The following is a 72,089-nucleotide window of genomic DNA, read 5'->3' as shown; positions in this document are numbered from 1 at the left end:
CTTATGTCAAGAAACTTCAAGCTCAAAAGCTCGAACCCAAGTTGGAAAAGTGCGTCTTCATAGGATACCCTAAGGAAACTATTGGGTATACCTTCTATCTCAGATCCGAAGGCATGATCTTTGTTGCCAAGAATGGATCCTTTCTAGAGAAAGAGTTTCGCTCGAAATAAGTGAGTGGGAGGAAAGTAGAACTTGATTAGGTAATTGTACCCCCTCTCGAACCGGAGAGTAGCGTAGTGCAGGAAAATGTTTCTGTGGTGCATGCACCGACTAGAAAGGAAGTTAGTGATGATGATCATGAAACTTCAGATCAAGTTACTACTGAACTTTACGACAACCCTGTCCTAGAAATCATGTTGTTAGACAACGGTGAACCTTCGAACTATGAAGAAGCGATGGCGGGCCTGGATTCCATAAATGGCTTGAAGCCATGAAATCCGAGATAGGATCCATGTATGAGAACAAAGTATGGACTTTGGTGGACTTGCCCGATGATCGGCAACCCATAAAAAATAAATGGATCTTTAAGAAGAAGATTGACGCAGATGGTAATGCTACCGTCTATAAGGCTCGGCTTGTCGCTAAGGGTTATCGACAAGTTCAAGGAGTTGACTACAATGAGACTTTCTCACCCGTAGCGATGCCGAAGTCCGTCCGAATCATGTTAGCAGTTGCCATATTTTATGATTATGGGATCTAGCAAATGGACGTCAAAACGGCATTCCTTAACGGCTTTCTTAAGGAAGAATTGTATATGATGCAGCTAGAAGGTTTTGTCGATCCTAAAAATGCTGACATGGTATGCAAGCTCCAGCGCTCCATCTATGGGCTGGTGCAAGCATCTTAGAGTTGGAACATTCATTTTGATGAGGTGATCAAAGCGTTTGGGTTTGTACAGACTTATGGAGAAGCTTGTATTTACAAGAAAGTGAGTGGGAGCTCCGTAGCATTTCTCATTTTATATGTGGATGACATATTGTTGATTACAAGAAAGTGAGTGGGAGCTCCGTAGCATTTCTCATTTTATATGTGGATGACATATTGTTGATGGGAAATGATATAGAACTTTTGGAAAGCATAAAGGCCTATTTGAATAAGTGTTTTTCAATGAAGGACCTTGGAGAAGCTGCTTACGTATTAGGCATCAAGATCTATAGAGACAGATCGAGACGCCTCATTGGTCTTTCACAAAGCACATACCTTGACAAGATATTGAAGAAGTTCAATATGGATAAGTCCAAGAAGGGTTTCTTGCCTGTATTGCAAGGTGTGAGATTGAGCAAAGATCAATGCCCTACCACGACAGAAGATAGAGAAAAGATGAGTGTCATCCCCTATGCTTCAGCCATAGGCTCTATTATGTATGCCATGCTGTGTACCAGACCTGATGTGAACCTTGCCATAAGTTTGGTAGGGAGGTACCAAAGTGATCCCGGAATGGATCACTGGACAACGGTCAAGAATATCCTTAAGTACCTGAAAAGGACTAAAGATATGTTTCTCGTTTATGGAGGTGCCGAAGAGCTCGTCATAAAAGGTTTACGGTGATGCTAGCTTTGATACGGATTTGGATGGCTCTAAGTCACAAACCGAATATGTGTATATTTTGAATGGTGGGGTAATCAGCTGGTGTAGTTGCAAGCAAAGCATCGTGGCGGCATCTACATGTGAAGCGGAGTACATAGCTGCTTCGGAAGCAACATAGGAAGGAGTCTGGATGAAGGAGTTCATCACCTACCTAGGAGTGATTCCCAATGCGTCGGACCCGATGACTCTCTTCTGTGACAATATTGGAGCTATTGCCATTGCCAAGGAGCCCATGTTTCACAAGAAGACCAAGCACATCAAGCGCCACTTCAACTCCATTCGTGGTTACATTCAGGATGGAGATATAGATATTTGTAAAGTACATACGGCTCTGAATGTCACATATCCTTGACTAAACCTCTTCCACGAGCGAGACATGATCAACACCAGAACTCTACGGGTGTTCGATTCATCACAATGTAACTAGATTATTGAGTCTAGTGCAAGTGGGAGACTGTTGGAAATATGCCCTAGAGGCAATAATAAAATGGTTGTTATTATATTTCCTTGTTCATGATAATTGTCGATTGTTCATGCTATAATTTTATTAACCGAAAACCGTAATACATGTGTGAAAACATAGACCACACCGTGTCCCTAGTGAGCCTCTAGTTGACTAGCTCGTTGATCAATGGATGGTAACAGTTTCCTGACCATGGACATTGGATGTCGTTGATAAGGGGATCACATCATTAGGAGAATAATGTGATGGACAAGACCCAATCCTAAGCATAACACAAGATCGTGTAGTTCGTTTGCTAGAGCTTTTCTAATGTCAAGTATCATTTCCTTAGACCATGAGATTGTGCAACTCCCGAATACCGTAGGAATGCTTTGGGTGTATCAAATGTCACAACGTAACTGGGTGACTATAAAGGTGCACTATAGGTATCTCCGAAAGTGTGTGTTGGGTTGGTACGAATCGAGACTGGGATTTGTCACTCCGTATGACAGAGAGGTATCTCTGGGCCCACTCGGTAATACATCATTATAATAAGCTCAATGTGACTAAGGGGTTAGTCACGGGATCATGTGTTACGGAACGAGTAAAGAGACTTGCCGGTAATGAGATTGAACAAGGTATAGGGATACCGACGATCGAATCTCGGGCAAGTAATATACCGATGGACATAGGGAATTGTATACGGGATTAAGTGAATCCTTGACATCGTGGTTCATCCGATGAGATCATCGTGGAACATGTGGGAGCCAATATGGGTATTCATATCCTACTATTGGTTATTGGCCGGAGAGGTGTCTCGATCATGTGAGCATGGTTCCCGAACCCGTAGGGTCTACACACTTAAGGTTCGGTGACGCTAGAGTTGTATTTGGAAATTTTTTGTGGTTACGAAAGTTGTTCGGAGTCCGAGATGAGATCCCGTATGTTACGAGGAGTTCCGGAATAGTCTGAAGGTGAAGATTTATATATGGGAAGTCCAGTTTTGGTCACCGGAAAGGTTTCGGGGTACCGGGGGTCCACCGGGAGGGGCCATGTGTCCCGAAGGACCACGTGGGCCAAAAGTGGGAGGGAACCAGCTCCCTGGTGGGTTGGTGCGCACCACCCAAGGGGCCCAAGGCGCCTAGGGCTTGGAACCCTAGGGCGTGGGGGCTGCCTCCCACCAACTTGGGAGGCAAGCCCCCCCCTTGGCCGCCACCCCCCTCCTAGGCCATCTAGGGTGGCCGCCCCCTCTCCCCTTCCCCCTATAAATAGAGGAGGTGTGAGAGGGCTGCAGCATACCTGAACCCTCTCCCTGTGGCGCAGCCCTACGCCCTACACCTCCTCCTCCGTTGAGCTTGGCGAAACTCTGCCGGAGAACCACGAGCTCCACCGCCACCACGTCGTCGTGCTACCAGAGCTCTCCCTCAACTTCTCCTTCCCCCTTGCTGGATCAAGAAGGAGGAGACGTCCCCGGGCTATACATGTGTTAAACGCGGAGGCGCCGTTTGTTCGTTGCTTGGATCGGATCTTCTGTGATTTGAATCGTCGTAAGTACGACTCCATCAACCGCGTTCTTTGCAATGCTTCTGCTTAGCGATCTTCAACGGTATGAAGATGCTCTCCCTCTCTCTTGTTGCTAGCATCTCCTAGATTGATCTTGGTGACATGTAGGATTTCTTTTGAATTATTACTACGTTCCCCAACATATGCTTGATGAGAGCGATGCAATATGCACTAAATATCTCATGATGATGCTGGAAGGGCCGGCTCAAACGTGGTTGAAGAACCTACCGCCCAATTCTATCAATACTTGGGCGGAGTTGAAGGAACGGTTTATAAAAAAAATTCGAGGGACTTGCAAGCGCCCAATGAAGATTCTGGATATGCAGCATTGTGTTCAACACAACGATGAGTCAGCTCACCACTGGACTCGCATGGTTGTGGAAATCATCCATTCGTCGGATGACATCACGACGGCTCAAGCCATGCTAGTCTTGGAGAAGAATTGCCATTTCCAACCTCTGGTCTTAAAACTTGTCTGTTTGAAGCGAAAGATGCAAGATATGGGCGAGTTGATGGACACCCTCACCAGATATGCTGAGTCGTATGGCACGAAGGATGCCGGCTCGGACGAGGATAGTCCCGGGGAGAACCAGAAGGGAGATGGTACCAAGGGCCATTCTCAAAACCCTGGATGCAATGCTAACCTGGGAGGTCAAGGAAAGAGAAGGCAACAAGACGATGGGTTAGACTTTGTTGCTAACACCAATACGGGGTTCAGAAATCAGCGCCTGAATACTGGTCCAGTCGGACGCTTCAGTGGAAAGAAACGGCGTAACTACGAGGAGATGCTCAAGGAGCCTTGCCCTAAGCATAGTGCCCCAGATGCGCCGCCTTCTCACTCTTGGGAGAACTGTTATGTGATGCAGGAGTTTTGTTTAGAGGCTACTAGGAATCACCAAGGGGGTAACAGTGGAGGATCCCCGGGTTAGTTTAGTTCTGGCGGGTCACATGGTGGCTCATCTGGCGGGTTCCTAGGGTCCGGCTCTCATTGCCTGGGCGGCTCAAGCGGCAGCAATGGACAACACTCTAGCCAAAATAATCAGCAACATAATATCCAGGGTAGTACCAGAGCAATCCTAAGAAATTGAGCAGTGGGCAGTACCACGTCTTCACCACCAACACCTGCAGGCGGGATAAGAAGGTCAAACACATGGCGATCAATATGGCAGAACCGACAGTTCCCAGATATCTCAACTGGTCAGAACAACCCATCACTTGGAGTAGGACCGATCACCCTCCCCGGGTCGATAATCCCGGCGACTTGGCGGTGGTGGTGGAGCCTCAGGTTGGGGGGTACACTCTTTTGTAGGTTCTATGGATGGTGGGAGCAGCATCAATATCATATACTATGACACCTTCCCGCGAATGAATTTTTCTGAGGATGACCTGATGCCTTCGACGACGGTTTTCATGGCATAGTCCCAGGCAAGTTGGCATATCCAGTCGTGTGGATCAAGTTATATGTTGCTTTTGGTGACGAGTCCAACTATCGGAGTGAGGCTCTGATGTTGGTGGTGAAAATGAAGAGTCCCTACCATGCTTTGTTTGGACGGCCGGCTTACACCTGTTTCATGCCCGGCCGTGCTATGTATATCTCAAACTCAAAATACCGGGTCTCAAAGGTACCATCACGATCGATGGAAATCAAAATATAGCTCAAGAGTGCGAGGAAGGAGACGCTGCCTATGCTGAGTCGGCGTGTGCGACAAAAGACTTGACATTTCACACAGCCAATGTTGACCCGACCGACATGAGTCCTCTCAAGAAACCTACTGTTGATGCTGAGCTGCCTTTCAAGTTCCAGCCGATGGACGATATCAAGCAAGTCGACTTCACCTGGGTGACTCTTCTAAGCAATTCACTATTGGGACCGGCTTGGATCCCAAATAGGAAAGCACGCTCATCGAATTCATCCATGAGAATCGGGACATCTTCACATGGAAGCCTTCAGACATGCCACGAGTACCAAGAGAATTCACTGAGCACCACATTAATGTGGATCCGAAGATGAAACCAGTTCGACAATACCTCCATCGTTTTAACGAGGAGAGACACAAGGCTATTGGGGAAGAAGTTGACCGACTCCTAGCTGCCGGGTTCATCATCGAGGTTTACCATCCAGAGTGGTTGGCTAACCCGGTTTTAGTTCTGAAGAAGAACGGCACCTTTCACATGTGTATCGATTACACCAATCTTAGCAAAGCTTGCCCGAAGGATCCATTTGCTCTCCCCGTATCGATCAAATCATTGATTCTATGGCGGGTTGTGAGCGCTTGTGTTTCTTAGATGCATACTCAGGTTACCACCAGATCAAAATGGCTAAGTAAGATCAGGAGAAGGCGTCTTTCATAACCCCTTTCGGCGCTTTATGCTATGTCTCTATGCCCTTTGGGCTCAAGAGCGTGGGGGCGATTTATCAGCGATGCATTCAGATTGTCTGCATGATCAGATTGGGTGCAATGCTCATGCCTATGTCGATGATATTATGGTGAAATCGCAGAAGAAGGAGACGCTCTTGGGGGATGTTAAGTAGACGTTTGATAATCTTCGAGTATACCAGATAAAGGTTAACCCGGCCAAGTGTGTTTTTGGTGTTCCTACAGGCAAGCTACTGGGTTTTCTGGTTTCTGAGTGGGGCATCGAGGCTAACCCGGACAAGATCAAGGCAACCACTTCACTTGGTAAGCCGACCAATATCAATCACGTCCAATGTATGGCGGGTCATATTGCGGTGCTGAGTTGGTTCATACGCCGCCTTGGTGAGAAGGTGATTCCTCTTTATCAACTGCTCAAGAAGATGGATGATTTATTCTGGACAAAGGCGGGCGATGAAGCTTTCGAAGCCCTCAATAAATAATTACCTGAGCCGCCTTTTTTAGCTGCCCCGACTGATAAAGTGCCCATGATCCTCTATATCGCTGCTAATTCCAAGGCTAGAAGTGTGGCAGTTGTTGTTGAGCGCAAGTAAGAGGGTAAGGAATATCCGGTTCAGCGGCCAGTATATTTTGTTAGTGAGGTGCTAACTTTGTCCAAGTAGCGATATCCACATTGGCAAAAGCTAGTCTTCGGAATTTTTATGGCAAGCCAGAAATTAAAGCATTACTTCCAGGAGCATCCGATCATCGTGGTCAGTTCAACTCCGATTGGGGATATCATGCAGAATAGAGAGGCCACTGGCTGTATTGCTAAGTGGGCAATTGAACTTGGCCCCCATCATGTGAAGTACGCACCTCGAACAACCATCAAGTCTCATACGCTAGTGGATTTCATCAACGATTGGACTGAACTTCAGCTTCCGGAAGATAGGCCATACAACATGTACCGAACTATACATTTTGATGGCTCCACGCAATTGGAAGGCTCGAGGGCTTGAGTCGCGTTATGTTCTCCAAAAGGTGAAAAGTTCTCTTATGTTTTACGACTTATCACTAGTAGAAAACAGGGCATTTGTCCCGGTTCGTAAGGGCCATTAGTCCCGGTTCTTGAACCGGGACTAATAGGTCGTTACTAATGCCTCCCCTTTAGTCCCGGTTCTTACACGAACCAGGATAGATGGGAATCCACGTGGCCGCTGCGGGCAGCCCAGGCAGGGGGGCCTTTGGTCCCGGTTGGTGACATAAACCGGGACCAAAAGGCATCCACGCGTCAGAAACTGGCTGCAGTTGAGGTTTTTTTTGAAAGTGGCTAGTTTAGGGGTTTTGGGGGTTAATTTAGGTTGTTATTAGCTAGCTAATAGAGAGAAGTGTCCTCTCTTATCTTCATGCTTGGTTTACAAACGCTACTACTATGTTCATTTGACCCACTGATATATAATAACTCTTCATGCTCGCATCATACATCATCGTATATAATAACAAGTCCTACTAATCATGCATCATCATACATCATAATAACAAGGAGCATCCATGAGCATGCACAAAATTTCATCAGGCACACCACCATCATACTTAAAAGTGCAGTAGCAGTTCAACACTATCGTACTTAAAAGGTTTATACTATAAAGATTAAAGCCACCAGGTTCTTAAGATATTCACTCCTGCTTCTTCACCTTCTCCTTCATCATCTTGATGCGCTTAGAGCGGTGAAGCCCCAGGCCAGGCTGTGGGATGTACTCCTCTACCACAATTGGCATGGCCCTGTCGCCCAGCTGTGGGACATCCATCGCGAGGCCATCGTCGCAGCTACTTTTGCTGTCGCCAGAGTCGCTGCTACTTTTGCTGCCAGAGTCACTGCTGCCGTAGAGATAGCACCTGTCGCAGTACTCGTTGCTCCTGCTCCCATTGCCTTGCCAAATGCAAAAAAGTTTTTTTAAAAATGGGTGTGAGAGATAGCCTAATGGAGAGGAAGAAGAGATAGAGCGTACCGGCATCGTCGTCGTCCTGGTAGCGCCTCCGACACATAGTCGTCTCGAACACCTTCACGGCGAGCGTGGCGTTGCGGTCGTACCTGAAGACAAGGAAGTACCCGATCCCCAGGTCGTAGGCACGGACGAACTGCTTCCAGCCACGATCTAGGTACATGCGGCCATCACCGTCGAACACCACCTCCACGTCCCACAGCTTGCGAAGCCCGTTGCCGGCCTGCCTCAGATTCATGTTCTATGGCCGATGGCCGTCCAGCATCTTCACAAAATTGTGCGGCACCACCAGCCTGGAGGATTTCTCAAGTATAACCGTGAAGAACTCCATCTCTGAAAAGCAGCAGAAGAGACCAATTACTACCCTTTACAACATTGTCATACAACATTTACATCAACATGATCATTAGTATTAGGGAGGACCTAATTAAAGACCCTATTTAAGGTAAAATAGCATAAAACAATATAGACCCTAACTCGAGGTCGGAGGGGGGTCGGTGACGGGGACGACGACGCGGATGATGGAGGGGGGCTCCTAGATTTCTGCATAGTGCTCTCTAATTTTAGCATTCAAAGTAGGAGTACTTTTCCAATTTGAACATTCAATAAGCAAAAACAAATCGTAAAATAAAGTAGTATTCAAATTAGCATGCATTCAATTATAAGCAAGACTACATCATCGATCTCTTGTGTCCATACATCGTCGAATATTATCACTAATTAATGCTCCTCGAATACTATCATACATAAAGCATCATTAATACAGCTAGAACCGTAGCGCCCGACGGGTATCGTCGCGGGCGGTGGACACCCAAAGAGAAGCAACCATCACAGGAACATAGCTCAAGTGAGATCCCTGAAGAACCTGCCAGGTATTGTCGAACCTGCCCTCCAATGCAACCATGTAGCGACGGACGTGCTCGTCCTCCTCGCTGACACGGTGACGTACCACCTCCGCGGTGTCCGGAAGCCTCGGCACCATCACTGGCCCACGCGACCGCCACCAAACAAGGATCGGGTCAACAACGGGTTGCCTCCTCACCAACCTACGTCCCCCGGAAGGTAGCACCTCCCAATACCAGCCGGGCGGAGCCCAGTCCCGGACATGGCCCCTCTGATCAAGCAGGTGTCCTCCGCTGAGTCGACGACGAGGATGCGGGATAGGCATCGTAAAATGAACTAAAAAAATAACATTTCTATCAGGCATGGAAAAAAACAAAATCAATACGTTGAATGAAACTATTCTATGCTTTATTATATTTCATTTAAATGTTAAAATTATAAAGCATTTGATTTCCGTTTTAAGATACCGACAAAAATTAGCACTTTGGTTTTCACATTTGTTTTGAAGGAACTACACACATAACAAAAAAATCTAATAAGTATAAGACTAACCACTATTTCCAAAATCAATATACTTTCACGTGACCATTGCTAAGTAACCATGCATTAAAACTAGCCCGTGCAAATGCACGGGTTGTTGACTAGTGGATATTAGTTTGAATCGTCCTTTGCATGTAATTAGATGCATGAATGAGAAAACTAGGGATGGTTGATAGAGTATATTCACTGAACGATCTAGAAACACCATATGAATTATTGGCCACTACACAAAGTGGTTGGGTATATCGGATAACAAACACATGCTCATGATCTATTCATAGCAAGAATGACAAACAATGAAGAACGTGAAAGCATATAAACAAGGGAGAGATAAAAAGGTATATAAATGTAAAAAGTGGTTTATTGAATATTTTGCTATGTGTTGTTCAATGCACCGTGACCTCACATCTATTTATGATGTTGCTGTACTTCCCGTAAAATGGAAGTATTCCAAATCCTTTAAACATTCTTTAAAAATTAACCAAACTCGGATTTAAGTATGGTTGAGACAACAATTTCATTTTTGGGTACCACAGTCCACATATGATCTCGGATGGAGGTGCGCCAATTTCAAATTTATATATATGGGTGATACAAACAACTTTCTTGTTGAACATTTTTTGATTTGAGGCCATATTTGTGCCAAATATCACGCACAAAGAAGGCAACGACTCACGCTACCCAATAGACGTTGGTCATATGGGTATATTTTTGTTTGAAAAGGAGGTTAAGACCACCGGTCTCTGCAAACATACATATATGAAAAATGCAAACATACATGCATGAAATGAGCATTCTACAACTATATATGTATATAGAAATCAAATGTTACAAATAAAAAATTAAAAACAATAAATCAAAAAAACAGAGCCATGGCGGCGGCGGCTCACATTAAAAACATACATGCATGGCGACGACGACGACGGCGGGGGGCGGAGGGCGAGGGCGACTGGCGACGGCTCGGGGGCGGCGGAGGGCGACGGCGATAGCGGCGGGGGGCGGAGGGCGACGACGACGGGCGACGCGTGGGCTTGGGGGCGGAGGGCGACGGGCGATGACGACGAGGCAGCTTGGCGGCGCCGTGGATGAGCTCGCGGCGTCGTCGGGCGTGGATGAGCTCGCGGCACCGTCAAATCTGAAAATTTCCAAAGTGTTGCCTTATATAGCAAAAGCATTGGTCCCGGTTCGTGGCACCAACCAGGACTAAAGGGTTGATCCCGGTTGGTGGCACCAACCGATACCAAAGGCCTCTTTTGGTCCCGGTTGGTGCCACCAACCGGGACTAAAGAGGGGCATTAGTCTTGGTTGGAGCCACCAACCGGGACTAAAGGAATGTGCCTGCCACAGCCGCGGTGCGGTTGGATGTTTAGTCCCACCTCGCCAAGCGAAGGGCTGCCGAGCCTGTTTATAAGCTCCGCCGCGGCTGCAATGTCGAGCGGTATGAATTTAGAGGCAAAATTCAACCTAAATTCAAACAGCTAGTTAGGCTAACTAGCACTTTAAATTCAAAGAGCTAGTTAGGCTAACTAGCACTTTGAATTTAGGTTGAATTTCTCTCTAAATTCGAATCTATTTTTTAAATTTTTTTCCATTATTTTTGTTTTGTTTTTTGTTTTGTTTCTACTTAAATTCAAAGTGCTAGTTAGCTTATTTTGTTTTGTTTCTACTTACAACAAAATACTTATTTTTTTATTTTATATTGTTTCTAATTACTTATTTATTTTCTTTTATGATAATTCTTTTTGCTATTAATGTTTGTAACAAAATTCTATGTAATTTTAGTTTCAATAATACTAGAGGTTTATAAAAGCTTTTTAGTTGATTCCTTTATTTTAATTTTTCCCAGTTTTTTTGCTTTCTTTTTTGTTTCTAATTACTTATTTATTTTCTTTTATGATAATTATTTTTGCTATTAAAGTTTGTAACAAAATTCTAATTACTTATTTATTTTCTTCTATGATAATTCTTTTTGCTTTTAATGTTTTGAACAAAATTCTATATAATTTTAGTACAAAGGCATTTTATTTGGTACAGATTTTAAGGTTGGGCCCCACGAGCACCTTTTAGTACCGGTTCATGGCATGAACCGGTAAAAGAGTTTTTTAGTTGATTATTTCTGCAGCTGTTTTTTAGTCCCACCTTGCCAAGCGAGAGGCACTCACAGCGGTTTATAAGCCCTGAGTGTAGAGACGACGAAGGGAGAAGCGCAGTGCTCACCTGTCTGTTACAACATGCATTTCAAATGAACTACAAAAAGGTTGAAAGTTGGCATGGTATCATCATAATAGTTGTGGAGAAAGTCTTCACTTTTTCTTCGCTTGTGTCCTTTCCTTATTGCGCCGTAACCATGGATAATCTTCATCATTTATCAGGATGCTTGGGTCAGCCTTGACTTTGAAGGGAGGAATTTCATGAAACTTTCCATAATCTTCGGACATGTCTGTCTTGACCTCCACTCCCACGATGTCCCTTTTTCCTGAAAGAACTATGTGGCGCTTTGGCTCATTGTATGATGTATTCGCTTCCTTATTTTTTCTTTTTCTCGGTTTGGTAGACATGTCCTTCACATAGATAACCCGTGCCACATCATTGGCTAGGACGAACGGTTCGTCAGTGTACCCAAGATTGTTCAGATCCACTGTTGTCATTCCGTACTTTGGGTCTACCTGTACCCCGCCTCCTGACAGATTGACCCATTTGCACTTAAACAAAGGGACCTTAAAATCTACTCCGTAGTCAAGCTCCCATATGTCCACTATGTAACCATAATATGTGTCCTTTCCCCTCTCGGTGGCTGCATCAAAGCGGACACCACTGTTTTGGTTGGTGCTCTTTTGATCTTGGGCGATCGTGTAAAATGTATTCCCATTTATCTCGTATCCTTTCCGAATTGTAACAGTCAAAGATGGTCCCCTGGACAACGAGTACAGCTCATCACAAACAGTGTTTTCATCTCTGAGACGTGTTTCCAACCAACTGCTGAAAGTCCTGATGTGTTCACATGTAATCCAGTCGTCGCACTACTCCGGGTATTTGGAGCGCAGACTGTTCTTGTGTTCATCGACATAAGGGGTCACCAAGGTAGAGTTATGTAGAACTGTGTAGTGTGCTTGAGACCAACAATATCCGTCCATGCATATTATTGTCTCCCCTCCAAGCGTGCCTTTTCCAGTCAGTCTCCCCTCGTACCGCGATTTAGGGAAACATATCTTCTTAAGGTCAGGAATGAAGTCAACACAAAACCCAATGACATCCTCTGTTTGATGGCCCATGGAGATGCTTCCTTCTGGCCTAGCGCGGTTATGGACATATTTCTTTAGGACTCCCATGAACCTCTCAAAGGGGTACATATTGTGTAGAAATACGGGGCCCAGAATGACAATCTCGTCAACTAGATGAACTAGGACGTGCATCATGATATTGAAGAAGGATGGTGGGAACACCATCTCGAAACTGACAAGACATTGCACCACATCACTCCTTAGCCTTGGTATGATTTCTGGATCGATCACCTTCTGAGAGATTGCATTGAGGAATGCACATAGCTTCACAATGGCTAATCGGACATTTTCCGGTAGAAGCCCCCTCAATGCAACCGGAAGCAGTTGCGTCATAATCACGTGGCAGTCATGAGACTTTAGGTTCTGAAACTTTTTCTCTGCCATATTTATTATTCCCTTTATATTCGACGAGAAGCCAGTCGGGACTTTAATACTAAGCACTCATTCAAAGAAGATTTCCTTCTCTTCTTTGGTAAGAGCGTAGCTGGCAGGACCTTCATACTGCTTTGGAGGCATGCCGTCTTTTTCGTGCAAACAATGCAGGTCCTCCCGTGCCTCAGCTGTATCTTTTGTCTTCACATACACGCCCAAGAAGCCTAGCAGGTTGACGCAAAGGTTCTTCGTCACGTGCATCACGTCTATTGAAGAGCGAACCTCTAGGTCTTTCCAGTAGGGTAGGTCCCAAAATATAGATTTCTTCTTCCACATGGGTGCGTGTCCCCCAGCATCACTCGGAACAGCTAGTCTGACGGGACCCTTTCCAAAGATCACGTGTAAATCATTGACCATAGCAAGTACGTGATCACCGGTACGCATGGCGAGCTTCTTCCGGTGATATGCCTCGCCTTTGAAATGCTTGCCTTTCTTTCGACATTGATGGTTGGTCGGAAGAAATCGACGATGGCCCAGGTACATATTCTACCTGTAGCTTCCCAGGTATATACTTTCGGTGTCACCTAAACAGTGCGTGCATGCGTGGTATCCCTTGTTTGTCTGTCCTAAAAGGTTACTGAGAGCGGGCCAATCGTTGATGGTTACAAACAGCAACGCGTGCATGTTAAATTCCTCCTGTTTGTGCTCATCCCATGCACGTACACCGTTTCCATTCCACAGCTGTAAAAGTTCTTCAACTAATGGCCTTAGGTACACATCAATGTCGTTGCCGGGTTGCTTAGGTCCTTGGATGAGAACTGGCATCATAATGAACTTCCGCTTCATGCACATCCAAGGAGGAAGGTTATACATACATAGAGTCACGGGCCAGGTGCTGTGATTGCTGCTCTGCTCCCTGAAAGGATTAATGCCATCCGCACTTAAACCAAACCATACGTTCCTTGGGTCACGTGCAAACTCAGCCCAGTACTCTCTCTTGATTTTTCTCCACTGCGACCCGTCAGCGGGTGCTCTCAACTTTCCGTCTTTCTTACGGTCCTCACTGTGCCATCGCATCAACTTGGCATGCTCTTTGTTTCTAAACAGACGTTTCAACCTTGGTATTATAGGAGCATACCACATCACCTTTGCAGGAACTCTCTTCCTGCGGGGCTCGCCGTCAACATCACCAGGGTCATCTCGTCTGATCTTATACCGCAATGCACCGCATACCGGGCATGCGTTCAAATCCTCGTACGCACCGCGGTAGAGGATGCAGTCATTAGGGCATGCATGTATCTTCTGCACCTCCAATCCTAGAGGGCATACGACCTTCTTTGCTGCGTACGTACTGTCGGGCAATTCATTATATTTGGAAGCTTCTTCTTCAATATTTTCAGTAGCTTCTCAAATCCTTTGTCAGGCACATCATTCTCTGCCTTCCACTGCAGCAATTCCAGTACGGTACCCAGCTTTGTGTTGCCATCTTCACAATTGGGGTACAACTTTTTTTTGTGATCCTCTAACATGCGATCAAACTTCAGCTTCTCCTTTTGACTTTCGCATTGCGTCCTTGCATCTACAATGACCCGACAGAGATCATCATCGGGCACATCGTCTGGTTTCTCTTGATCTTCATCAGCTTCCCCCGTTGCAGCATCATCGGGCACATCGTCTGGTTCCTCTTGTTTTTTAGCAGCTCCCCCCGTTGCAGCATCACCATATTCAGGGGGCACATAGTTGTCATCGTCCTCTTCTTCTTCGCCGTCTTCGATCATAACCCCTATTTCTCCGTGCCTCGTCCAAACATTATAGTGTGGCATGAAACCCTTGTAAAGCAGGTGGGTGTGAAGGATTTTCCGGTCAGAGTAAGACTTCGTATTCCCACATTTACTGCATGGACAACACATAAAACCATTCTGCTTGTTTGCCTCAGCCACTTGGAAAAAAATATGCACGCCCTTAATGTACTCGGAGGTGTGTCTGTCACCATACATCCATCGCCGGTTCATCTGCGTGCATTACATATAATTATGTCTGTCAAAATTAAGAAAATAAGACAAATATCTATCTAAAGTAAGAAAATTAGACAAGTATCATAAAGAAGATAAGAACAAGAGGCTCACCACGGTGGTGCCAGCGACGAGATCGTCGCGGGCGATCAACGACGGTGAAAACGGGGACGGGGCGTGACGGACCCCTAAATCTAGACAAATCTCGGAAAAAATGAAGCTCCTAGGTCGAGCTTCGAGAGGAGAAAGCTTAAGTAGTGTGGCTCGGGCATTTCATCGAACACCTCATGTGCATAGGAGGTGAGCTAGAGCACCAAAATGCCCTCCCCTCGCCGACCAAAAAAAAACAGAGTGCTCTGCCGCGGCGATGGGTATATATAGGCAACTTATTTGTACCGGTTTGTGGCATGAACCGGGACTAAAGCCACCCCTTCTGTCCCGGTTCATGCCACGAACCGGGACCAATGGTTGTGGGCCAGCAGCGAGGACCATTGGTCCCGGTTCGTGGCTCGAACCGGGACAAATAGTTCTACACGAACCGGGACCAATGCCCACGAGGCCCCGGCCGCCCCCCTGGGATCACGAACCGGGTCTAATACCCCCCATTGGTCCCGGTTCTTGAAGAACCGGGACTAATGGGCTGGCCAGGGCCGAACGATAGCCCTGTTTTCTACTAGTGTATGTTCCCCTGTACCAACAATACAACTGAGTATGAGGCTCTCTTACATGGGCTTAGGATAGCTAAGGAGATGAACCTTAGCCGGGTCAGGTGCTTGGGCGACTCAGACTTGGTGGCTCAGCAGGTGTGTGGAACCTGGGATTCAAAGGACCCCTTGATGGCGGCTTACAAACGGGCAGTATTTGATGTGGCGGGTCATTTTCATGGCTATCAGGTTGATCGCATTGATCGACGACACAATGAGGCGGTTGACGCATTGTCACAACTTGGGTCTGAATGCAAGCCGGTTCCGCCTAATGTTTTCCTAGACATTCTTCACAACCCCTCGGTAAGGTTACCAACTGAGGAAGATATAGCAATCCCTGACCCGGAATTGCAGTTGGTGCCGGCTCTCCGAACGACCCATGATTGGACAGCGCCATATTTTGCTTAGCTCACCCGAGGGGAGCTTCCGGCTAAAGAAACGTTGCTCGCCAGATAGTGCGATGATGCAAATCCATGGTTATTCATCAGGGCAAGTTGCATAAAAGGAGTGTCAACAGTGTTTTTCAGTGTTGAGTTTCCCCTGAGGAAGGCCATGAGATCCTTAATGAAATTCACGCTGGTGACTATGGCCATCATGCCGGCTCACGGTCTTTGGTATCCAAACCGTTTCGACATGGTTTTTATTGGTTGATGGCTCATACAGACGCAGAGGACATCATGCGCAAGTGTGATCGGTGTGAAGAGTTTGGCGTCAGGCTCATGTGTCGACTCAAGAATTATGCATGATCCCAATCACTTGGCCTTTTGCAGTATGGGGGCTTGATATGGTCGACACGTTCAAGATGTCTTCCGACAAGAAGACTCATCTGCTGGTGGCAGTTGACAAGTTTACCAAGTGGGTTGAGGCGGAGCCTATTAGAAATTGTGAAGCAGAGACCACGGTCAAGTTTCTACAAAAGCTGATTTTTCGATTTGGCTATCCTCACAGTATCATCACTGATAATGGCACCAATTTCTCACAAGGCGCTATGAAGCAGTTCTGCTACGAGGAGCATATCCGGCTTGATGTGTCCGCAGTAGCGCATCCACGGTCCAATGGACAGGCCGAGTGAGCTAATTAGGAGATTTTACGTGAGATCAAGCCCCGGCTCATGGTTCCCTTATAGCATACTCCGGGTTGTTGGGTTGAGGAGCTCCCCACTGTACTTTGGAGCATCAGGACGACACCAAACAGATCCACTGGTTACACACCCTTTTTCCTTGTTTATGGAGCTGAGGCAGTTTTACCAAGTGATATACAACATGATTCTCCTCGAGTCGCCGCTTACGTTGAAGCAGACAACGAGCAGACACGTCACGATTCCTTGGACGCCTTAGAGGAAGAGCATGATTTGGCAGCAGCGCGATCATCTATATATCAGCAAGACCTATGTCGCTATCATAGCCGAGTCTTTCAAGAGAGCAACTTGGTGCTTCGATTGATTCAGGATCATACATGCATGCACAAGGTGTCACCACCATGGGAGAGTCCGTTCGTCATCAGCAGAAGTCTTCACAATGGCTCATATTATCTGGTAGACCTTCGTCTAGACAAGCCAACTTCAGAGGAGGAGACAACCCGGCCATGGAACATTTCTCATCTTCGGCCTTATTATACTTAGAGCCACTGGTTCCTTATCTATGTACATAGTTCAAATTTTTGTACCTTTTTATTTAAAGACAATAAAGCCAGCGCCCACGAAATTCGGGGTCTTTGCCGTTTCAGCCTATATGTTAAGCATGAGCCTTTATTGTTTTTCCTAAGCTGCCCAAGAGGATGAACCGCCGTGAGGAGGTCATCCAAACATGGATGCTATTAGTATCAAAGAGGATGAGCTGCCACGTTGCAATAGTTCAAACATGGATGCTGATAAGCCAAAGAGGGCCAGGTGCCACGATGCATGGTTCAAACATAGGCGCCTATGGTGGTTAGGAGTATCAAGCCAGCTTATCTGGGGCTACTATTCCCCAGATTGTTTAGCAATAATAGCATTGTCTTCCGCAATCCTATGCTTGTTTTTTCCTGATCATAGGTCATTTGGGGGCTTCCAACTCACTAAGTTTAGCTTTCTCATCCTCGTGGTCTGCGAAAAATTAGCGCATTACAATGGTTATATTGGACTGTATGTTTGTGCGACTCCCCTTATTGGCCCCATGTACTCTTGGCGAGTCAATCCATTGTGGACCCTGAACTTACCAAGGTTAAACCATTGAGGTGTCGTGGAGAGACGACATATAGAAAATAGAAAAAGCATGGGTTCATAGAACTCGCTTCACTGAAGCCTGACTTGAGCCTGATCCGCCAGTCTAAATTCTAAAGGTTATTGCAAAAACCTATCTCAGGGTATGACTAGAGCCTTGCAAGCTCGTCTACCTGCCACGACTCATTGAGCCGGCTTGCTGGAAACAACTTGATGCATATTATGGTATTATATTTCCAAGGAAGGATTCAATATTCTTACCGGCTTATCTAGATAATTTTGGCTATGAAGCCATTACCTTACGAAGGAAAAATCAAATTGCAAGACGACAAATTTTAGAAAGGCGGCTTATATTAAGGTGATGCAAAAAGCTTCAGCATGCACGAAGGCACGATGCAAAATAGAAATCTTTACATCTAAAGGTATTACATGGCTACAAAAGGCCAAAGTTTTTCAATATATCAACCCGGTGGACAGTTCCTCCGGGTTAGAATCTTCCGGGTCGGTCTTGGGTAGACACCTTGATCAAAACGCCTCCGGGTTATCCTGCGCCGAGCCTTCTGGATCCTGGATCCGGAGGTCACCCATATCCGAGTTGTAATGAATTAAAGCGTACAATTCAGCTTCTTCATTCAAGATTGGTGACGGGTCAACATCAGGGGCAAAAAGATGCTTACGACGCTGAGGAGTAAGATCCACTGGTTCAAATGTGGGTGGTGGAACACACTTGTTGTTCTCATCATAAGCAGCCTGATATTTTGTTAGGTCAGCACCTTCAGCGAGCTGACTAGCTGGTAGACAAGCCACCCTCATGCAACGGGTATAGTCTGCGTGGGTGAACTCTGTTCCATCATCCTTATATTCTGGAAACCCGCCAGCTATCTCCTCCACATTGAGTTCTGGTGCATAAGCCAGAGCCCCGCTCAACGTAGTGATTACCCCTTTACGAGCATCTGATTTCTTCAACTCTTCAATTTTCTTAGGCATGGTTGAGAGACGACTCAGAATGTCACTGATGAACTTCACCGGTTCTTTGTCGCCCATAATAGCCTTGATGGTGAACAAGTCGCAAGCATAAAGTTGCTCTGTTAAGGTGTACAAAGCCTTCAGCTTCAGTACGCAGTTGTCTTGAAGGTTGGTAGATCGAGGGCCTGCAAATAATTCAAAAGTATGAGTCGCCCGGCATGTCGTATTTTCTACAACGGTCAAGAATGAAAGTCTTGCAAACAAAGGCTTACCAAAAACAGTTGTGGTCATCCCGGAAATATGACGTTTTAGTCCAGTTAACTCTTCAGTCACCAGCTTCAGTTTACCCTCAGTGTCTTCCACGCGTTTAGCCAAGGCGGCCTTTTCAGTCTCGGCGGCTCCCTTATATGTTGTGAACTCAGTTTTGATTTTCTCAATTTATTCGAAGGAAATTCGAATTTTCTCCTCAGATTGAGCTCTGGCATCTTGCTGCTGCGCCAAACTTTTCTTCATCTCCCTTAAATCTGCATGGACCTGATTCAAAGTTTCCTATACAATAAAACAACAAGGTGGATATTGGTAAAAGATCTGAGTCGCCAAGGTGGATATTATCAAGTCTCAAGCAGATTGCAAAAAATATACTTGACACTTGGGCCCTAATGCATATTAGTTCTTTCAACCATATATACTACATAAAGACCCGACTCATCTTAAAAAAATATGACTCGGCCCTTGGTGGCTACAGGTCAAAATTTCACAAATAGAGAATGATGAAGACCCGACTCATCTTCAAGAACATGACTCGGACCTTGGGGACTACCGGTTGCTTCTTCACAAATTCATCAAGACCCGACTCATCTTCAAGAAGATGACTCGGTCCTTGGGGGATATAGGATGTTTTTCTATCAAGGCATCAAGACCCGACTCATCTTCAAGAAGAAGACTTGGCCCTTGGGGGCTACAAGTTGTTTTTCTATCAAGTCATCAAGACCCGACTCATCTTCAAGAAGATGACTTGGCCCTTGGGGGCTACAATATGTTTTTCTATCAAGTCATCAAGACCCGACTCATCTTCAAGAAGATGACTCGGCCCTTGGGGGCTACAATATGCTTTTCTATAAATTCATCAAGACCTAAATCATCTTCAAGAAGATGACCCGACCCTTGGGGGCTACTTAAGGATATGCGGAGTACATGATTGAGTTCAACATACCTCATATCTTTTCTTCATCATACCAACCAGACTGGTTTCCATATCCCGACTGGTGTTGAGGCGGCTCACATATCCAGTGTGCAGTTCTCCAAAGCTAAGTTTTTCAATATTGGGAAGCTCAAGTTTAGCTTTCCCTTTCTCTAAGTCAAGTGTTGCACCTTTGCTAGTATGCTTAGCCAATATAGTGAAGAGCGGTTTTGTGTAACCCGTCCAAGTGATAACAATCCTTTCCTTGTCAAATATAGTGTCGTTGGTTGTTTTCAAAGGACTGGGCGGGTCAGGGTTGCCCTTCGGACTTTTCTCCATGGCTGCGTCATCAGCACTCACCGGGTCAGCATGGACATCAGCAGGATCATCAATGGTGCCTTGAGGAGTTTCAGGAAGATCAACACGTGTGTCAGCTGGCTCAACATGAGTCTCGGGAATAGAAAAATCTAATTCCTCCTGTTCAGACGCTTCAGAATTATGTGCTGACGCGCCAGTTTTTCTCTTCTTGCCTTTGGGCTTAGAACTTAAGAGTAGAAAATAAGACATATACAACATATTAAGAGTACTAAATCAAGTGTTAGACACAAAAAGCAATAGTTACCCTGGAAGGTAGACAAGAGGTGGCAATTTTGACACAGTTGACTCGCCGGATGAAGGTAGCGACTCCTGGTAAATTTAGGCAGAGATTCAAGAGGCCGTTGAAATAAGATTATCTTAAAAAGGAAAAAAGATGGGTTATCAGGTACCTCTGTTTGACATTTACGGGTGGATGTTTTATCAGGCAAACCTGCTGCAAGATCACCTGAAGAGCTTCGTGTCTGGCGCCTTGGGGAAAATAAAGTCTTCTTCAAAAGGAAATTGGGAGCCAAATGAGCTTTCGGGTGAGACAAAGGAATTTTCCTAATAACCCGCCTTGGTGTCCTTGGAAGGAGAGATCTGAATCGGAGGAGATTGAAATTACCTCAACATCTTTGTCCGGGCTATCAGCATGATCATCCTAAGACTAAGAAGTGGTTAGTAAGTGTAAGTTAGAAACAAAGTGAAGATAAGGGTCTACCTCAGACTGGTCATCAACATTTTGTGACTCGCCCATGGCTGATGATTCTTCAACGGTCGCCTTGTTCTTCTTCTTTTTGAGCCGACTTTGGTTTTCTTGACCGTCACCTTTTGCAGTCTCTGTTTCTAGAAAATTGGTTTCATCTGCAATAGCATTGACAAAATAAAAGACGAGTTGTGAACTACTGAAAGAAAACATGAGCAAAGCAAAAAGATGTTAAAGGATATTTACCTCACGAGTCGGGTTGTGAGTATAGAATGGTTTCAGTCCAAATTTATTGTAGATGTCTTTTCGTTCACCAGATAGCTTCTTTACAATTTTGTTGACTTCATCCGGATCAAGCATAATGTTGTTGAAGCATTATGCATTGTTTAAGTGGCCATCATAGTCACACATCAAGGCAGTACGATGACTCAAGGGCATGATCCGCCACTCTACCGAACATTGGATCAGATCAATCCCGGTTAAGCCATTGGCTCTCAGGTCTCTGAGTTTGGGAAAGATTGGGGTGATTGTGGCACGTTCTTCTGAAGAGAGTCAGGTAGTTCGAAATCCATTGGAAGACGTTCCACTCTAAAACCCGACAGGGGGTTCTCATCAGTAGGTGCAATGTTCTTGCAATAAAACCAAGTATTTCCCTGACATTTAGGGTGACTGGGCAAGGCAGCTGCAGGAAAAACATGATCTCTTCGTCTCTGAATTGTCCTCCGCCAAGCTCCAAACGGAGCCCATGAGCAAACTCTGTTTGGCGGTTGAGGTAAAAGAACTCCCTGAACAAAGTAATTGTGGGCTCTATTCCTAAGTACACTTCACAGAGGACTTGAAATTGGCATAAGTTGCTAACAGAGTTAGGGCCCAGGTCTTGAGGGTGGAGGTTGTAGAAGTGTAGAGCATCTCGAAAGAATTTTGGTCTCGGGGGTGATACGTCTCCAACGTATCTATACTTTTTGATGGTTCCATGCTATTATCTTGTCAAACTTTGGATATTTTGTATGCCTTGTATATCTTTTTTGGGACTAACTTATTAACTTAGTGCCAAGTGCTAGTTCTTGTTTTTTTTCCGTGTTTTTGACCCTTTTCAGAGGAGGATTTTAAACAGTGTCCAAACGGAATAAAACTTCCGAAAAGATTTTTTTCCGGAACAGAAGATACGCACGGGATGTGAGAACCAAGGCATAGGCCACTAGGGGAGGCCACAAGCCCCCTAGGCGCGGCCAGGGGGTCCCGCGCCTAGTAGGCTTGTGGGCCCCCTGTGGCTCGTCTGCCCTACCTCTTCCGCCTATAAATTCCCAAAAAATCCAAAACTGCGTGAGAGATCCACAAAAATACTTTTCCGCCGCCGCAAGCTTCTCTCTCCGCAAGATCCCATCTGGGGCACATTCTGGTGCCCTGCCGGAGGGGGGATTCAGATACGGAGGGCTTCTTTATCAACACCATGACCTCTCCGATCATGCGTGAGTAGTTCACCATAGACCTTCGGGTCCATAGCTAGTAGCTAGATGGCTTCTTCTCTCTCTTGGATCTTCAATACAAAGATCTCCATGATCTTCATGGAGATCTATCCGATGTAATATTCTTTTGCGGTGTGTTTGTCGAGATCCGATGAATTGTGGATTTATGATCAGATTATCTATGAATCTTTTTTTGAGTGTAAAACAGTAGGAAAGACTCCTACTACATGTATATATAAACAGATCTGACAATGTTACATGTACATGTGGGGGGGGGGGAGGGGGGGGGTGAGGTGGTGGTGGATGGTTTACACTACTAGAGGAGGGATCAACAAAGAAGCAACAATGTTGTCCACTAGATGTGCCTTGCTAGCTGGCACCCTATGTCTAAGGTTGGAAAAATCCTTTACAAATCTATGTCTCCAAGAGTCTAGAGAGGGTGTCACATTCTCAAAACATTTGTTGTTTCTTTCTTTCCACAGACTCCAGGCTGCCACCAGGAAGGTCTCCATGAACATCTTTCGGGGATATATCATCTTCTGGTGTTGCAACACCTCTAGTCTATGATCACACACAACCCATCTAATCCCTAACAGCTCCCAACAACTTTTGCTGAACCCACATCCGAAGAAGAGATGTTCAAGCGTCTCCTCTATATTGCGGCCACACAGTAGAAATCCAACGTGGAGCCTATATTATAGTGTCTTCTTTCAAGCATATTCCTTGTGTTAAGCCTGTCCATGAGTAGTAACCAACCAAACACCTTGATCTTCGGTGTGCACTTCGATTTCCACAGCCAGCTATATGCTGCATGGGCAACCACCCCTTTGAAGCAGAACCTATGATAATCCGACGTCTTGAAGTCATCAGTCCCCCATGCACATGTCCATTTATCTGCATTGGGGTTGGTCGTCCTCTCACATATTTCTGCCATTAACAGCTTGACTTCATCGTGAGCCTGTGTCGAGAGTGGTAGCAGGAACCTCTCCCGCAACGATTGCGTGCTCAAGAAGTCGTGGACGGATGCATCTTCAGAGCTAGCAAAAGAAAATGCTCGAGGGAACTTGTCTTCATATATCGCATTGTTCCAATCATCTTTCCAAAACAACGTGGATCGGCCGTTGCTAGTCTGGACTCTGGTCACCCCCTAAGCCGAGGCATGAGTTTAACCAGCTCTCGCCACCAAAAGGACCCACACGACCCCCATACATGCAACACTTCATCTACATAATGTGTGTTCCAGATTAGAGAGACCCAGGGAACATCACGATGGTTATAGAACCTGTGCAGCATTTTTAGAAGCATGGCATCATTTTGTAATCCGAGACTTAAAACTCCAAGCCCACCATTATCTTTGGGCTTACACACCGCCTCCCAAGCTGCAAGTGCATTGCTTTTGAAACCATCCTTCACCTTCTTCCTCCACAAGCACCTCCTTCTTATCTTATCGACCTGTTCCACAATCGTCAGCGGGATCTGGAGCGTCCCCATAGGGAAGATGAGTACCGATGTAATGAGAGAATTCATTAGGGCTAGCTTGCCTGCATACGATATCATTGTCATTGCCGCCGTTATCTTCCTTTCTGCCTTACAATCCAGTGGGGTGGTACGTCTCAAACGTATCTATCATTTTTGATGGTTTCATGCTGTTATCTTGTCAACTTTGGATGTTTTGTTTACCATTTATATCTTTCTTGGGACTAACTTACTAATCCAGTGCCAAGTGCCAGTTCCTGCTTTCTGTGGTTTTGACTCTTTTCAGATCTGATTTTGGAATGGAGTCCGAACGGAATAAAATTCCCGAAATAATTTTTTCCAGAACGGAAGAAGATCGGGAGGCTTGGGGGCCAAGGCAGTGGGCCCACAGGGAGCCCACAAGCCCTGTTGTCGCGGCCAGGGGGGCCCGCGGCAACAAGGCTTGTGGCCTCCCTGGCGCTCCCCTGCCCTAGCTCTTTGGCCTATAAATTCCCTAAAAATCCAGAAAAAATCAGGGCATCCACGAAAGCACTTTTCCGCCGCTGCATGCTTCCGTTTCCACGAGATCTCATCTGGAGACCCTTCCCGGTGCCTTGCCGGAGGGGACTTTGGAGTTGGAGGGCTTCTACATCAACATCATCGCCTCTCCAATGACTCGTGAGTATTCCACTTCAGACCTACGGGTCCGTAGTTAGTAGCTAGATGGCTTCTTCTCTCTCTTGGATCTTCAATACAAAGTTCCCCATGATCTTCATGAAGATCTATCCGATGTAATCCTCTCTGGCGGTGTGTTTGTCGAGATCCAATGAATTGTGGATTTGTGATCATATTATCTATGAATTATATTTGAGTCTTTGCTGATTTCTTATATGCATGATTTGATATCCTTGTAAGTCTCTCCGAGTCTTGGGTTTTGTTTGGCCAACTAGATCTATGATTCTTGCAGTGGGAGAAGTGCTTGGTTTTGGGTTCATACCGTGTGGTGACCTTTCCCAGTGACAGAAGGGGCAGCAAGGCATGCATCGTGTTGTTTCCATCAAGGGTAACAAGATGGACTTTTGTCGTAGATATGAGATTGTCCGTCTACATCATGTCATCTTGCTTAAGGCGTTACTCTGTTCTTTTGGACTTAATACACTAGATGCATGCTGGATAGTGGTCGACGTGTGGAGTAATAGTAGTAGATGTAGAAAGTATCGGTCTACTTGTTTTGGATGTGATGCCTATAGATATAACTTTGCGCGGTTCTATCAATTGCTCAACAGTAAATCGTTCACCCATCGTCTAGTTGCTTTCATGAGAGAAGCCACTAGTGAACACTACGGCCCCCGGGTCTATTCACAACTATCGTTTCCACTTTCACTTTTACTTTGCTCTGTTTACTCTTTGCTTTCAGTTCTCACTTTGCAAACAATCTATAAGGGATTGACAACCCCTTCATAGCGTTGGGTGCAAGCTCTTTGTGTTTGTGCAGGTACTTGTGAATGCTCTTCCTACTGGATTGGTACCTTGGTTCTCAAAACTGAGGGAAATACTTACCGCCGCTGTGCTACATCACCCTTTCCTCTTCAAGGGAACACCAACGCAAGGCTCCAAGGCCGCGGGGAAATCCTTTGCGTACTTGCCAAGGAAGTCCCTATAGGCGTAGCCGCAGCAACAGGATTCCTGGTGCCGTTACCAGGGAAGGTCTGTTGTCGCAGTAGCAGAAGGATTTCTGGCGCTATTTCCGGGGAGGAGATCTATCCAAGTAGGTGTCACAAACTCATCTCTTGCATTTACCTTTTTTGCCAGTTGCCCCTCGTTTTCCTCTCCCCCACTTCACATTTGCCGTTTTCATTTTGCCCTTCTCCCTTGCCGTTTCCTTTTGCCTTTTGGCCGTTCTCTTTTGCCTGCTTACTTCTTGCTCGTTCGTGTGTGGGATAGTCCAACAATGGCTGGACCCACCACTCCAAACGATACCCCTGAGAACGAAGTTCTCAATTTCAGGCACAATGAGGAAGAAAATTTAAAGGACGCTTGGTACCGGATTTGCAATGCTCAAAGTAGATCTACTCGTAAGCAATCCACTACCGTTCTTCTTCGCAGTTTTTATGTTGGAATCTCTCCTTGGAATAGGTATATCCTTGATACCATCGTAGGCGGGAATTTTTTGGGGAGCCATACTGTTGACTCCTATGGAGCTATCATGAATTTGGTAGGCTCACCCCCGCTCATGGTTAATGGAACTACCTTGACCTTGGAACACGTGATGCAAAGGCTTGATGCTATTGAAAACAAAATTGCCACAATTGAACTTATTGAGGGTTTGGACAGAAAGATCCACAATCAAATTACTCAATATGGATCCAAAGTGGGAATGGTCTTGAAAAATTTAAGGGAGAAGGAACCTATAGTTAATGATTCCTCTAGAATTGGCAAACTAGAAGGTGTCATAACCAACTTGGGTTCCGCTTTTGCCGCCGTGCAAAATATTCCAAATCTCACTCTCAAAAAGACCGTCAAGTCTGTTTTTGTTCCTAAAGCTAGTGGTGAGTCATCCAATAAAGATGAAGATCTTAAGATGATAAATGATCATGCTACTTATGGTTTGAGCACCAAAGATGACTATACGTGATTCCATCACTTTTTGCCTAGCTAAGGGCGTTAAACAATAGCGCTTATTGGGAGGCAACCCAACGAATCTATCCTTTTTCTTTCTGTTTTGTGTTTTCAACACTTTCATAATTCTGTTATGATTGTGTTTCTTGTGTTTCTTTTTGCGTTTGTGCCAAGCAAAACCGTTATGATTAGTCTTGGGGATGATCGTTTGGTCATGCTTGAAAAGACATAAACTTTTTGCTGACGAAAAGAATTTTCATTTTTTTCTGTAAAAGCTTTTGAGTTGATTCTTTTCGCTTCTGATTTCTACGCAAATTCTTCAGACTTCCGTAAGTTTTCAGAATTTTTGAAGTACCAGAAGTATGCGAAGTATACAGATTGTTACAGACTGGACTGCTGTTAACAGATTCTGTTTTTGTTGAGTTGGTTGCTTATTTTGATGAAACTATGGATAGTATTGGGGGGTATTAGCCATGGAAGATTGAAAATACAGTAACCCAACATCAACCTAAGTAGAATTTAAGTTTGCTATAGTACCTAAGGAAGTAGTGGTTTTCTTTCTTATGCTAATGTTATCACGAGTTTCTGTTTAAGTTTCGTGTTGTGAAGTTTTCAAGTTTTGGGTGAAGTTCTCATGGACAAAAAGATAAAGAGTGGCAAGATATTAAGCTTGGGGATGCCCAAGGCACCCTAAGTTGATTCAAGGATGCCGTAAAAGCCTAAGCTTGGGGATGCCCCGGGAAGGCATCCCCTCTTTCGTCTTCAATCCATCGGTAATGTTACTTGGGGCTATATTTTTATTCACCACATGTTATGTGTTTTGCTTGGAGCATCTTGTATCGTAGGAGTCTTTTATTTTTTTGTTGTGTCACAATCATCCTTGCTGCACACCTAGAGAGAGAGACATGCACTCACCGTGATTTTGTCGAGCTTCACTTATATCTTTTGGTTAGACAATTCAGCTTACATGTGCTTCACTTATATCTTTTGAGCTAGTTGCTTTTGCTCTATGTGCTTCACTTATATCTTTTAGAGCACGGCGGTGCGTGGCTTGGTAGTTGATCTATGCTTTGAAAGTAGTCTCAAAAGGGGTAGTTATCCAAAGGGATATGAAAACTTCCACCTTCATGTGCATTGAATAGTTATAGAAGTTTGATTCATCTCAATTAGTTTTGAGTTGTGGTTCTGGTCATATTGAAGTTATATTAGTAAGGTGTTGGGGATCTAGAAATACTTGTGTTGAAGTTAGTGATTCCCGTAGCATGCACGTATGGTGAACCGCTATGTGATGAAGTCTGAGCATGATTACTCTATTGATTGTCATCCTTTGTGTGGCGGTCGGGATCGCGCGATGGTTTATACCTACCGACCCTTCCCCTAGGAGTATGTGTTGAATGCTTTGTTTCGATTACTACTAAAACTTTTGCAACAAGTATATGAGTTCTTCATGACTAATATTGAGTCCATGGTTTAGATGCACTTTCACCTTCCACCATCACTATCTTCTTTAGTGCCGTGCAACTTTCGCCGGTGCACAAAACCACCTATATAGCCTCCCTCAAAATAGCCACCGTACCTACCTACTATGGCTTTTTCAAAGCTATTCCGAGATATATTGCCATAGGACTACCACCATGACATGTGCCACCACTTGTACATTGCCATTGCATGATCGTAAGATAGCTAGCATGATGTTTCCATTGATGTCTATGCCATGCTAGATCATTGTCACGGTACACTACCGAAGGCATTCCATATAGAGTCATCATTGCTCTAAGTTTTGAGTTGTAAGTGTGATGATCATCATTGATGGAGCATTGCCCCATGTGAGGAAATAAAAGAGGCCAAAGATGCCCACCAAAATAAAAATAAATAAAAAAAGAGGCCAAAAATCCCACCAAAAAATATATATAAAAAAAATGAGAGAAAAAGAGAGAAGGGACAATGCTACCACCTTTCCACACTTGTGCATATTAAGCACCATGATCTTCATGATTGAGAGTCTCTCGTTTTTTCACCACCATATAGCTAGTGGGAAATTTTCATTATATAACTTGGCTTGTATATTCCAATGATAGGCTTCCTCAAAATTGCCTTAGGTCTTCGTGAGCAAGCAAGTTGGATGCACACCCACTAGTTTTCTTCAAGAGCTTTCACATACTCTTAGCTCTAGTGCATCATTTGTATGGCAATCCCTACTCATTCACATTGATATCTATTGATGTGCATCTCCATAGCTCATGGATATGCCTAGTCAATGTGACCATCTTCTCCTTGTTTGCCTTGCAACCTCCACCACACTCCACACCACTTATAGTGCTAAAACCATGGCTCACACTCATGTATTGCGTGAGAGTCGAAAAAGTTTGAGAAAGTAAAGGTGTGAAAACAATTACTTGGCCAATACCGGGGTTGTGCATGATTTAAATTCGTTGTGCAATGATGATAGAGCATAGCCAGGCTATATGATTTTGTAGGGATTACTTTCTTTTGGCCTTGTTATTTTGAAAGTTCATGATTACCTCGCTAGTTTGCTTGAATTATTATTGCCTCCACGTCAATAGCAAACTATTGTCTTGAATCTAATAGATCTGAACATTCACGTCACACAAGACGAGTTACAAAGGACATCTATGCTAGGTAGCATGAAAGCATCAAAAATTCATTCTTTATGACTTCCCTACTCGAGGACGAGCAGGAGTTAAGCTTGGGGATGCTTGATACGTCTCAAACGTATCTATAATTTTTGATGGCTTCACGCTGTTATCTTGTCAACTTTGGATGTTTTGTATACCTTTTATATCTTTTTTGGGGCTAACTTATTAATCCAGTGCCAAGTGCCAGTTCCTGTTTTTTCTGTGTTTTTGACTCTTTTCAGATCTGATTTTGGAATGGAGTCCAAACGGAATAAAATCCCCGAAATAAATTTTTCCAGAACGGAAGAAGATCGGGAGGCTTGAGGGCCAAGGCAGTGGGCCCATAGGGATCCCACAAGTCCTGTTGCCGTGACCAGGGGGGCGGCAACAAGGCTTGTGGTCTCCATGGCGCTCCCCTGCCCTAGCTCTCTGGCCTATAAATTCCCTAAAAATCCAGAAAAAATCAGGGCATCCACGAAAGCACTTTTCCGCCGCTGCATGCTTCCGTTTCCACGAGATCTCATCTGGAGACCCTTCCCGGTGCCCTGCCGGAGGGGACTTTGGAGTTGGAGGGCTTCTACATCAACATCATCGCCTCTCCAATGACTCGTGAGTAGTCCACTTCAGACCTACGGGTCCGTACTTAGTAGCTATATGGCTTCTTCTCTCTCTTAGATCTTCAATACAATGTTCTCCATGATCTTCATGGAGATCTATCCGATGTAATCCTCTTTGGCGGTGTGTTTGTCGAGATCCGATGAATTGTGGATTTTTGATCAGATTATCTATGAATTATATTTGAGTCTTTGCTGATTTCTTATATGCATGATTTGATATCCTTGTATGTCTCTCCGAGTCTTGGGTTTTGTTTGGCCAACTAGATCTATGATTCTTGCAATGGGAGAAGTGCTTGGTTTTGGGTTCATACCGTGTGGTGACCTTTCCCAGTGACAGAAGGGGCAGCAAGGCACGCATCATGTTGTTGCCATCAAGGGTAACAAGATGGGCTTTTATCGTAGATATGAGATTGTCCATCTACATCATGTCATCTTTCTTAAGGCGTTACTCTGTTCTTTTGGACTTAATACACTAGATACATGATGGATAGCGGTCGACGTGTGGAGTAATAGTAGTAGATGCAGAAAGTATCGGTCTACTTGTTATGGACGTGATGCCTATAGATATAATCATTGGCTTAGATAACGTCACGACTTTGCGCGGTTCTATCAATTGCTCGATAGTAATTCGTTTTCATGAGAGAAGCCACTAGTGAACACTACGGCCCCCGGGTCTATTCACAACTTTCGTTTCCACTTTCACTTTTACTTTGCTGTGTTTACTCTTTGCTTTCAGTTCTCACTTTGCAAACAATCTATAAGGGATTGACAACCCCTTCATAGCGTTGGGTGCAAGCTCTTTGTGTTTGTGCAGGTACTTGTGAACGCTCCTCCTACTGGATTGGTACCTTGGTTCTCAAAACTGAGGGAAATACTTACCGCCGCTGTGCTACATCACCCTTTCATCTTCAAGGGAACACCAACGCAAGGCTCCAAGGCCGCGGGGAAATCCTTTGCGTATTTGCCAAGGAAGTCCCTATAGGCGTAGCCGCAGCAGCAGGATTCCTGGCGCCGTTACCAGGGAAGGTCTGTTGTCGCAGTAGCATGGGGTCATGTCCAAAACCATGGGTTTTGATGTACCCAGCGGTAGTCCCAGGTACGTGAATGGCATAGAGGCCCTCGTGCATCCGAAAATCTTCACAATATCTTCACTTTCGTTGGCGGACAGGTTGATGGGAACCAGCGTCGACTTTTGGTAGTTGATCTTGAGCCCGGTGGTTGCAGCATAGTCATCTAGGATGTCTTTCATCTTGGCGGCCTGGACAACACAGGCTGGCATCACGATGATTGTGTCGTTTAGCATATTGGATCACTGGGAAGTCCTCATTTCCTCGAGGATCGATCGGATGCGTAAGAACCCCATCGGCCATCGCTTTGTTGATCACCGTTTGGAGTAGATCTGCAGCCAAGACAAATATCAGGGGGGAGAGGGGATCTCCTTGTGTGACCCCACATCTACACAGAAATTGTCGTCCAGGAACCCCGTTCAAGAGCACCGATGACTTTCCTGAGGAGAAAATGCACTTTATCCAACTAATCCACCGCGCGTTAAAGCCCATATGTTTCATGATGTCAATCATCGCCGACTGCTCAACTGTATCAAATGCCTTGGCGAAGTCAAGCTTGAGTAGCACTATCTTTTTTCGAGACTCTTGGCATTGTTGGATATATTCGAACGCCCATGCTAGACAGTCATGGATCGATCTCCCCTTGAGAAAACCATATTGATTACGGTGTACAATCCGCAAGATGATCTTCTAAAGTCGCTGGGCGAGAATCTTAGTGATCATCTTAAGACAATAGTTAAGCAGCGTGATCGGTCTGTAATCATTTACTGTTTCAGGCAAGGACACTTTCGGGATCAGTGTGATATATCCATAGTTGAGAGATTCTAGGTTAAGCGATCCCCTGTGGAATTCTTCATAGAGTCCATAGAAATCTTCCCGGATGATTGACCAGCAAGCCTTCAGAAACACTCCATTAAACCCATCTGGCTCTGGTGCTCGGTCCGCTGGCATTTGTTTGACGACATCATCGATCTCCGACTTTTCAAAAGGAACAGTGAGTGTATCAAAGTCAATCTCTGATCTTAGTAGGGACGCGAGGTCGAACCGTATGTCGGGTGGTCTAGACGCATCCATTCTCTCTCTATATGTTTCAAATAGGACAACCTCTTTGTCCTTGTGATCTTCGACTACACTGCCATCCATGTTTTTAAGTGTAGCTACACAGTTGCTTCGATATCTTTCGGTCGCCATTGATTGGAAAAACTTGGTGTTTTCATCTTCGAATTTGATCCACCTAACCATGCATCGTTTACTCCAATATTCCTTCTGATATTGCAATAGCCTAATGATGTGAGATTTTAGGATCGACCTGAAGTTCTTCTCTTGGGTGGTGAGATTTCTCTTGTCTTCTATCGCATCGATCTCTAGCAAGGCTTTGTTGGTGTTGTCAATGGCAATTGATAGACGAGATATGTTCTTGCTCCATCATTTAAGAGCTACCCTAACCACCTTCATCTTTTGACAGATGATCGAAGCTGCGTTGCTATCTTTACTCTGATGGATCGATTTAGACCATGCGGAGGAAACCGTGTCCACAAATCCTGGGTGCGCTATCCAGAAAGGTTCAAAGCAAAAGCTTCTATTCCTAGGAATTTTTGTCTGTATCACAACGACGCAAGGAATATGATCCGAGACAGGTCTTGCTAGAGGGCGCACCATAGTGTTGGGGAATGATATGGACCAGTTCACAGACGTGAAAAACCAGTCTAGTTGTTCTAGAAGCGGATCTTGCTGCATATTAGACCATGTATAGGTTCTACCTTTGATCGGTAGCTCCGTAAGCGCTTGCTCGCCGATGAATTCATTGAATGTGAACATGTCTTGGACATCTCCTCCCGGTCTGTTACGGTTCAGTGGGTCTCTGATATAATTGAAATCCCCAACCATCAACCAGTCTTCTGATGTTGGGATGTTTATGTCGAACATCCATTCTGTGAATAGAGTTCTTCGATCCCCCTGACAGGGACCATAGATATTCAGAAGCTTCCACTGATGCGCTGAATGATTTGATTTAAAACTGCGTTCCGAGGGCGAAATCTTTCTCTATAAACGTAGTGCCTGTGAAAACCTTGCTATTCCAGATCGTGACAATACCACGAGAGGCACCCCTAGATGGGATGTAAGCGAATCGATCAAAGCGTTTAGGGCCAAGTGTTTTAAGAGTAGCGGCATCAAAAGTTTGCATCTTAGTTTCTTGCAAGCAAATAACCGAGCATCCACTATCACGAATTGCATTTGAGAGAGCTAGATGTTTAACCGGCAAGTTCAAGCCACGGATATTCCAACACAGCACATTCCAGTGTTGCAAAAGAGCCATAAGAAAATATTAAAAGCTACAGCATATGACTAATTCAGACATGGTCTGAATCAGCTCCCGATGCTTCCTTGAGCAAGATACTAGCTGTGAGCTCCTCTTCAGGTATGGCACAGAGGTGGGTTCCGACGGCTTGCATGGTGGTGATGGCGGTGGGGGGGCACATCCATGTCCGAGAGGCTGTTGTCTTCCTGAATTGTGATGCGGGGCATCACTCTGGGTTTAACCTTTGATTTACTGATACGTCCATTAGCTATGGGAGGCACTCTGAAGCCATCATATTTGTTCGAGCGGGAGCTGCGGTGCAGGGTGGAAGTATCAACATGAATTGTCATTTTACCCTTCTCCCTTGGTGGAGCCATGATATCTCGAAGTATCACTCAGGAGAGCATATCAGATTGGTCCTCCCCTGCTTCATCAGTAGAGTCCCCTATAGTGATCACCCCAGAGGTGTTAGGTTGAGGTGCCACAATGATTTGGTGCTGGGTGACCTCTGTATCCACTGCTAACATTGCATGTGCAGAAGAGGAATCCTCGAGCATAACAGCAGAAGCAAGTCTAGGTGCAGGAAGCAGGGAGCCAGAGCTATTAAAGATCAGACCTTCTTCTCCAACAGAAATGGTGACTCCCATTTGCACACACTCATGCCTGAAACCATAGCCATTGGACCAAGGCCCCCTGGTAGCTATAAGAGGTTGCAGATTTCTGAAGATAAAGTCATTAAGTTGTTGCCTAGGAGTTGAGTCTGTCAGCAGCAATGTGAGAATTGATTCTCCCTGTTCAGAAAGCCCAAAGCAAATTCCACCATTGTGTATGGATATATTGATCTGCAGAGAGTCCACAATAGATTGTTGCTGTGATGTATGTGAGTGCACTACAGTCAGGGTTGGTGGTTCCACCAAAGTATCAGTACCACCAGAGCTATCGGATGCTGTGAATGTGTCATTCCAAGCTTGTGATGCACTGTCTGTGATATTATCCTCAGGCACCACACCATCTTGGACTTGAAGCCCCTGTGCAGCAAGCCAGGCTTGGAAATTAAAAAGATATGGTGGTAGATGAGGAGGTGCCTGAGGAGGTTGGACTGGCCACACACCCCAACCTTCATTCTGAGCCTGTTGATTGGGAGCATCCTGAGCAGGAGGAGCTGCATTGGGAGGAGCAGCATTTTGAGCTAACCAATTATGTACCTGCTGCTGGTACAGCTGCTCAGCAGTGAGATCAGGGCCAAATTGGGGGTGGGGGTTACCATCAGGAGGAGGTGGTTCTTCTCCAGCAGGCGGGACTTCTGGTAGCAAACTGCCCCAGTCATTGCTTCTCAGAATCGTAACCTGCACTGTCCAACAATCTCTAGCCCCACCTAGCTGCCATACTACAAAACTCTTGGGAATGAGCCTCATATTAAGAACCCTAACCTTGAGCAGAACGAATTGCCTGTCCTGACGTGGGTTGTACCAAGAGATTAGAGAACCAAATCCACCTAGAGACTTGTTGATATAATACTCTGTTTGATAATCATATGGGAAACCAAAGTACATTAACCAAACTTCAGGTCCAAAGGTGGTGCTGCGACGATTCAGAGCTTCATTGTGAGGGACAAAAGTGATAAGCATATCCTCATCTTCTAGCTATAAAGGAGTAGCAATGGCTGTATCTCTCATAAAAGCATCCGTAAAACCAAATAACCCAATGCCCAGAGGATGATCAGAGGATTCGGTAGGAATGATATGGGCTTCATGCAACAGACCTTCAATCCGGGTGCGGATAGCCGCACGACGATGCAGTGGAACGTAGTGGCTTGCCTCCGCGATGACGAGGTAGTCGTGGTTGAGAGGTGGAATCGGACCAACCACCATGCCGCTTCTCACCAATCTATCAGCCGGTCCAGGTTTGACTGCAAATCCCGGTGGTAGGAACGACACCGGGTTCAGGGGGTAGTTAGCCATGGCGAGCGGAGAGGATGCTTCGAGGAATAGCAGAGGTGGCAACAATGGGCGTGGAGGAGGTGGTAGCAATGGTGGTGGTGCTGGAAGCAAAAATGACGGATGTGACAAGGCGGATGGTTGCTCTGTACGGGAAGGAGAAGAATGCGAAGCGTGGGGGGTAGAATTGGGATGTTTGGGCACCCAAACCCATTTAGTATCTTTGTCTTTCTTGCGACAAGCTCGTGCCACGTGCCCATAGACCCCACACCACTTGCATCTAATGGAACGTCGTCTCGCACCCTGTTTGGCAACCTTACACGAAACGACAGCATTTGCATGATTGATAGCAGGAGGATTAATCTCCAAGATTAGCGGAGATGCTGTCAGCAACGCGGGATTTGGCACCGATGGGCAAGCGATCACCTTATGATCAGGAGCCGAACAATAAATGCATATTAGGCGTGATAGACAGGTGCGTTGATGATGGCCCCATTGAAGGCATCTAGAGCATAAAATTAATGGCCAAATCCGAAATGTCCTCCTCCGAGTAATGAGCCTGCGCTAAATCCGCTTTGTGCTTTGCCTCGAGATCCGGCGGCCATGATTTGGCAGAAGGTGCATATTTGAACGCCGAGTATAGAAAGCATTGCGGTGGTGAGGGATACGGGACATTCAATCTAAAATGGAAACTGCCCAAAGTGATATAATCCGCGGGGGTAGATATGCCAGATTCCTCCAAATCCGCTTGGGCCAAGTAATGCTCCATTAAATGCTGCGGAGAGATTCCCGCTCTGACAGGCATTTTGAAATTCAAATTTGAATGTGTAGGCTGCTGGGGTGGAGGCTCAACAGCACCCGAGGAAGAAGCTTCATCCACATTGTTGTTGGAAAACACCATGTGATCCAGGGGAATCAAATTCGAGGAATGATGCAGCGATGATGCAGTTTGCATGGCAGCCCCATGCTTAAGAGAACGTAGATCAGCTTTGATGGCCATACTCCTCCTGGAGGAAATATCCAGTAGTTCTTCATCCGCATGCCAATGAGAATCATATTGCATAGGCCGATAAAAGCTTCCTTTGAACAGATGAAAATGGCAAACGAAATCTGGCCAAACCCTATCTTTAAGACTATAGATAAAGTGTCCCACCTTGTTATTGGCCACCGAGAAACGAAAAGCTCTAGCCGAAATCTTGCGGACACAAAACCCTGATTTGAGACCACCCAGGCAACATTGTAGAGCAATTCCCACTAAATCAGCAGACAAGGGGAAGGAGGCCGAAGAAAAGGAGACCACCAAGAAAAACTCCTTATCCCATTTGGAAGCAGAAAAATGTACCGTAGAACCAAACTTGCGCCTCACCTGATTGGCCAAAGCTATACCTGGTGAGAAATCCCAGTGCAGTAACCCATCCATCTTGAGAAACCAAGGAGATCACCATGTTTGAGGGAAAATTTTAGTGGAGAGGAGAGGAGGAGAGGTGGAGAGGAGAGGAGGAGAGGTGGAGAGGAGAGGAGGAGAGGTGGAGAGGAGAGAAGCCATCCTTTTGGGTAAACTTTATTATCTATGAATCTTATTTGAGTTTCTTCTACTCTCTTATGTGCATGATTTCATATCCTTGTAATTCTCTTTGAGTTGTGGGTTTTGTTTGGCCAACTTGATCTATGATTCTTGCAATGGGAGAAGTGCTTGGTTTTGGGTTCATACCGTGCGGTGACCTCATCCAGTGACAGAAGGGGTAGCGAGGCACGCATTGTGTTGTTGCCATCAAGGGTAAAAAGATGGGGTTTACATCATTGGTTTGAGTTTATCCCTCTACATCATGTCATCTTGCTTAAGGCGTTACTCTGTTCGTCATGAACTCAATACACTAGATGCATGCGGGATAGAGATCGATGTGTGGAGTAATAGTAGTAGATGCAGAAAGTATCGGTCTACTTGTTTCGGACGTGATGCCTATATGTATGATCATTGCCTTAGATATCGTCATGACTTTGCGCGGTTCTATCAATTGCTTGACAGTAATTTGTTCACCCACCGTAATATTTTCTATTTTGAGAGAAGCCTCTAGTGAACACTATGGCCCCCGGGTCTACTTCACACCATATTTTCAGCCTTACACTTTTACTTCGTTGCACTTTCCGCCTTCAGATCTCACTTTGCAATCAATCTTGAAGGGATTGACAACCCCTTTATAGCGTTGGGTGCAAGATCGTTTGTGTTTGCGCAGGTACTCTGGACACTTGGCTTGATTCTCCTACTGGATTGATACCTTGGTCCTGAAACTGAGGGAAATACTTACTGCTCCTGTGCTGCATCACCCTTTCCTCTTCAAGGGAAAAAACAACGCAAGCTCAAGAGGCAGCAAAAGGATTTCTGGCACCGTTGCCGGGGAGGATCAAGTTCTAAGTGAAGCTCATCCAAGTAAGTGTCGCAAACTCATCTCTTGCATTTACTTTTTTGCCTCTCGTTTTCCTCTCCCCCACTTCTGAAAAACAAAAATTTACAAAAATATTTGCCTTTTTCGTTCACCCTTTTCTCTCGCTTGCTTGCTGTTCGCTTGTGTGCTTGTTTGTTTGATGAAGTCACCATAAATGAAAACACCAAACTTTGTGACTTCTCGAATACTAATAATAATGATTTTATTAGTACTCCGATTGCTCCTGCCACTAGTGCGGAATCATACGAAATCAATGCTGCTTTGCTGAATCTTGTTATGAAAGAGCAATTTTCCGGCCTTCCTAGTGAAGATGCCGCATCCCATCTTAATACCTTTATTGAGCTTTGCGATATGCAAAATAAGAAATATGTGGATAATGATATGATTAAATTGAAGCTTTTTTCCTTTCTTGTTGCGAGATCGAGCAAAAACTTGGTTTTCATCTTTGCCCAAAAATAGTATTGATTCTTGGAACAAGTGCAAAGATGCTTATATATCCATGTATTTTCCGCTGGCTAAGATTATCTCTCTCCGTAATGATATCATGAATTTTAATAAATTTGATCATGAAAATGTTGCACAATCTTGGGGGAGAATGAAATTGATGATTATAAATTGTCCCGCTCATGGCTTGAGTCTTTGGATGCTTATACAAATCTTCTACGCTGGCTTGAATTTCGCTTCTAGAAATATCTTGGACTCCGCCTCAGGTGGAACGTTCATGTAAATCACATTAGGAGAAGCCACAAAACTCCTAGACAATATCATGACAAACTAGTCTCAGTGGCACACTGAAAGGTCACCTACTAGTAAGAAGGTACACGCTATAGAAGAAATTAACTCATTGAGCGCTAACTTGGATGAGTTAATGAATTTGGTTGCTTGTAGAAGTGCTCCTTTAGATCCTAATGATATGCCCTTGTCTTCCTTGATTGAGAGTAGCAATGCGAGCTTGGACGTTAATTTTGTTGGTAGGAATAATTTTGGCAACAACAATGCTTTTAGAGGAAACTATGTTCCTAGGCCTTTTCCTAGTAACACCTCTAATAACTTTGGCAACTCCTACGAAAATACTTATGGAAATTACAATAAATTACCCTCTGATCTAGAGAGTAATATCAAAGAGTTTATCAACTCGCAAAAGATTTTCAATGCGTCCATAGAGGAAAAACTAGTCAAAATTGATGATTTGGCTAGGAGCATTGATAGAATGTCTATTGATATTGATGCTTTGAAAGTTAGATGTGCTCCTCCCAAGATCAATATGGATGAAACTTTGAAAGCTATGCGTGTTTCCATGAATGAGAGCAAAGAAAGAACTGCCCAAATTTGTGCTAGACATGAATGACTTAAAAAGGCGTGTTCTCGTGATAAGAATCACGAAGATCTTAAAGTGCTTGGTGTGACTCCCATTGAATCCTTGTTTTCTTGTGTCAAACCTAATAATGATGGGGCTGGATATGAATCCACTTTGGTTGAAAAATGCCCCAATGATTCGGAGTCCATCTATCTTGATGCTAAAAGCATTGAAAGTGGAGTAGAAGATATCAAAACTTTGAGTAGTAATGAAACTACTACTTTGGATTTCAAGGAATTCAATTATGATAGTTGCTCCTTGATTGAATGTATTTCCTTGATGCAATCCATGCTAAACTCTCGACACGCTTATAGCCAAAACAAGGCCTTTACCGATCATATCGTCGAAGCTATGATAAAATCTCTTGAAGAGAAACTTGAGTTGGAAATTTCTATTCCTAGAAAGCTTCACGATGAGTGGGAACCTACTATCAAAATCAAAATCAAAAACTATGAATGCAATGCTTTGTGTGATTTGGGTGCTAGTGTTTCCCCGATTCCAAAGTCTTTATGTGATGTTCTAGGCTTTAATGAGATTGAGGAGTGCTCTCTTAATTTGCATCTTGCGGATTCTACTGTCAAGAAACCCATGGGAAGGATCAATGATGTTCTTATTATTGCAAATAGGAACTATGTACCCGTGGATATCATTGTGCTTGATATTGATAGCAATCCTACATGCCCTATCATTCTTGGTAGACCTTTCCTAAGGACTATTGGTGCTATCATCGATATGAAGGAAGGGAATATTAGATTTCAATTTCCTTTAAAGAAGGGCATGGAGCATTTTCCTAGAAATAAAATAAGATTGCCTTATGAATCCATGATGAGGGCTACTTATGGTTTGAGTACCAAAGACGACTATACGTGATTCCATCACCTTATGCCTAGCTAAGGGCGTTAAACAATAGCGCTTGTTGGGAGGCAACCCAGTGAATTTATATTTTTATTTCTGTTTTATTGCGTCCACACCATCATAATTCTGTTATGATTGTGTTTTTTGTGTTTCGTTTTGTGTGTGAGCCAAGCAAAACCTTTATGACTACTTTGGTGTTGGTTATTTGATCCTGCTGGAAAAAGACAGAAACTTTTCGCTCACGAAATTATTTTTCATTTTTATTCAGAAAGAGTTTTTGGGTTGATTCTTTTTGCTTCTGGTTGATATGCCTTTTGCCCAAGCTGTAGTAATTGTTCTGAATTTTTGAGGTATCAGAAGTATACGAAGTATACAGATTGCTACAGACTGGTCTGTTTTTGACAGATTCTGTTTTTGTTGTGTTGGTTGCTTGTTTTGATGAAACTATGGATAGTATCGGGGGGGGGGGGGGTACTAGCCATGGAAAAGTGAGAATACAGTAATCTAACACCAATAGAAATCAAGATTGCTACAGTACCTAAAGAGGTGGTAGTTGATACGTCCGTTTTGCATGATGCTTTCATGTTGATATTTATCACTTTATGGACTGTTATTATACTTTGTGGTACCATACTTATGCCTTTTCTCTCTTATTTTGCAAGGTTCATTTGAAGAGGGAGAATACCGGCAGCTGGAATTCTGGACTGGAAAAGGAGCAAGTCTGAGTCCTCTATTCTGCGCAACTCCAAATGCCCTGAAAATCAACGTGGAATTTTTTGGGAATATATAAAAAATATTGGGCGAAAGAAGTACCAGAGGAGAGCTGCCAGGGGCCCACAAGCCTGGTGGTTGCGGCCTACCCCCCTGGCCGCGGCAACAGGGCTTATGGGCACCCTGTTGGCCCACTGCCCCCCTCTTTTGCTATATGAAGGGTTTCGTCTGGGAAAAATTCAGGGTGGAGCTTTTTCGTGGATTCTCCACAGCCACGAGGGGGAACTTGAGCATAACCAATCTAGAGCTCCGGCAGGACGATCCTGCCGGGGAAACTTCCCTCTCGGAGGGGGAAATCGTCGCCATCGTCATCACCAACACTCCTCTCATCGGAGGGGACTTGTCTCCATCAACATCTTCATCAACATCATCTCTTCTCCAAACCCTAGTTCATCTCTTGTAACCAATCTCCGTCTCGCGACTCCGATTGGTACTTGTAAGGTTGCTAGTAGTGTTGATTACTCTTTGTAGTTGATGCTAGTTGGATTACTTGGTGGAATAGTTTATGTTTAGATCCTTGATGCTATTCATTACACCTCTGATCATGACTATGAAAATGCTTTGTGAGTAGTTACTTTTGTTTTGAGGACATGGGATAAGTCTTGCTATTAATAGTCATGTGAATTTGGTATTCGTTCGGTATTTTGATATGCTGTATGTTCTCTTTTCCTCTAGTGGTGTTATGTGAACATCGGCTACATAACACTTCACCATATTTGGGCCTAGAGGAAGGCATTGGGGAGTAGTAAGTAGATGATGGGTTGCTAGAGTGACAGAAGCTTAAACCCCAGTCTATGCGTTGCTTCGTAAGGGGCTGATTTGGATCCACTAGTTTAATGCTATGGTTAGACGTTGTCTTAATTCTTCTTTCATAGTTGCGGATGCTTGCGAGAGGGGTTAATCATAAGTGGGATGCTTGTCCAAGTAAGGGCAGTACCCAAGCGCCGGTCCACCCACATATCAAACTATCAAAGTAACGAACGCGAATCATATGAACATGATGAAACTAGCATGACAGAAATTCCCATGTGTCCTCGGGAGCGTTTTACTTCATATAAGACTTTGTTCAGACTTGTCCCTTGCTACAAAAGGGATTGGGCCACTTTGCTGCACTGTTTCTATTACTTGTTACTTGTTACTTTTCACCTGCTACGTTTCACCTCACTACACCATCACTTGTTACCGCTACTTTCAGTGCTTGCAGTTATTACCTTGCTGAAAACCGTTTATCACAGCCTTCTGCTCTTCGTTGGGTTCGACACTCTTACTTATGGAAAGGACTAGATTGATCCCCTATACTTGTGAGTCATCAGTAGTTTGTTTGCTTGTGCTAATGATATCACGAGTTTCTGTTTAAGTTTTGTGTTGTGAAGTTTTCAAGTTTTGGGTGATGTTCTCATGGACAAAGGGATAAAGAGTGGAAAGATCTCAAGCTTGGGGATGCCCAAGGCATCCCAAGCCAAATTCAAGGACACCAAAAAGCCTAAGCTTGGGAAAGCCTCGGGAAGTCATCCCCTCTTTCGTCTTCAATCCATCGATAACATTAGTTGGAGCTATATCCTTATTCACCACATGATATGTGTTTTGCTTGGAGCGTCTTGTATCATAGGAGTCTTTTCTTTTTGTTGTGTCACAATCATCCTTGCTGCACACCTTTTGAGAGAGACAAACACTCATCATGAATTTGCTAGAATACTCTTTGTGCTTCACTTATATCTTTTGAGCTAGGCAATGTTGCTCTATGTGCTTCATTGAGATCTTTTAGAGCACGGCGGTGTGTAACTTGGTAGTTGACTTGTGCTATGAAAGTAGTCCCAAAGGTGATAGGTATCCAAAGAGGATACAATAAACTTCCATCTTCATGTGCATTGAGTAGAAAGAGAAGTTTGATTCCTCTCAATTACTTTTTGAGACGTGGATTTGGTAATATTAAGAGTTATGTTAGTAGGGTGTTGTGAATCTAGAAATACTTTTGTTGAAGTTAGTGATTCCCGTAACATGCACGTATGGTGAAATGCTATGTTAGGAAGTCGGAGCATAATTGATCTATTGATTGTCATCCTTTGTGTTGTGGTCGGGATCGCGCGATGGTTAACACCTACCAACCCTTCCCCTAGGAGTATGCGTTTAGCACTCTGTTTTGATTACTAATAAAAACTTTCGCAATAAGTATGTGAGATCTTCATGACTAATGTGAGTCCATGGTATAGATGCACTTTCACCTTCCACCATTGCTAGCCTCTCTAATACCGTGCAATTTTCGCTGGTGCACAAACCCACCATATGCCTTCCTCAAAACAACCACCATACCTACCTACTATGGCATTTTCATAGACATTCCGAGATATATTGCCATGCAACTCACATCCCGGTACACTGCCGGAGGCATTTCCTATAGAGTCATCATCGTTCTAAGCTTTGAGCTGTGAGTAAATAAAAGTGTGATGATCATCATTATTAGAGCATTGTGCCATGTGAGAAAAAAAAGAGGCTAAAGTTGCCCACAAAAAAAGAGATACGGAAAGAGGCCAAAGAGCCCAAACAAAAAAAAGAGAAAAAGAGAGAAGGGACAATGCTACTATCTCTTTCCACACTTGTGCTTCATAATAGCACCATGTTCTTCATGATTGACAGCCTCTTGTTTTGTCACCACCATATGCTAGTTGGAATTTTCATTATATAACTTGTCTTGTATATTCTGATGATGGGCTTCCTCAAAAATTGCCCTAGGTCTTCGTGAGCAAGCAAGTTGGATGCACACCCACTAGTTCTCCTTTTGAGCTTTCACATACTTATAGCTCTAGTGCATCCGTTGTATGGCAATCCCTACTCATTCACATTGATATCTATTAATGGGCATCTCCATAGCCCTTTGATACGCTGAGTCAATGTGACCATCTCCTCCTTTTTGTCTCACAACCTCCACCACACTCTATTCCACCATACTGCGATATCCATGGCTCACGCTCATGTATTGCGTGAGAGTTGAAAAAGGTTTGAAAAAGTAAGAGTGTGAAAACAATTACTTGGCCAATACCGGGGTTGTGCATGATTTAAATTAGTTGTGCGGGGATGATGGAGCATAGCCAGACTATATGATTTTGTAGGGATAACTTTCTTTGGCCTTGTTATTTTGAAAGTTCATGATTACTTTGCTAGTTTGCTTGAAGTATTATTGTTTTCATGTCAATAGCAAACTATTGTTTTGAATCTTACGGATCTGAACATTCATGTCACATGAAAGAAGTTACAAATGACAACTATGCTGGGTAGCATTCCACATCAAAAATTCATTCTTTATCACTTCCCTACTCGAGGACGAGCAGGAGTTAAGCTTTGCGATGCTTGATACGTCTCCAACGTATCTATAATTTTTGATGGTTCCATGCTATTATCTTGTCAAACTTTGGATGTTTTGTATGCCTTTTATATCTTTTTTGGGAGTAACTTATTAACTTAGTGCCAAGTGCCAGTTCCTGTTTTCCATGTTTTTGACCCTTTTCAGAGGAGGATTTTAAACGGTGTCCAAACGGAATAAACTTCCGAAAAGGTTTTTTCCGGAACAGAAGATACGCACGGGATGGGGAACCAAGGAAGAGGCCACCAGGGGAGGCCACAAGCCCCCTTTGCGCGGCCAGGGGGCGCCGTGCCTAGCAGGCTTGTGGGCCCCCTATGGCTCGTCTGCCCTACCTCTTCCGCCAATAAATTCCTGAAAAATCCAAAACTGCGTGAGAGATCCACGAAAATACTTTTCCGCCGCCGCAAGCATCTGTCTCCGCCAGATCTCATCTGGGGCACGTTCTGGTGCCCTGCCAGAGGGGGATTCGGATACATAGGGCTTCTTCATCAACACCATGACCTCTCCGATGATGCGTGAGTAGTTCACCATAGACCTTCGGGTCCATAGCTAGTAGCTAGATGGCTTCTTCTCTCTCTTGGATCTTCAATACAAAGTTCTCCATGATCTTCATGGAGATCTATCCGATGTAATCTTCTTTTGCGGTGTGTTTGTCGAGATCCGATGAATTGTGGATTTATGATCAGATTATCTATGAATCTTGTTTGAGTCTCTTATGATCTCTTATATGCATGATTTCATATCCTTGTAATTCTCTTCGAGTTGTGGGTTTTGTTTGGCAACTTGATCTATGATTCTTGCAATGGGAGAAGTGCTTGGTTTCGGGTTCATACCGTGCGACAACCTCACCCAGTGACAGAAGGGGTAGCGAGGCACCCATCGTGTTGTTTCCATCAAGGGTAAAAATATGGGGTTTTCATCATTGGTTTGAGTTTATCCCTCTATATCATGTCATCTTTCTTAAGGCGTTACTCTGTTCGTCATGAACTCAATACACTAGATGCATGCTGGATAGTGGTCGATGTGTGGAGTAATAGTAGTAGATGCATAAAGTATCGGTCTACTTGTTTCGGACGTGATGCCTATATGTATGATCATTGCCTTAGATATCGTCATGACTTTGCGCGGTTCAATCAATTGCTCGACAGTAATTTGTTCACCCACCGTAATATTTGCTATTTTGAGAGAAGTCTCTAGTGAACACTATGGCCCCCGGGTCTACTTCACACCATATTTTCAGCCTTACACTTTTACTTCGGTGCACTTTCCACCTTCAGATCTCACTTTGCAATCAATCTTGAAGGGATTGACAACCCCTTTACAGAGTTGGGTGCAAGCTCGTTTGTGTTTGCGCAGGTAATCTGGACACTTGGCTTGATTCTCCTACTGGATTGATACCTTGGTTCTCAAACTGAGGGAAAATACTTACTGCTCCTGTGCTGCATCACCCTTTCCTCTTGAAGGGAAAAACCAACGAAAGCCCCTGGGGCTCTTCTGGCTTGGCTCCCAAGTCCCCCGATCTTCTTCCGTTCCAGAAAAATCTTTTCGGGGATTTTCTTCCGTTTGGACTCCGTTTCAAAATCTCCTGTGAAAGGGGTCAAACACATGAAAAAACAGGAATTGGCACTTGGCACTGAATTAATAAGTTAGTCCCAGAAAATAAATAAAAGGCATGCAAAACATCCAAAGTTTGACAAGATAATAGCATGAAACCATCAAAAATTATAGATACGTTGGAGACGTATCAAGCATCCCCAAGCTTAACTCCTGCTCGTGCTCGAGTAGGGAAGTGAAGAAGAATGAATTTTTGATGTGGAATGCTACCTAGCATAGTTGTCCTTTGCAACTTCTTTCACGTGGCATGAATGTTTAGATCCGTAAGATTCGAAACAATAGTTTTCTATTGACATGAAAATAGTAATACTTCAAGCAAACTAGCAAAGTAATCATGAAGTTTCAAAATAACAAGGCCAAAGAAAGTTATCCCTACAAAATCATATAGTCTGGCTATGCTCCATCATCCTCACACAACTAATGTAAATCATGCACAACCCTGGAATTGGCCAAGTAATTTTTTTCGCACTCTTACTTTCTCAAGCTTTTTATAACTATCACGCAATACATGAGCGTGAGCCATGGATATATCACTATAGGTGGAATTGAGTGTGGTGGTGGTTGTGAGACAAAAAGGAGGAGATGGTCACACTGACTCGGCATATCAATAGACTATGGATATGCCCATTAATAGATATCAATGTGAATGAGTAGGGATTGCCATACAAGAGATGCACTAGATCTATAAGTATGTGAAAGCTCAAGAGGAAAACTAGTGGGTGTGCATCCAACTTGCTTGCTCACGAAGACCTAGGGCAATTTTGAGGAAGCCCATCATTGGAATATACAAGCCAAGTTATACTATGAAGATTCCCACTAGTGTATGGTAGTGACAAAGCAAGAAGCTCTCAATCATGAAGAACATGGTGCTAACATGAAGCACAAGTGTGGAAAAAGATAGTAGCATTGTCCCTTCTCTTTTTTTTATTTGGGCTCTTAGGCCTCTTTTTTATTTTCTCTTTTTTGTTTTTGTTTTTGGGCTCTTTGGCCTCTTTTTTATTTTTTTTATTTCCTCACATGGGACAATGCTCTAATAATGATGATCATCACACTTTTTAGTTACTCAAAGCTCAAAGATCACAATGATGACGACTCCATAGGAAATGCCTCCGGCAGTGTACCTGGATGTGCAACGATCTAGTATGATCATGCAATGGCTATATGAGAGTGACGACACAAGTCATGAGACGGAACGGTGGGAGTTGCATGGCAATATATCTCGGAATGGCTATGAAAATGCATAGTAGGTAGGTATGGTGGCTGTTTTGAGGAAGGAATTTGGTGGGTTTGTGCACCGGCGAGAATTGCACGGCGCTAGAGAGGCTAGCAATGGTGGAAGGTGAAAGTGCATCTATACCATGGACTCAACATTAGTCATAAAGAACTCACATACTTGTTGCAAAAGTCTTTATTAGTAATCGAAACAAAGTGCTAAACGCATACTCCGAGGGGAAGGGTTGGTAGGTGTAAACCATCGCGCGATCCCGACCTCAACACAAAGGATGACAATCAATAGATGAATTATGCTCCGACTTCCTAACATAGCGGTTCACCATACGTGCATGCTACGGGAATCACTAACTCCAACACAAGTATCTCTAGATTCACAACACCCTACTAACATAACTTTTAATATTACCGAATCCACGTCTCAAAACTAATCGAGAGGAATCAAAACTTCTCTTTCTACTCAATGCACATGAAGATGAGGTTTTTGCATCCTCTTTGGGTACCTAGCACATGTGACTACTTTCATAGCATAAGCCAACTACCAAATCACGCACTGCCGTGCTCTAAAGATATAAGTGAAGCACAAGAGCAAAAGTATCTAGCTCAAAAGATATAAGTGAAGCACAATGAGCAAAATTATCTAGCTCAAAATATATAACTTAAGCACAAGAGAAAAAGTATCTAGCTCAAAATCTATAAGTGAAGTACAAGAGCAAAAGTATCTAGCTCAAAATATATAAGTGAAGCACAATGAGCACTCTAGCAAAATCACGATGAGTGCATGTCTCTCTCTCTCTCAAAAAGGTGTGCAACAAGGATGTTCTGACACAAAAAAAGTAAAAGACTCCTAAGATACAAGACGCTCCAAGCAAAACACATATCATGTGGTGAATAAAAATATAGCTCCAAGTAATGTTACCGATGGATTGAAGACGAAAGAGGGGATGCCTTCCCGGGGAATCCCCAAGCTTAGGCTTTTTGGTGTCCTTGAATTTGGCTGGGGGGGCCTTGGGCATCCCCAAGCTTGAGCTCTTTCCACTCCTTATCTCTTTGTGTTGGAATTATGCCCTAGAGGCAATAATAATAAAAAAATGCTCTACAGGTATCTCCGAAGGTGTTAGTTGAGTTAGTATGGATCAAGACTGGGATTTGTCACTCCGTGTGACGGAGAGGTATCTCGGGGCCCACTCGGTAATAAAACATCACACACAAGCCTTGCAAGCAATGTAACTTAGTGTAAGTTGCGGGATCTTGTATTACGGAACGAGTAAAGAGACTTGCCAGTAAACGAGATTGAAACAGGTATGCGGATACTGACGATCGAATATCGGGCAAGTAACATACCGAAGGACAAAGGGAATGACATACGGGATTATATGAATCCTTGGCACTGAGGTTCAAACGATAAGATCTTCGTAGAATATGTAGGATCCAATATGGGCATCCAGGTCCCGCTATTGGATATTGACCGAGGAGTCTCTCGGGTCATGTCTACATAGTTCTCGAACCCGCAGGGTCTGCACACTTAAGGTTCGACGTTGTTTTATGCGTATTTGAGTTATATGGTTGGTTACCGAATGTTGTTCGGAGTCCCGGATGAGATCAAGGATGTCACGAGGGTTTCCGGAATGGTCCAGAAACGAAGATTGATATATAGGATGACCTCATTTGATTACCGGAAGGTTTTCGGAGTTACCGGGAATGACGAATGGGTTCCGGGAGTTCACCGGGGGGGGGGGGGCAACCCACCCCGGGGAAGCCCATAGGCCATGAGGGTGGTGCATCAGCCCTTAGTGGGCTGGTGGGACAGCCCAAAAGGGCCCTATGCACCATACAAAGAAAAATCAAAGAGAAAGAAAAAAAAAAGGGAGGTGGGAAGGGAAGGAAGGACTCCCACCCACCAAACAAAGTCCAACTCGGTTTGGGGGGGGGGACCTTCCCCCTTGGACTCGGACGACCCCCTTGGGGCTCCTTGAGCCCCAAGGCAAGGTCCCCTCCCTCCCACCTATATATACGGAGGTTTTAGGGCTGATTTGGAATGACTTTTCCACGGCAGCCCGACCACATACCTCCACGGTTTTTCCTCTAGATCGCGTTTCTGCGGAGCTCGGGCGGAGCCCTGCTGAGACAAGGTCATCACCAACCTCCGGAGCGCCGTCACGCTGCCGGAGAACTCTTCTACCTCTCCGTCTCTCTTGCTGGATCAAGAAGGCCGAGATCATCGTCAAGCTGTACGTGTGCTGAACGCGGAGGTGCCGTCCGTTCGGTACTAGATCGTGGGACTGATCGCGGGATTGTTCGCGAGGCGGATCGAGGGACGTGAGGACGTTCCACTACATCAACCGCGTTCACTAACGCTTCTGCTGTACGATCTACAAGGGTACGTAGATCACTCATCCCCTCTCGTAGATGGACATCACCATGATAGGTCTTCGTGCGCGTAGGAAATTTTTTGTTTCCCATGCGACGTTCCCCAACAGTGGTATCAGAGCTAGGTTCATGCGTAGATGTCTTCTCGAGTAGAACACAAAAGTTTTTGTGGGCGGTGATGTGCGTTTTGCTGCCCTCCTTAGTCTTTTCTTGATTCCGCGGCAGTGTTGGATTGAAGCGGCTTGGACCGACATTACTCGTACGCTTACGAGAGACTGGTTTCATCGCTACGAGTAACCCCGTTGCTCAAAGATGACTGGCAAGTGTCGGTTTCTCCAACTTTAGTTGAATCGGATTTGACCGAGGAGGTCCTTGGATGAGGTTAAATAGCAACTCATATATCTCCGTTGTGGTGTTTGCGTAAGTAAGATGCGATCCTACTAGATACCCATGGTCACCACGTAAAACATGCAACAACAAAATTAGAGGACGTCTAACTTGTTTTTGTAGGGTATGCTTGTGATGTGATATGGCCAACGATGTGATGTGATATATTGGATGTATGAGATGATCATGTTGTAATAGAAAATATCGACTTGCACGTCGATGGTACGACAACCGGCAGGAGCCATAGGGTTGTCTTTATACTAACACGATGTAGCTTTAGTAGTAATAGCATGAGTAGCACGACAACCTCGATGGCAACACGTTGATGGAGATCATGGTGTGGCGCCGGTGACAAGAAGATCGTGTCGATGCTTTGGTGATGGAGATCAAGAGGCACGTGATGATGGCCATATCATGTCACTTATGAATTGCATGTGATGTTAATCCTTTTATGCACCTTATTTTGCTTAGAACGACGGTAGCATTATGAGGTGATCTCTCACTAAAATTTAAAGACGAAATTGTGTTCTCCCCGACTGTGCACCGTTGCTACAGTTCGTCGTTTCGAGACACCACGTGATGATCGGGTGTGATAGACTCAACGTTCACATACAATGGGTGCAAAACAGTTGCGCACGCGGAACACTCGGGTTAAGCTTGACGAGCCTAGCATGTGCAGACATGGCCTCGGAACAAATGAGACCGGAAGGTCGATCATGAATCATATAGATGATATGATTAGGATAGGGATGCTTACCACTGAAACTATACTCAACTCACGTGATGATCGGACTTGAGATAGTGTAAGTGGATCATGAACCACTCAAATGACTAGAGAGATGTACTTTTTGAGTGGGAGTTTAGCAAATAATTTGATTAAGTTAAACTCTAATTATCTTGAACATAGTCTAAGTCCACTTTGAATATATTTGTGTTGTAGATCATGGCTCACGCTACAGTCATCCTGAATTTTAATACGTTCCTAGAGAAAGCTAAGTTGAAAGATGATGGAAGCAACTTTGTAGACCGGGCTCGTAATCTTAAGCTAATCTTACAAGCTGGGAAGAAGGATTATGTCCTTAATGCCGCGCTAGGAGATGAACCACCCGCTACGGCTGATCAGGATGTTAAGAACGCTTGGTTAGCACGTAAGGAGGACTACTTAATAGTTCAATGTGCAGTCTTGTATGGCTTAGAACCGGGACTTCAACGTCGCTTTGAGCGTCATGGAGCATTTGAGATGTTCCAGGAGTTGAAGTTTATCTTTCAGAAGAACGCTCGGATCGAGAGGTATGAGACCTCCGATAAATTCTATGCTTGCAAGATGGAGGAAAACTCGTCTGTCAGTGAACATGTGCTCAAAATGTCTGGGTACTCAAACCGTCTAGCTGAGCTGGGGATTGAACTCCCGCAAGAGGCTATCACTGACAGAATCCTTCAATCACTGCCGCCAAGCTATAAAGGCTTTGTGTTGAACTACAACATGCAAGGGATGAACAAGTCTCCCGGCGAGTTGTTTGCGATGCTGAAAGTCGCAGAGTCTGAACTCCGTAAAGAGCATCAAGTGTTGATGGTGAATAAGACCACTAGTTTCAAGAGAAACGGCAAAGGTAAGAAGGGTAATTCGAAGAAGAGCGGCAAGCCTGTTGCCAATCCGACGAAGAAACCCAAAGCTGGACCTAAGCCTGAAACGGAGTGTTACTATTGCAAGGGTATGGGTCATTGGAAGCGCAATTGCCCCAAGTATCTGGCAGATAAGAAGGCGGCCAAAGAAAAATCAGGTATATTTGATATACATGTTATTGATGTGTACTTAACTGGCTCTCGTAGTAGTGCCTGGGTATTCGATACCGGTTCTGTTGCTCATATTTGCAACTCGAAACAGGAACTGCGGAATAGACGAAGGCTGGCGAAAGATGAAGTGACGATGCGCGTAGGAAATGGTTCCAAGGTTGATGCAATCGCCGTCGGCACAGTTTCACTTCAGTTACCATCAGGATTAGTGATGAACTTAAATCATTATTATTTAGTGCGTGCGTTGAGCATGAACATTATATCTGGATCTTGTTTATTGCGAGACGGTTACTCTTTTAAGTCAGAGAATAATGGTTGTTCTATTTCTATGAGTAACATCTTTTATGGTCATGCACCAAATGTGAGAGGATTGTTCATATTGAATCTTGATAGCGATACGCATATACATAACATTGAGACCAAAAGAGTTAGAGTCAACAATGATAGCGCCATATTTTTGTGGCACTGCCGCTTAGGTCATATTGGTGTAAAGCGCATGAAGAAACTCCATGCTGATGGACTTTTGGAGTCACTTGACTTTGATTCACTTGACACGTGCGAACCATGCCTCATGGGCAAGATGACTAAGACTCCGTTCTCCGGAACAATGGAGCGTGCAAGTGACTTGTTGGAAATCATACATACCGATGTGTGTGGTCCGATGAGCGTGGAGGCACGCGGCGGATATCGTTATTTTCTCACCTTCACTGACGATTTGAGTAGATATGGTTATGTCTACTTGATGAAGCACAAGTCTGAAACATTTGAAAAGTTCAAGCAATTTTAGAGTGAAGTGGAAAATCATCGTAACAAGAAGATCAAGTTCCCGCGGTCTGATCGTGGGGGTGAATAGCTGAGTTTCGAGTTTGGTACTCGCTTAAGACAATGTGGAATTGTTTCACAGTTAACACCGCCTGGAACACCACAGCGTAATGGTGTGTCCGAACGTCGTAATCGTACTCTGTTAGAGATGGTGCGATCTATGATGTCTCTTACTGATTTGCCGTTATCGTTTTGGGGCTATGCATTAGAAACAACTGCATTCACTTTAAATAGGGCACCATCAAAATCCGTTGAGACGACACCATACGAACTGTGGTATGGCAAAAGGCCAAAGTTGTCGTTTCTTAAAGTTTGGGGATGTGATGCTTATGTCAAAAAGCTTCAGCCTGAAAAGCTGGAACCCAAAGCGGAAAAGTGCGTCTTCATAGGTTACCCAAAAGAGACAGTTGGGTACACCTTCTATCTCAAATCCGAGGGCAAAGTGTTTGTTGCTAAAAACGGAGCTTTTCTCGAGAAGGAGTTTCTCTCGAGAGAATTGAGTGGGAGGAAGATAGAACTTGACGGGGTTGTCGAACCTCTCATCCCTCTGAATGGTGGCGCGGGGCAAGGGGAAACCTCTGTCGTTGCGACGCCGGTTGAGGAGGAAGTTAATGATGATGATCATGAAACTCCAGTTCAAGTTTCTGTTGAACCACGCAGGTCGACGAGACCACGTGCTGCTCCAGAGTGGTACGGTAATCCCGTCTTATCAATCATGTTGTTAGACAACAATGAACCTGCAAATTATGAAGAAGCAATGGTGGGCCCAGATTCCAACAAATGGCTAGAAGCCATGAAGTCCGAGATAGGATCCATGTATGAGAACAAAGTGTGGACTTTGGAGGTACTGCCTGAAGGCCGCAAGGCTATTCAGAACAAATGGATCTTTAAGAGGAAGACGGACGCTGACGGCAATGTGACCGTTTATAAAGCTCGACTTGTGGCAAAGGGTTTTTCACAAGTTCAAGGAGTTGACTACGATGAGACATTCTCACCCGTAGCGATGCTTAAGTCCGTCAGAATCATGTTAGAAATAGCTGCATTTTTTGATTATGAAATCTGGCAGATGGATGTCAAAACGGCGTTCCTTAACGGTTTCCTTAAGGAAGAGTTGTATATGATACAACCCGAAGGTTTTGTCGATCCTAAGAATGCTAACAAGGTATGCAAGCTCCAGCGATCCATTTATGGACTGGTGCAAGCATCTCAGAGTTGGAACAAACGCTTTGATGAAGTGATCAAAGCATTTGGGTTTATACAAGTGGTTGGAGAATCTTGTATCTACAAGAAAGTGAGTGGGAGCTCTATGGCGTTTCTAATATTATATGTGGATGACATATTGCTGATTGGAAACAACGTGGAGTTTTTAGAGAGCATAAAGGATTACTTGAATAAGAGTTTCTCTATGAAGGACCTAGGAGAAGCTGCTTACATTCTAGGCATTAAGATCTATAGGGATAGATCAAAACGCCTGATAGGACTTTCACAAAGCACATACCTTGATAAAGTTTTGAAGAGGTTCAAAATGGAACAGTCCAAGAAAGGGTTCTTGCCAGTTTTACAAGGTACGAGATTGAGTAAGACTCAGTGCCCAGCAACTGATGAAGATAGAGAGCATATGCGCTCCGTCCCCTATGCTTCAGCCATAGGTTCTATCATGTATGCAATGCTGTGCACTAGACCGGATCTTAGCCTGGCCATAAGTATGGCGGGTAGGTTTTAGAGTAATCCAGGAGTGGATCACTGGACAACGGTCAAGAATATCCTGAAGTACCTGAAAAGGACTAAGGAGATGTTTCTCGTGTATGGAGGTGACGAAGAGCTCGCCGTAAAAGGTTACGTCGATGCAAGCTTTGACACAGATCCGGACGACTCTAAGTCGCAAACCGGATACGTATTTATTCTTAATGGGGGTGCGGTAAGCTGGTGCAGTTCCAAGCAAAGCGTCGTAGCAGATTCTACATGTGAAGCGGAGTACATGGCTGCCTCGGAGGCGGCTAAGGAGGGTATCTGGATGAAGCAGTTCATGACGGATCTTGGAGTGGTGCCAAGCGCACTGAATCCAATAACCTTGTTCTGTGATAACACGTGTGCCATTGCCTTAGCAAAGGAACCACGGTTTCACAAGAAGGCCAGACACATCAAACGACGCTTCAACCTCATCCGCGACTACGTCGAGGGAGAGGACGTAAATATATGCAAAGTGCACATGGATCTGAATGTAGCAGACCCGCTGACTAAACCTCTTCCACGGCCAAAGCATGATCAACACCAGAACTCTATGGGTGTTAGATTTATTACAATGTAATTCACATGATGATGTGAGGGCTAGATTATTGACTCTAGTGCAAGTGGGAGACTGTTGGAATTATGCCCTAGAGGCAATAATAAATATAGTTATTATTATAATTCCTGTATCAAGATAATCGTTTATTATCCATGCTATAATTGTATTGAATGAAGACTCATTTACATGTGTGGATACATAGACAAAACACCGTCCCTAGCAAGCCTCTAGTTGGCTAGCCAGTTGATCAAAGATAGTCACTGTCTTCTGATTATGAACAAAGTGTTGTTGCCTGATAACTGGATCACGTCATTAGGAGAATCACGTGATGGACTAGACCCAAACTAATAGACGTAGCATGTTGATCGTGTCATTTTGTTGCTACTGTTTTCTGCGTGTCAAGTATTTATTCCTATGACCATGAGATCATATAACTCACTGACACCGGAGGAATGCTTTGTGTGTATCAAACGTCACAACGTAACTGGGTGACTATAAAGATGCTCTACAGGTATCTCCGAAGGTGTTAGTTGAGTTAGTATGGATCAAGACTGGGATTTGTCACTCCGTGTGACGGAGAGGTATCTCGGGGCCCACTCGGTAATACAACATCACACACAAGCCTTGCAAGCAATGTAACTTAGTGTAAGTTGCGAGATCTTGTATTACGGAACGAGTAAAGAGACTTGCCAGTAAACGAGATTGAAATAGGTATGCGGATACTGACGATCGAATCTCGGGCAAGTAACATACCGAAGGACAAAGGGAATGACATACGTGATTATATGAATCCTTGGCACTGAGGTTCAAACGATAAGATCTTCGTAGAATATGTAGGATCCAATATGGGCATCCAGGTCCCGCTATTGGATATTGACCGAGGAGTCTCTCGGGTCATGTCTACATAGTTCTCGAACCCGCAGGGTCTGCACACTTAAGGTTCGACGTTGTTTTATGCGTATTTGAGTTATATGGTTGGTTACCGAATGTTGTTCGGAGTCCCGGATGAGATCACGGACGTCACGAGGGTTTCCAGAATGGTCCGGAAACGAAGATTGATATATAGGATGACCTCATTTGATTACCGGAAGGTTTTCGGAGTTACCGGGAATGTACCGGGAATAACGAATGGGTTCCGGGAGTTCACCGGGGGGGGGGGGGGGGCAACCCACCCCGGGGAAGCCCATAGGCCATGAGGGTGGCGCATCAGCCCTTAGTGGGCTGGTGGGACAGCCCAAAAGGGCCCTATGCGCCATACAAAGAAAAATCAAAGAGAAAGAAAAAAAGGGAGGTGGGAAGGGAAGGAAGGACTCCCACCCACCAAACCAAGTCCAACTCGGTTTGGGGGGGAACCTTCCCCCTTGGACTCGGCCGACCCCCTTGGGGCTCCTTGAGCCCCAAGGCAAGGTCCCCTCCCTCCCACCTATATATACGGAGGTTTTAGGGCTGATTTGAGACGACTTTTCCACGGCAGACCGACCACATACCTCCACGGTTTTTCCTCTAGATCGCGTTTCTATGGAGCTCGGGCGGAGCCCTGCTGAGACAAGGTCATCACCAACCTCCGGAGCGCCGTCACGCTGCCGGAGAACTCTTCTACCTCTCCGTCTCTCTTGTTGGATCAAGAAGGCCGAGATCATCGTCAAGCTGTACGTGTGCTGAACGCGGAGGTGCCGTCCGTTCGGTACTAGATCGTGGGACTGATCGCGGGATTGTTCGCGGGGTGGATCGAGGGACGTGAGGACGTTCCACTACATCAACCGTCTTCACTAACGCTTCTGCTGTACGATCTACAAGGGTACATAGATCACTCATCCCCTCTCGTAGATGGACATCACCATGATAGGTCTTCGTGCGCGTAGGAAAATTTTTGTTTCCCATGCGACGTTCCCCAACACTTTGTCCATGAGAACGTCACCCAAAACTTGAAAACTTCACAACACAAAACTTAAACAGAAACTTGTGATAACATTAGTAAAAGAAAACAAACTACCACTTCCTTTGGTACTGTAGGAAACTTGAATTCCATCTATATTGATGATGGGCTACTGTATTCTCACTTTCCCGTGGCTAGTACCCCCCGATACTAACCATAGTTTCATCAAAACAAACAACCAACTCAACAAAAACAGAGTTTGTCAAAAACAGACCAGTCTGTAGCAATCTGTATACTTTGTATACTTCTGGTGCCTCAAAACATCTGAACAATTACGACGGTCTGGGGAAAAAGCATATCAATCATCAACAAAAATAATCAACTCAAAATCTCTTTCTGAATAAAAATGAAAAATCATCTCGTAAGCGAAACGTTTCTGTCTTTTTCCAGCAGGATCAAACAACCATTACCAAGACTAGTCATAAAGGTTTTGCTTGGCTCAAACATAAAAAGAAACACAAAAAACACAATCACAACAGAATTGTGAAAGTGTGGCCACAACAAAACATAAAGAAAAAGATAAATTCATTGGGTTGCCTCCCAACAAGCGCTAATGTTTAACGCCCTTAGCTAGGCATAGAAGCGATAGAATCACGTATCGTCGTCTTTGGTGCTCAAACCATAAGTAGCCCTCATCATGGATTCATAAGGAAATCTTATTTTCTTTCTAGGAAAGTGTTCCTTGCCCTTCCTTAAAGGAAATTGAAATCTAATATTCCCTTCCTTCATATCGATGATAGCACCAATAGTCCTTAGGAAAGGTCTACCAAGAATAATAGGGCATGTAGGTTTGCAATCAATGTCAAGCACAATGAAATCCATGGGTACAGAGTTCCTATTTGCAATAATAAGAACATCATTGATCCTTCCCATGGGTTTATTGATAGTAGAATCAGCAAGATGCAAATTAAGAGAACACTCTTCAATCTCATTAAAACCCAGAATATCACATAAAGACTTTGGAATCGCAGAAACACTAGCACCCAAATCACACAAAGCATTGCACTCATAGTTTTTGATTTTGATTTTGATGGTAGGTTCCCACTCATCATGAAGCTTTCTAGGGATAGAGACTTCCAATTCAAGTTTCTCTTCAAGAGCTTTTATCATAGCTTCGACGATATGCTCGGTAAAGGCTTTGTTTTGGCTATAAGCGTGTGGAGAGTTCAACATGGATTGCATCAAATAAATGCATTCAATCAAGGAGCAACTATCATAATTGAATTCCTTGAAATCCACGGTAGTAATTTCATTACTACTCAAAGTTTTAACGTCTTCTACTCCACTTTTAATGCTTTTAGCATCAAAGTAGGTGGACTTCCAATCATTGGGGCACTTTTCAACCAAAGTGGATTCCTACCCAGCCCCATAATCATTAGGTTTGACACAAGAAAATAAAGATTCAATGGGAGTCACACCAAACACTTTAAGATCTTCGTGATTCTCATCACGAGAACACGCCTTTTTGAGCCATTCATGTCTAGCACGAATTTGGGCGGTTCTTTCTTCGCTCTCAATCATGGAAACACGCATAGCTTTCAAAGTTTCATCCATGTTGAGTTTGGGAGGAGCACATCTAACTTTCAAAGCATCAACATCATAATAAATCCTATCAACGCTCTTAGCCAAATCGTCAATTTTGAATAGTTTTTCCTCTATGGACGCATTGAAAATCTTTTGAGAGTTGATGAACTCTTTGATATTACTCTGTAGATCAGAGGGTAATCTATTGTAATTTCCATGGGTATTGTAGGAGTTGCCAAAGTTATTAGAGGAGTTACTAGGAAAAGGCCTAGGAACATAGTTTCCTCTAAAAGCGTTGTAGTTGCCAAAGTTATTCCTACCAACAAAATTAACGTCCAAGCTAGCGTTGCTACTCTCAATCAAAAAAGACAAAGGCAAATCATTAGGATCCAAAGAAGCACTTCTACTAGCAACCAAATTCATTACGTCATCCATCTTAGCACTCAATGAGTTAATTTCTTGTACAACGTGTACCTTCTTACTAGTAGGTGACCTTTCAGTGTACCACTGAGAGTAGTTCGTCATGATGTTGTCTAAGAGCTTTGTGGCTTCTCCTAACGTGATTTCCATGAACGTTCCACCTGAGGCAGAGTCCAAGATATTTCTAGAAGCGAAATTCAAACCAGCGTAAAAGATTTGAATAATCATCCAACGGATCAAGCCATGAGCAGGGCAATTTCTAATCATTAATTTCATTCTCTCCCAAGTTTGTGCAACATGTTCATGATCAAGTTGCTTGAAATTTATGATATCATTATGCTGAGAGATGATCTTAGCCAGCGGAAAATACTTGGATATATAAGCATCTTTGCACTTATCCCAAGAATCGATACTATTTTTGGGCAAAGAACAAAACCAAGTTTTTGCTCTATCTCGCAACGAGAAAGGAAAAAGCTTCAATTTAATCACGTCATTTTCCACATCTCTTTTCTTTTGCATATCGCAAAGCTCAATGAAGGTATTGAGATGGGATGCGACATCTTCACTAGGAAGCCGGCGAATTGCTCTTTCATAACAAGATTCAGCAAAGCGACATTGATTTCATATGACTCCGCACTAGTGGCGGGAGCAATCGGAGTACTAATAAAATCATTATTATTAGTATTCGAGAAGTTACAAAGATTGGTGTTTTCGTTCATGGTGACTTCAAAAAGCAAGCAAGCACACGAGCAAACAAAAAGCAGGCGAGAAAAAGGGCGAACGAAAAGGCAAACGAAAAAGGCAAATTGGTGAAGTGGGGGAGAGGAAAACAAGAGGCAATTGACAAACAAAGTAAATGCAAGAGATGAGTTTGCGACACTTACTTGGATGAGTTCTTGACTTGATCTTCCTCCCCAGCAACGGCACCAGAAATCCTTCTGCTACTTCTCAAACAACAGCGCCAGAAATTGACACATTGACGGAGATTGGGCTTGCGTTGGTTTTTCCCTTGAAGAGGAAAGGGTAATGCAGCACATGAGAAGTAAGTATTTCCCTCAGTTTGATAACCAAGGTATCGATCCAGAAGGAGGGTCTCGTCAAGTCCAGAGTACCTGCGCAAACACAAACAAGCTTGCACCCAACGCTTCAAAGGGGTTCTCAATCCCTTCAAGATTGTTTGCAAAGTGAGATCTGAAGGCGGAAAGTGCAACGAAGTAAAAAGTGTAAGGCTGAAAATATGGTATGGAGTAGACCCTGGGGGCCATAGTGTTCACTAGAGGCTTCTCTCAAAATAGCAAGTATTATGGTGGTTGAACAAATTACTGTCGAGCAATTGATAGAACCGCGCAAAGTCATGACGATATCTAAAGCCATGATCTAGCATATAGGCATCACGTCCGAGACAAGTAGACCGATACTTTCTGCATCTACTACTATTACTCCACACATCGGCCGCTATCCTGCATGCATCTAGTGTATTGAGTTCATGACGAACAGAGTAACGCTTTAAGCAAGATGACATGATGTAGAGGGATACTCTCAAACCAATGATCAAACCCCCATCTTTTTACCCTTGATGGCAACAACACGATACGTGCCTCGCTACCCCTTCTGTCACTGGGTGAGGTCACCGCACGGTATGAACCCAAAACCAAGCACTTCTCCCATTGCAAGAATCATAGATCTAGTTGGCCAAACAAAACCCACAACTCGAAGAGAATTACAAGGATATGAAATCATGCATAAGAGAGATCAGAAGAAACTCAAATAATATTCATAGATAATCTGATCATAAATCCACAATTCATTGGATCTCGACAAACACACCGCAAAAGAAGATTACATTGGATAGATCTCCATGAAGATCATGGAGAACTTTGTATTGAAGATCCAAGAGAGAGAAGAAGCCATCTAGTTACTAGCTATGGACCCGTAGGTCTATGATGAAGTACTCACGCATCATCGGAGAGGTCATGGTGTTGATGGAGAAGCCTTCCGTGTCTGTATCCCCCCTCCGGCAGGGCACCAGGACGTGCCCCAGATGGGATCTTGTGGAGAGAGAAGCTTGCGGCGGCGGAAAAGTGATTTTTTTGGGAATATTTGGGAATATATAGGCGCAAGATCTAGGCCAGGGGACCTCCAGGTGGCCCACAAGCCTGCATGGCTCGGCCCCCTGGCCGCGGGGTGGGGGCTTGTGGGGCCCCTGGGGCTCTTCGGGCTTGGCTCACAAGTCCCCCGATCTTCTTCCGTTCTAGAAAAAAAATCTTTTCGGGGATTTTCTTCCGTTTGGACTCCGTTTCAAAATTTCTTCTGAAAGGGGTGAAAAACATGGAAAAAACAGGAACTGGCACTTGGCACTGAATTAATAAGTTAGTCCCAGAAAATTAATAAAAGGCATGCAAAACATCCAAAGTTTGACAAGATAATAGCATGAAACCATCAAAAATTATAGATACATTGGAGACGTATCAAGGACATGTGTCGTGATAAAACCACGACAAGAACCTTATCTCAAAGCGAATTGTGAGGGGGTCCCATGTGACAGCCCGAGACCGACGTTCCAGAAGATTCCCCCTTTTAGTCCGTGGTTGCCATGTGTTTATTTTTATTGTCGCATCATCATCGCATCATGCGCATCATCTGCATTGCATCGACATCCCGTTGCCGCCAGTTTTCAAAACTTGCATCCGTTATTAGTTGCCGGTTCGCTCCGTGTTCGTCGTTGACCGTGTTGATCCCGACCACACAGGCACACGCACGTGACATCGTTAAACTCTATCGCCGCGTTGCTGTTTTCCCTCTCATCCCCACCTAGCCCCTCTGCACAGTGCACCAACCTGCCCGCAACCTAGCCCGAAACCTCCAGGTATCCGAAACACATGGTCTTAACTGTTGGGTCCGGATCAACCCCGTTATACCGCAAACCATCATCGATTTGTCCACTTGACTCCCTAACCTATAATCTCGACCGTTCGATTTCAATCAAAGGGATGAGATAGCCCCATCCTATCATATCTCGTGTATATATATAGGTAGCAACCCTAAAATCTAGGAGGTCTGTCCTATCCCCCAATCCCGAGCCGTGCCTCCGCCACCCACATTGTTTTCTCCACCTTCAAACGTTTGCGTGCCTGCTCAATCCCCTCACAGCAAATCAATCCTTGCCATCAGATCCCCCGATTATGCTCGATCCACGAGCTCCTCGCGAGCAGAGCCGCCGGACGCGTCCAGCGCTTGCAGCGTCCTGCGTACGCGTACCCGTAGAGCCTCGGAGCCCTTCCCAGTGCCTGACCCATCCCTGCCATGACTGCGGCGCTGGAGCCCCATGCCGGCCAGAGCTGTCCAGCCCGCCTCGCCGGAGCACCCAGGTGACCCACGAGCAGCCCCAGACCTCGCCATGGCCGTGCGTGACCTGCTCCAAGCTCAGTTGCCTATGGAGCTCGCCACCGACGCCTCCCCGCCTCAGATCCAGGTGGGCTCGACCGGATCCTGCAGCCACCCGACCCCGTAGGACCTCCCATCCCCGACGACCAGCAGCTGGAGTTTGTCGTGCCTGGGCCATCTTTCTATTTCCCTCTGTCCTCTTCTCTCGATCTCCCTCTGCTGCTTATATTTTCCCGTGCCTCTCCCGCAGGGAACACCCATGGATGGCTGCCCAAGCTTCTAGTGGACGCAACAGCCGGAGCCTCGTCCAAGCCTAGATCTGGCAAGCCGTGCCTCCTCGGACCTATTCCCGCTTTGCCCCTTTCCCGGAGCCTCGTCTGTGACCAGCCCTGCAAGCCCCGTCCGCCATGGCCATGGTGCCTAAACACCAGATCGAGCAACCCCAATCACAGCAATAGAACGAGCCGTCTGATTGTTTGGTTTCATATTTGTTCAGCCAACAACAGGGTATGCTTCTTCTAGCTAAGTCTGCATTCTTTTATCACAATTCGCGCGTAGCTTAGCTGACCAACCCCGCTAGCCCACACCAGGGAGATCCTAGGTTCGAATCCCAAGCACCCCTGTTATTTTTTTGCTTTTGTGTTCGGTTGTTGGTTCAGACTGGTTGGTTAGACTGATTCTCATTGAGCAAACCCCGTTGTGAATCACTATCTACTCATAGCTCAACTGGTCAGTGCATTCGTTTCTAGTAGCAGGTTGATGGTTCAAATCCCCGCGGCTGCATGTTTTTGTTTTATGCATTTTTCCTCTCGAGGATGACCTCCTTCCTCTATTTCAGTTTCTGTCAAGCCTCTATTATATCACACACCAGTAGCCAGCCCAGCTGGTTAGTTATTTGGTTTGAATCCGTAACTTCGTTGGAGATGAGCTATATATGTAAATCGTCTAGAATGACGTGTAGTTTCATGAGAAACGCTTTGTGTTGCCGTTTAACCAACATAAAAATGCGATAGGACAAATATGGACAGATTTAGTAAATAACACATGGGGTCATCTCGTAGTTCACGTCCGCTATGCCTAGATCATCCCCCTCTTATTATTGTATTCGTAAGTTAGCCACAAAATAAATGCTTAGTCGCTTGCTGCAGCCTCACCACTTAACCATACCTCACCCATTAAGCTTTGCTAGTCTTGATACCTTTGGAAATGAGATTTCTGAGTCCCCCGTGGCTCACAGATTACTACAACACCAGTTGCACGTACAGGTAAAGGGTTACTTGACGCGAGCGCGTTGATTGTTCATTTGGAGTTCCTTCTTCTTCATCATCGATCTAGGATGGGTTCCAGGTCGGCAGCCTGGGATAGCAAGGATGGACGTCGTTCTTTTATCGTTTGTTTCGTCCATAGTCGGACCATGGTCTTCTTCATGATGTTTATGTATTGTACTGTTGTGACTCTGATGTAGCTTGTGGCGAGTGTAAGCCAATTCTGTATATCTCATCTTTTTAGTACATGTACTTGTAACGATATCCATTCTTGTGAAACGACGAGATGCGCTTCTATCCCTGTCGAGGCCTTTGTGCCAAAATAAGGATATGATCGCATCTTTGGCGTTACATCCCCATAACAACCCCAAGCATGCTAGGAGAGCTCACTATGGAACATAACACACATAACCGAAACTAGGGCGGCAAAAGCAGAACAAAACACTCAGCAAAAGGACAAGCCTTCCGCCTTTTACCAAGTATATACGTGCATAAACTTAAATATCAGTAATAAGATGATATTTAAAAGCCCATGTTAACACATGGATCAGCTTGCACCTGCAACTAGCAATGCTATAAGATGGTTGAGCAAGCGCTATCTTAGCCAATCAATATTGCTAGGTTGTGGAGGGGTTAGAGGCTTTTCATGGCAATGTTTGGAGGCCTAATATTCAGGTGGTAGGAAGCAAAAAATAGCGATGGAAATGAGTCATCTAAGCACAACAAAATTAGAGATGATATCAAGGTCACAATCATCTTGCTTGGTGGTTCTTCTAACGGGTACAACTCTTGCTCTTGAGGAACATACTCAACGTGATCCTCGCACTCGTTCTCAGCTCCCGATGCTACCCAAATAAAATACACTTCCAATGAACACACGGGAAGGTGCAATGCTTCAAACAACATGGTGCATGAGTGTGGTTATGATTGGGGCATGTCAATGCTAACTAGTCATCTTTCTCATGCATTTATTAAGTTGTTTAGCATTATGTACAAAACCTCAAGTTTATTAGTTTGGACATGCATTAACATGGCATGAATGGATGCATCATGAGAAAACGGTGCAAAAAATATAAGGATAATCGCAAACCGACCTATGGATCTCTCGGAATCGCCAAAACAAGAAACGGAAGGCAACAATGACTAAACAACATTTGAGAGAGAGCTATGGGAAATTTCTTGGCAATCCAAGTATTCCACTGGATTAGGCACGAAATTCCAGGTGGAGTTGACCTAAATATCATACAACACAAAGGAGTACAACTCACACAAAGCACAAAACAACTTAGCAACCAATCTGTCCACAAACAACAACATACTACTTTGATCATGTGAGAACTAGCAGCTATAGCCACTCAAAAGGTTCAACCAAGACATAAATATGAAGCTATCAAAGTGCACAATAATACCTACTAACAGAAACATGGATAGGTTCATGAAACAATGGCAATCAATCTCACAACATGGCAAGAAATATCACAGTTTAGGACTTGGTGAAAATCTCAGTTTGCACTTGCAGTTTTTAACCCGGTGGCATGTTGACAGCAATAAAACTCTACTCTCCAGCAGGTTTTATGGCATAAAATTTAACAGGGTGGAAGTGGGCAATAACTACTACAAATTACTCTCACTAAGCATGAGCTGAAACTGCACAGAAACAATGGTAGCACCCCCTAAACATGGCATGAAAATAACAGCAGGTCTTCACACTTCGTGAAATTTCACCAAGAGAATTTACAACAGTTTATAACATCATAGCATATTTGTCAGGATGAAACTCTAAGATGCAAAACCTGTTTGGCTAGGTGATGGCACCATATGACAAAGGGAAACAAGCACTACAAATCAAGGCACTGGACCAACCTCAAAGGAACAACATATGCATAGGAATCATCAAGACAACATGGTAAGAAATTAACAAATTCAACACTTCAAATTAATTGAGCAAGTGAAACAACAACATTTTATTAGCATGTTTACACAAGAAACCCACTAAACCACAAGCTTATCATGGCAAAGAAAAAAAATACTAGGGCCTAGTACCCTCAAAACTCTACCACATTCAAGTTGACAAGTTCATCAAATAGTGCAAGGATTAAATTCATGCAAAAATAATAAAATGACATCTTATCACAAAATAACATTTTTGGAAACTTGCTCCAATGGAAAAAATAAGGGCACCACTGAATTCCTGGGATTTTTCTACCCCAAATCCATATATCACACTACTATGTTACTGTAGAGAAATTCATGACAAAACAAATTATAAGTCAAATCCTGCGAGAAATGGTAGTTGCCAAATCTGGCCATGTCTAGATTTGGACATCTCCCTAAATGGAAAGGAATCTAAAATGAAATAAAAACACTAAAAAATATCACAATAAAAATAAGAGTACCAGATCCCACCTGAAATAGACACCAGGGTCCCATAAGAGGATGATATATGTGCCCTACACCCAACAGGGAAAAAATGGGTTTTAATTGCACTACGCACGGTGGTTGTGTGTGTGTGTGTGGGGGGGGGTAGTTGCCAAATCTGGCCATGTATAGATTTGGACATCTCCCTAAATGAAAAGGACTCTAAAATGAAAAATAATAATAAGAGTACCAGATCCCACCTGAAACCGACACCAGGGTCCCATAAGAGGATGATATATCTGCCCTACACCCAAGAGGGAAATAATGGGTTTTAATCGCACTCCGCACGGGGTTGGGGGGGGGGTAGTTGCCAAATCTGGCCATGTATAGATTTGGACATCTCCCTAAATGGAAAGGAATCTAAAATGAAATAAAAACACAAAAAATAAGAGTACCAGATCCCACCCGGAATAGACACCAGGGTCCCATAAGAGGATGATATACGTGCCCTACACCCAACAGGGAAAAATGGGTTTTAATCGCACTGCGCACGGGGGTTGGGGGGGGTTGGTGGATTCGAACCAAGGTCTCCCCAGATGGAGATGCAGGTTGACAGAGGATGGGCTCGACGCCTCTTGTCACGTCTCCAAGGGCCGACAACCACTCAACGCCAGGGAACAAAGGCACGGTCGACGGCAACAGAGGCAACCACGTGTGAGGGGGACCACCAGCGGGGGTTGCAGGGTGCAAGGGGAGTCCATCCCCACTGCTACTAGCACCTATGAGTGCAACTGCGAGGAGCTCGAGCACAAGCTCATCACTCATGCTTGGCTCGGTCACGCGTGCTTGCAACGGGCAGAACACGACGGTGTCAGAGCTAAACAAGGGAAACGAGTCGGAGGAGGTGGGCTGGTCGAACGGCTGCTCACCGAGAGGTTTTACAGGGATGAGGGAATCGACGCGAGGCGAAGTAGGGGGGTTGGAGCAGCCTGTTGTAGTGGAGCCGTCGGACTGCGACAAGGACGACCACCAGCATGAGGCGATGCAGGGCTTGTTGGCCAATCAGCGCCGGGAATCGGACGCGGGCGGCACCAGGAAACTCATGGACATCCTCGAAGGTGGAGGGAAATCCACCGGAGGCGTCGACGACAACAGAGAAGGCCGGCGCTGCTAGCTATTTGGCACTGAATTTCTCTAAACGCCCATGCTATTTCACTAAAACCTACCTACAGGGGAGAGGAAGGAGGGAGTGGCGGTGGCGCGAGGGAGAAGGAGGAGGAGAGGGGAAACCTAGGGAGGCGAGCTCGCTTCATAAGGGGCCCTGCCTCGACGTCCGTGAGGCTTTGTTTGGTAGAAGTGGATTGGGGAGGTTTGGGGAGGAGGGGATTTGAGGGGATTTGGTGAATCCCTTCCTTCCACCCAATCCTCTCAAATCCTCGGGGTTTTGCTTCCACCAGTCCCTCAAGGAGGATCCTAAAACACATGGATAGAAAGGGATTGAAGGGGAACGGAGGGGATTCGGCTAAGCAAACCCCTCTTACCAAATGGACGCCCGAGGTTTTGTGGGGTTGCTGGCCCTCCCGGGGATTTTCCTCTCGAAACCTCCTGAATCCCTCCGTGCCAAACGAGGCCTGAAGGATCACGACGCAAGCTAGTAGTCTCTCTCACACGCTGCCACTGAAGGGGACGACTGCGTCACGGGAGCACGTGGCCGGCTGCTTAGGCGGGCTGGCGTGCGGCACTTCAGTGCTGGGCTGCGCTGGGCCACTGCACTACTACTGCTCCATCTACTAGGTGGGCCACGAGGGGCGCGACGGGGCTGAGCGCATTACTCTCCCTCGGAACAAATAAGGATTTACCTTTTTCTAAAATAAACAACCACAATGAAATAAAACCTAGGGAATTTGAATGATAATTTGAGAGAGAGGAGCAACGTTTTGAACTCACTAAAACAAGCTCTAATTAATAAAAATGCTACGACATTTTTAGAGCAAACAATTACATCACCCAAATAATACTTATAATCATAAAGGCACAAAAGGAAAACAACCACACATGGCCAAGTCTTACTTTTAAGATCACCTAGAGAATATTTTACAAATATGGAACATTTTAAGGCTTTGATTTGAGCAAGTAACAAACAACACATAGCTAAAATTGGAATTAAGAGGGGTTTTTGGCAAGATTTTGCAAAAGGCCTTGGAGAGGATCCACACACACAGTCACTAGCAAGCAGAAATCACACACATACACTCTCCCTCTACACCTCACTTCAAACAGGGCATGATGCAACTTAGGAAATGAGGATATGTTGCCATGATGCAAAAGACATGAAGCAAAATATTTCTACTCAAACCACACGATGGCATTCATTGAAGGTAAAAAATGGAATATATTACAAATAAGGCAAGGTAATGCACTTGGGCTATTACAACTCTCCCACACTACAAGAGGATCTCGACCCAAGATCTAGGATTGAAAGACACATGATACTCGGAACGGAGAATGTCCTCATGTTCCCAAGTGTCTTCTTTGTCGGAATAGTGTGACCATTTCACTTTGAGGAATTTGATAGACTTGTTGCAAGTCATGCACTCGGTCTCTTCAAAAATATAAACTGGATGCTCATGACAGGAAATGTCTGGCTGAAGATCAATGTCATGGAGGTCAATTGTCCGCTCGGGGTTCTTTAAACACCTCTGGAGCTGAGAGACGTGAAACACATCATGCAGATTTGAGAAATTGGGTGGAAGCTCTAGCCGATAAGAAAGGTCATCTTTGTTGCCAACAATCTTGAAAGGTCCGTCAAAGCGTGGACCAAGCTTTCCTTTGATGCCAAAGCGCTGAGTGCCCTTCATGGGAGACACTGTGAGATAGACAAAATCATCGACCATAAAAGTCATGTCATGATGCTTGCTATCATAATCGCTCTTCTGACGGGATTGAGCAGCTTTGAGATTATCCCTAATGACAGGACACATTTCTTCTGCTTGAGTGATCATGTCATTCCCAAGAATCTGACGCTCACTAGTCTCAGACCAATTGAGCGGGGTACGACACTTCCCGCCGTAGAGGATCTCAAAAGGGGCCTTGCCCGAACTTGCTTGATTATTGTTGTTGTATGAGAACTCAACAGACGGGAGGCAGTCTTCCCACTCCATGCCAAAATAAATCACACAAGTTCTGAGCATATCTTTAAGGATTTGGTTGATTCTCTCCACTTGACCACTAGTGTGAGGATGGAAGGCAATACTAAAATGGACCTTGGTGCCCATCACAGTTTGAAAGGAATCCCAGAACTTGGAAGTGAAGTTGCTTCCACGATCTGAGGAAATGAGCATAGGAACACCATGCAAATAAACTATCCTTGAAGTGTACAACTCTGCCAGCCGAGTTGTCGAGATAGATTCTATGACCAGAAGAAAATGAGAAACTTTAGTTAACTTGTCGATGACCACAAAGATGGCATCGTTGCCCCTCTTGGACTTAGGAAACCCGGTTACGATATCCATTTCCACATGATCGAATTTCCATTCGGGTATAGGCAAAGGATGAAGAAGATGTGCTGGACGTTGATGTTCCGTTTTCACTCTACGACACACATCACACTCGTTCATGAATTGAGAAATCTCACATTTCATGCGAATCCACCAGAAGGTTTGCTTTAGATCCCGATACATCTTAGAGCTGCCTGGATGTATCGAGAGAAGGGAATTGTGGGATTCATCCATGATAACTTTCCTGAGCTATCATTTCGTAACCACAAGGCGATCCTCGAAGAACAAAGTATCTTTGTCATCAAGACGGTAGCACTTATACTTTGGAATGCCCTTTGCCAAGCCTATCTTCACTTTCTTCACCATAGGATCAAGAAGTTGAGCTTGGCGGACTTGGTCTTCAAAGGTAGGAGAAATTCGGAGGTTGGCAAGAAATCCATGAGGAACTACTTGAAGGTTGCAATTCCTGAAAGATTCACAAAGGTCAGGCTGGAATGGCTTGAGAATGAGGCTATTGCAATAAGCCTTTCTTTTCAAAGCATCCACAATCATATTTGCTTTGCGTGGAGTATAATAAATGCTTGGGTTGTAGTCTTGGATCATCTCCACCCAAGGAGTTTGACGAAGATTGAGACTCAATTGAGTGAATATGTATTCCAAACTCTTGTGATTGGTGTATAGACTTCAACCTGTCTTCCCAACAAGAGGTGTCTTCAAGTCACCAAAGCATGGACAAATGTGGCCAACTCAAGATCGTGAGTAGGGTAGTTTTTCTTACTTGGCTTCAACTGCCTAGAGGTATAAGCTACCACTTTCTTCTCTTCCATCAGAACATCACCAAGACCTTGCAGAGAGGCATCACAAAAAACTTGGAATGGCTTGGAATCGTTAGGAGGAGTGAGAAAGGGAGCTGAGGTGAGCTTCTACTTGAGTGTATTGAAGGCCAATTCACACTCTGGAGTCCATACATATTTTACGCTCTTCCGAAGAAGGTTGGATAGAGGCTTAGCAATCTTGGAGAAGTTCTCAACGAATCTTCTACAATATCTTGCAAGACCGAGAAAGCTTCGAAGGTGCTTCACATTCCGAGGAGGCTCCCACTGAACAATGGCTTGAACCTTTTTAGGATCTACCTTCATGCCCTCGGCAGAGATGATGTGACCAAGGTACACCACTTCATTGAGCTAAAACTCACACGTTGAGAAGTTAGCATATAATTTATGCTCTCTTAGCTTATTAAGCACAAGCCAAAGATGTTTTGCATGTTCTTCCCCAGTCTCCGAGAAGACTAGAATGTCATCAAGATAGAACAAGACAAACTCATTCTTGAAGGGAGAGAATACATAATTCATCACACGAGAGAAAGTCGGAGGAGCATTGGTGAGACCAAAAGACATCACTGTGTACTCATAAGAGATAAAGGTTGTCCTGAAAGCAGTCGTGGGAATATCTTCTCCACGAATGTGGATATGATGATAGACCATCCGAAGATCAATCTTAGAGAAAATCTTGACCCCTTTCAATTGCTCAAACAATTCATTGATTTTGGGAAGTGGATACTTGTTTCTGATTGTCTTCTTAGCCAATAGACGGTAAAAGACACAAAGTCAGTTCATGCCATCATTCTTCTTGAAAAAAGAACACCACAACCCCAAGGGGAAGAACTTGGTCTGATCAAACCCAGATGTTCTTGTCCATCAAGCTGTTTCTTCAACTCTTTCAGCTCTTCGGGACCAAGCTTATTAGCACGCTTGCAAATGGGTTCAGTTCCAGGCTCGAGTTCAATCACAAACTCTACTAGTCCGTGAGGAGGCATTCCTAGAAATTCTTCTGGAAAGATATCTTCATACTCACGGACAAGAGGCACTTGAGAAATAGCTGAGATCTCACTCTTCTCATTTAGAGAGAATAGACGAATTGTGTCATCACGAGATGCGAAAATGATCACGTCTTCAGAAGGATGAGTCAATTTGACTTCTTTGGCTTCACAATCAACAAAAGCCTTGTTCATCGCTAGGAAATCCATGCCAAGAATAAGATCAATATCTGAACTGCCGAGCATGATTGGAGAGGCTTGAAAGAAATAGGTGCCCATCTTGACAGAAACATCACGAGCTTCCATGCTTGCATGCATGAATTTGCCTGAAGAGAGGACCGATAACGTGTAACATCCCAAATTTTGGAATGTTAATATAATTATTAGTTTGTTTGTTTGCTTGCTTGAGTGATTGAAACTTGAGTGAAATTTGAAACTTTTCAAAACTTTTGAATGAGAGGGAATAAAATGACTTTCCCCTTCTCCGGTAAATTCAAATTCAAAAGCAATGAGAGAAGATGACATGACTTCTTCAACTATAAAGAATTTGAATGGAGTTTGCATTTGAATTCTTTCAATTTTTTTTCCTTTTGCTTTTCTATATTTTTTCCCCGAGAAAATGCCCCAACAAAATTCTTGCACGCAAGAAAGAGCGGAGGAAAATGACCCTCCAAAATGTGAGGCATTTCTGAAATATTTTGAGCCAAGAAGACCCAAGTTTTATGGAGAAAGTATTTTGCCAAAAGAAAATAAAGCCTTAGGGATTTTTCTAAAAAAAACATTTTTTTTATTTTTTATTTTGGTTTTGGAAAAATGATAATCAATTAGGAAATATTTTTTCTGATCGATTCGGTATATAATACTCCATATAAATTATTTACTTTTATTCTTTTCTTGCTGTTTTAAAAGAAATACAAAAAAAACGGGAGATTTTCTTTTTGGGGCCAGATCCCATCGCTGGGAGATCCCTCGCCATCCCCACGAGACCTTCCTCCATTGCACCCCCTTCCTTTCTTTATTATTTTCTTTTCTCTTTCTTTTCTTTCCTTTTTTTCCTTCTTTCTTCTTACTTTCCTTTTCTTCCCCACGTGACTTCTTCCTTCCCAGCGACCAGCCCTCCCATGGCGTGCGTTCCTGAATTGACGGGATCCTCCTCTCCACGCCCCCCTTCCTTCCCTCGGCCCCCTCTCCCCCTATAAAAGCCGCCACCCCCGAGCCCCCCCTCGACCCCTCGCTCCACGCCGCCTCGTCCACCCACTGCCCTCGCCGGAGAAGCTCCAGTAGAATGCCCCCGCCACCCTACCGCGCCACCGCCCGCCTCCCCGCCCCAACCGAGACCACCATCGAGTTTGCCTCGTCCATCGCGCTCCATTTTCGCCCCTGCCCAGCCACCT

At 44.6% G+C, this 72,089-nt stretch overlaps 1 pseudogene; it reads right to left on the bottom strand.

Annotated features, from left to right (window-relative positions):
- Positions 1–18,426: 18,426 nt before the first annotated feature.
- On the bottom strand, positions 18,427–32,161 carry LOC123450674 (annotated as a pseudogene).
- Between the last annotated feature and the right edge of the window lie 39,928 nt (positions 32,162–72,089).

This window comes from Hordeum vulgare, chromosome 4H (genome assembly GCF_904849725.1).
Source record: "Hordeum vulgare subsp. vulgare chromosome 4H, MorexV3_pseudomolecules_assembly, whole genome shotgun sequence".
NCBI classification, from domain to species: domain Eukaryota; kingdom Viridiplantae; phylum Streptophyta; class Magnoliopsida; order Poales; family Poaceae; genus Hordeum; species Hordeum vulgare.
This window is presented reverse-complemented; position numbering and strand designations above follow the sequence as displayed.